The sequence below is a fragment of the Theropithecus gelada genome, chromosome 4 (genome assembly GCF_003255815.1).
Source record: "Theropithecus gelada isolate Dixy chromosome 4, Tgel_1.0, whole genome shotgun sequence".
In the NCBI taxonomy this organism is placed as follows: domain Eukaryota; kingdom Metazoa; phylum Chordata; class Mammalia; order Primates; family Cercopithecidae; genus Theropithecus; species Theropithecus gelada.
In genome coordinates this window covers 90,551,417-90,623,505 of record NC_037671.1, presented here as the reverse complement: position 1 = coordinate 90,623,505, position 72,089 = coordinate 90,551,417, and positions in this window count along the sequence as shown.

The window sequence follows — 72,089 nt, the reverse complement described above, 5'->3', positions numbered from 1 at the left end:
AGCTGCTGTGTAATCATTAACTGTATCTTGACTATCTTTACTTGAAGTAATTTATTGGTTAAGTCTATTTGCTATATCAAGACACTGCTCTGGCCGGGCATAGTGGCTCATGCCTGCAGTCCCAGCACTTTGGGAGGCCAAGGCGGGTGGATCACCTGAGGTCAGGAGTTTGAGAGCAGCCTGGCCAATATGGTGATGCCCGTCTCTACTAAAAATACAAAAATTAGCCAGGCATGGTGGTATATGCCTGTAATCCCAGCGACTCAAGAGGCTGAGACAAGAGAATTGCTTGAACCCAGGAGGCAGAAGTTGCAGTGAGCTGAGATCAGACCACTGCACTCCAGCCTGGGTGACACAGTAAGACTCTGTCTCAAAAAAAAAAAAAAAAAAGACACTGCTCTCCACCATAATATATGCCATTTCATTTCTTGATATCACAACATAAAATTACCAATTGATTGGGTAATTCCATTGAATTTAAATATAAAAGGTCATTTTTATCGTTCATAGTGCCTATAGAATTATTCCCTCAAAAAAACATTTGAGGAGAAATAATTTAATCCTTGGAATGGGAGTTAGATAAAAATCTGATTGGCTATAAATGGCATTTTCTTTAGCATTTTGTTCACCTATTCTTCATGGATAGTGCCCCTTGTCATAGTGAGTAAAATCTGACACGTTAACAGGTGATTAATCAAGATTTTAATCAATGAAATAGCCTGGCAGGTCTAATTCCTGGTGAGAAGTCAATAATAAAACCTCAGTATCTCAGTCCATAGAGCTACTATATTAACCACTGTGGTCAAATTCCTATTTATTATGGTGTTTGAGACAGGAAAATATTGCACTGTCAGATGATTATTTTTTAAGAGAGAAAATAGCCATGCAGCACAACTTTGGAATACTTATCTTTACTTTGTGTCAAAAAGCCACACTATTAAACCCCAGAGTAGAAGCACCACTTCTTCTAGCTTTCATCAGCAATCCAAAATGCCATGCAATGAGAATTTAATTGGACTAAAGTGACTATTTGACATGCAGAACTGAGCTATGTCATCAAAACTCCACAGGTAGTGAATGCTCGGTGACTGATGGGTGGAAGAGAATGTACATCCTAATAAGGGGTCAAGGGATTTCAGGAGTTCTACTATGTAATTACCTGAAGCAGCAGGTGAGATAGTGCATGTCAAATAAGAAAATTACAATTCTATCACTGAAGAACATGAGCATTATATAAAAAAAAAAAAAAACACAAATATAAAACAAAAAGCTGAAGCCAAAGTTACCTTAAACTATTTTGTTTTGTGATAGGCTTTTGAAAGGTGATCGTTAAATAAAACACACAGTGGAGACTTTTTGTAACATGGATGTTGCAAGGTAAGATGAATAACTACCTGTTGACCAACTTAGTCATAGCAGGTTTTGTTTAAATAGTTGCTTGTAGGAGACAAGTATTTGTTTTAAATATAATTGATTGCATGTAATAATAAGCCATATGTTTTATGAGATTTAGATATACTCTTTTAAATGCTTTTTTATAATCTATGTTAATAACTGCAGTTAGAGTTTATTTATTTGCTATGATTGTATGAATAAGAAATGAAAACTTGGAATTAATTAGAATTTTTCAATAAGCTGATCACTAGCCCACTTAAGATAGTAAAATATTAGTGTATTCCTACTGGAGTGGTGCGGGAAAGCAGCTGGTGCCTTGAAATCCTCTTTTTAGAATATGCAATTGCATTTGCTCATCTCTAAATTGTATGTCATTATTTTTAGAGAAGTTGTGCTTTACTAACCTCAACATTTCAATTTAATAACCAAATAATCAACCATATTATTAATTAAATTGTCTAAAACTTACAAATTAATTAGGCTCTGGTAGTTCTTTTAAAGTCAGTTTTTCAAAATTTGGAGTGCATTTTAATACAATTGACATCAATAGTCATTAAATTTTGAAACTAGTTCACATAAGCCTAATGAAAAAAGAAAAAAGGAAGAAAGAGTTGTTCCAGATATAATATGAAGAGGATTATATATCATAAGCTTTGTATTTATCAATATCCCTATAAAATCCACTTATGAATTTGGGTTGGAATAACAAGATCATTGCTTCTGATGAGTTCTTCTGTGGGAAAAGGTATATACAAAATCCAGCATCAGGAAAGTTTAACTTCTTCAAGGATGAAAAACTTCCTAACAGTTTTCTCTTCACTGGTATACAGAATATGAGGTAGGAAAAGCAGAGGGGAGGACTGGGAGAGGTTTCAGTGGAAAGTCATGGCGTGGAAGGCAGGGGGCATGAGGAGGGAATGAATTCCAGATTGGAGCTGGTCCAGTGGTGTTCTTGGCAAATGACAGATGTTGGAAAGGCGTTGATTCTAGGGGAAAAAGATTAAAGGTTGAGGGACTGACAGGTGGAATTGGCTATGTGTGTGATGAACCTCCAAGGGCAGCAGCAGAGGAAGAAAAAAATAAGGTGTATTTATGCAGATACAGTCCAAGATAACACTTCTCCTGGGGAAGTATCCAAGGTGCCAAAGTAAACAAACAACGAGAGAGGAAGAAGATTAGAAAGTCAAAAAGGTGTAGCCTCACACAATGACACACAACATTTTGAAGAGTCTATTCCATGGGAGTAAAGATTTCTGCAGTAATAAGGCACTGTAGTCTTAGTATGTAAAGGCTGTATGTTAAGCACATGAACAAAGACTAAGCCCTATAGTCATAAGAGAGACTAAGCCCTATAGTCATAAGAGAGAGTCATATACACGGGGAAGCCCAGCGTGAAGTTAAACAGTAGACTGGACATCCTCCCGGATGCCAACAAACAACTATATTTTTAAAGATTCTGCTGTACTTTTAAAAGGCATTGGCAGAATTTTACCCCCCTGCCTGCAAATCGCATGATTCTGTAGCAATCTAGTGATAAAGAGAAAATAAAAACATATAAAACAATTAAAAAGGAATGAGGGGACAAGATGAATATACACACACACACATTAAATTATATATACATATGTATTTTATATATACATACATATAAAACATATAATATATATAATTTTATACGTAAAATTTTATATATACCTATATAAAGAATTATATATTCTATATATACATATATTATGTATTATATATTATTATAACATATATAGTTATAGATATATATTATTATATATGTAGAGAGAGAGAAAGAGAGAGAGAGAGAGACTTTGAAAGGCTTTAAAAGAAGGAAGGCTGGTTAGAGTCTTCAGGACATAAAGAAGTACCAAGCAGTAAGTTCTGTGGGTTTTAGTTTTGTTTCTTATATCCCTGACTGGTTACTGAAGGGGCTAACAATCCTGAAAATTGTATCATTGTTTGGTGTTTTTCTCAACGTATTTAGAGCTAATACATAAGAGACCTATTTTCTAAATAAAGAGGAGTAAAGGGATTGAAAGGAATGCGTGGTTTTTACACTTTATTTAAACTGGTAAAATGATGACACTAGTTAACTGTGATAAGTTGTGTATTTGTAATGTAATATCTAGAGCAATCACTAAATGTCTATACAAAGACACACACTTCCATAAACACTTTAGAGAAATCAAAACAAATAACTCTACTGGGAAAGGTAATGGAATGATCTGCTATTGTGTCGTTATTATAACTGCCCTTTTTCCCATTGATAAGAGGGAAAAGTGGGAATGAAATTTTGTGTGCCATCATCTTTGTTCACCTGACAGTTTTCCCATGGACTGGGCAGCCCCCACGAGGAGCTGAAATGTTGCATTCCAGTAAATAGGAATGCATTCACTCTCAAGCTGACTTCCAGGGTTATCATCACAATTTTTACAAAAAGTTATAAATGAGACCTCATTGTTCTGCTTTTGCAACTTTCTGTGAATCTGTAATTATTTCAAAACACAAAGACAAAACTACATTAACAGACACTAATAGCCATATACTTCATGATTCTATTTATGTAAAATTCTGAAAATGATAAGTCTTTAGAGATAGAAAACAGATCAGTAATTGAGTAGGGATGAGATTAGTGGAATGGTAGAAGGGATTGATGCAAATGGGCCTGAAGGAGCTTTCAGAGAAGATGGTAATGTCTGCAACTGGATTGTAGTGATGGCTGCATAGCTGCATGAATTTACTAAAAATCATAGAATAGTGCAATTCCAGCAGATGTATTTTATGGTATGTTCATCTTACCTCAATAAAAAAACACATTGCTGTAGTGATCAGGAGAAAAAAGATGAGGTCATGTTGAACTTTCCTTAACTCTGCTTTTAGAAATTAGAATTATTTGGATTTTGAATTACATAGTGTTTGAATAGAAGCAAGCAGGAGGGTGTCAACATTTTATCTGTGCCTTAGGCCTATAGAGGTCTTATCTCAGCACTGGTATGCACATAACAAGGCAGATGGCATGGAGAGGAGCCATGTGGGATGCATTGAAGGGCATTCTTGTCTCTGTATCTGCATTGGTTAAGAGTCATTGTCTGATCCTTATTGAGAGAGAAGACACTGATATCAGAACCCATTGTATATCCTTTATAGTTCGTTGTCTGTGGATATATATTTTACACATATAGGAGACTGTAAAATAGTTGTCATTACATAGTGTGTGCTCACTTACTGCCAACAAATCATTTTGTCATTTTTACAAAGCCCTAAGGAAAAAGACAAACGTTCACACAAACAAAAACCCCCTAACCTCTATAATCAGGGGTCACTCTCTCAGACTATTTAATATCAAGATTCTGGTGTCCAGTGTGAGAAAATAAAGCCAGTGTCACACTTTGCAGACTCTGCCCCAAAGAGATTTATTGCTACCCAGATGTATTTCACTTAAAATAGCAAAAATTTTATACCTCTATCATTTATTTATCCCACTGAACTGTAATAGTATGTTTGTTGATATGCTCCACTTAGACCGTTAGTTCATGGTGGCGTGGGGGTGAGGGGGTGGAAGGTATCCTTTATGATGTTCTTACCTGTGAGAGGATCTAACACATAAAGTTACTTAATATGTGTTCATATAATTAATTAGTAGTTACTGGAGAGGTTCCTGTTAGTGAAAATAGTCACTTGGATGACACTTGGAAGTCAGGAACTCTCTGCACCTTTCCAATCTACAACGTAGTATTCATAAAATACAATTGAATGTGAATTCTTATGGTTTCAGCAGCTTAGATTGGACAATTTTATGTCTCATCACAGAGGTAGAAATCTGAATTATTCAAAAGTTTGTGAGCCGGGATAAATATTTGAAACATAAAATTGGATTTAAAAGGTAATTAAGCTAAAGGTGGTCCTAAAAACATTTTTAAATATAGGCAAATGGAAAAAGACAGCAAGTGATAAATCCACTACAATGAATGATGTGGGGAAAAGAGAGATCAAACTGTTACTGTGTCTACATGGAAAGAAGTAGACATAAGAGACTCCATTTTGTTCTGTATTTGAGATGCTGTTAATCTGTGACCCTACCCCCAACCTTGTCCTTGCAAGAGACATGTGCTGTGGTGACTCAAGGTTTAACGGATTTTGGGCTGTGCAGGGTGTGCTTTGTTAAACAAGTGCCTGAAGACAGTATGCTTGTGAAAAGTCATCACCATTCTCTTAATCTAAAGTACCCAGGGACACGTACACTGCCAAAGGTCGCAGGGACCTCTGCCTAGGAAAGCTAGGTATTGTCCAAGGTTTCTCCCCATGTGATAGTCTGAAATATGGCCTCGTGGGAAGGGAAAGACCTGATCGTCCCCCAGCCTGACACCCGTGAAGGGTCTGTGCTGAGGAGGACTAGTACAAGAGGAAAGAAGGCCTCTTGGCAGTTGAAATAGAGAAAAGCATCTGTCTCCTGCCCGTGGGCAATGGAACATTTTGGTGTAAAACCCGATTGTATGTTCTGTTTACTGAGAAAGGAGAAAATCACCTTAGGGCTGAAGGTGGGTCATGCTAGCGGCAATGCTGCTCTTTATGCACTAAAAAGGTTTATGGAGATGTTTGCATATGCATTTCAAGGCACAGCACTTTTCGTTAAACTTATGTCACAGAGATCTTTATTCATATGTCTTACTGCTGACCTTCTCCCTAGGATGCTCCTATTATCCTGCCACTTACTTTTTCTAAGATGGTAAAGATAATGATCAATAAATACTGAGGGAACTCAGAGACCGGTGCTGGCGTGGGTCCTCTGTATGCTGAGCGCCGGTCCCCTGGGTCCACTTTTTCTTTCTCTATACTTTGTCTCTGTGTCTCATTTCTTTTCTCAAGTCTCTCTTGAGAGACTTTTTAATTTTTGTTTTTAATTTAAAAACATAAAGCTTATATCATTTCCCCCACTTAGATAAAAACTACCACATTCTATTCCCACATGTATAGATCTAGAAAATGGAGGTTTTACTTTACACAAACTACCAGAGCAAAACACCATAGACTGGGTGGCTTAAACAACAGACATTTATTTTCTCACAATTCTGAACTCTGTAAGTCCAAGATACAGGTTCTTGCTGATGCAGTTTCTAACGTGGACTGCCTTCCTGCTTACAGATGGTCACTTTCTTGCTGTGTCCTCACATGACATAGAGAGGTGGGTGTCTCTCCCCCTTTTATAAGTGCCCCAGACCTACTGAATTAGGCCCCAACCTCATGATCTCATTTAACCTTTATCACCTCCTCACAGACCTTCTACTTCCCAGCACAGTCATAGGAGCTTAGGGCTTCAATACATGAATGTTTTTGCCACTGTATCACTTCCACTGATAAAAATCTCTTAGTTAACATGTTGGCTTTATTTTTATTAAATGTAATTGGTTTAGGCTATAAATTGATACAGTTGTATAACTTAGAAAGAAATAACTTCAGAAATCTATAATAGAAAAAAAAATACTTGATCAGAGAAGTGTTTCTGTTACTGGATTTTTGGGTGAATCATTATTGGGTCATAAGCCTCTTTGATGGTGTCAATGACATTGAAATTCTATTGACTAATGAATCAGAGTAAACCCTAAATTTTTGTGACGCAATATAGTGTTTTGTTCTTGTTTTTTTTTGTTTTTGTTTCTTTATGAGATGGTGTCTTGCTCTGTCACCCAGGCTGGAGTACAGTGGCATGATCATGACTCACTGCAGCCTTCACCAACTGCACTCAAGAGATCCTCCAGAGTAGCTGGAACTACAGATATACTACCATGCCCGGCTAATTTTTTTGTTTTTTGTTTTGTTTTTGTTCTTGTTTTTTTGTAGAGATGTGGTCTTGCTATGTTACCCACGCTGGTCTTAGACTTCGGGCTTCAAGTTTTCCTCCCACCACAGCCTCCCAAAGCTTTGGAATTACATACAGATGGAGAGCTGCCATGCCAGGCCCCCAAAATGCAGATTGCAAATAGTGTTCAGTTACAAAATTAGCTTTTAATTAGCAAAATTATTTTAGGTCGAATTTCAAATGCAACACAATTTCTTTATTTTACTTTTAAAAACTTTTAGGATTTTTTTTTTCTTTAACAGCTTAACTACTAGGGTTTGGTATTAAAAATAACTAAAAACAGAAATGGAGTTGAAATTTGGCTTATTTTTCCTAGTTCTTTTTTTTTTTAAATAATTTCATAAGGAACAAATACTTAAGACTTATCCAGCATCATAGGTATAAATTATTCTTCCCTAGTGTTACTTAGGCTTTTGGGTTTCACTGAGGAAGTTACTGAAGTGAAAATCTGACAAAGCAATAAAGAGGTTAAAACAACACATGGACACAATAGATCTTAGTAAACAATTAAATAATAAAAATGAAGTACTTCCATACTTTATACAAAAAGATAGAAATGAATGATTGCCTGACTTGTAAAATAAAGAAACATAAAGTTAATAAACATTTCTCAGCATGCATCAGTATCTTACACGGAGCAAAATCTTCTTTGAAGCAAATGTGATTAGAATAAATTTGTCATTCAACTGTCTTCTGTTTGTAGAGGTTTTACAAAATGTAAATCTTTATATAAGTTGCTATCATGCCTGCTGTTGTTACCTAATACTTAATGGGAAATAGGAATTTCCTCTGTGTGGCTTTTATTGATTTAGTCAATGTTGTATGTTGTTTAATTTCTTTTTTGTTATTCTGGCACAGATGCCATTCAAATTCAGAAGACATAGAGACAGTAGGTTGATTCAATCACTAGGAGTATTGTCTAATTCTTATGGGACCTTCAAAAACAATAAATATTTACTCTTTCAATTTTTATATTCCTAAATATCACATAAGTGAAGATGTCTTTCTGGGTTTTCAGAGTATCATCATAAGGTTTGTTCATAAGCAAGTATAACTCGAGATTTTTCTAGGTACATCAATCTAACTATCAATTAGACTCAAAATCCTATATTTGCCACACTATTAATGGTGCAGAATAGCCAACTAAAATATTTTTATGCTTTATTTTCTAAAACTCAATGGATTTATTTTTTCTCATTACATTTTATATGTCATTGTAGAAAACTGGCAAAAATCCAACAACATTAACAACAACAAAAAGTCACCTGTATTCTCTAATCAAAGATACATTGTTGATAATGTTATATTTTCCCACACATACTATCACCATACATTACTGAATTTATACATACTATTTTATTTATTAGTATTTTAGAAACATTATATATCTGACATAATATTCATCATGTTATTATGTCATAGTTTATTTAAATACTCCATAATTAAAATACTTTCCACTTCTGTCTTTAGATATACTTTTGTGGCAATCTTCTCTGTACAAATAATTGAGTTCAAATTTCTGATATTTCATCAAGGTAAAAAATAATAGAATTCTTAGAACAAATGATGTGTATTTCCATCCTTTATAATCTGCATTGTCAGATTTTTTTTTGATATTTTTACAAGTGCTCTGGAATCATGTATATACTGATTTCTGCCAAATGGTTCATTAGAAAATGTCAACCTCAAATGGTTTTTAGCTTTGAATTTCTCCATTGTTCTTACATGTTACTGTGGAACTATTCCAAGTATGAGGAGAATAATTTACTCCCATTAAAAGTGTAATAAAAATCCATATGCCAACATTTATCTATAAATAAATAGCGCTGAACTTGGTAATAACTTTATATCACCAGAAATACATTGTTCTAGTATTAAAGTACGATTTAATTGTATACGTTCAATTCAAAAGGTAGCTAAACTTTAAAACATTTTAAAATCAACTCTCAACATATTTCTGTTTACAAGTGACAACAAGACAGCATCCTGGAAATGCACACTATAGAAGATGACAATAGATCATGAAACTTTACAGAACTGTCACATCTTTGTTAGGTCACAATAAGGCTGAATAAGATTGGGGTCACGTATACATTTGAATCAAGGAATTCTAGATAAAGCCAAAACCGTTGCTGGAAACAATGAACCAGAACATCTTCAGCTAAATTTTGCTGTCTCAGAAGTATCCTGTCAAATGATGCACGAATAGTCAAGGGACTAGAAAGCATATCAAGATACCCTTACCATCTGTTGGTAGATTATCAAACAGAGGTTGGTGTCAATAAGGCAGTCAATGTAACATCAAGGTCAGCATCTCAAAAGTTGTGGTACCGTATTTTCAAGAACCTCAAGAACCACTGTGAGGGGTCACACTTAGACATACTTCCTGTGATAAAATCAAGGTTTTTTTGTTTTTGTTTTTGTTTTTGTTTTTGTTGTTGTTGTTGTTTTTAGCAGAACTTTGCATATTGTACTCAGTATGAAATCTAGAAAGAAATTAGTTTTCTCTACTAGGTAATATATTAAACAGTTCATTACTATTGCCTTCCATGGAGCAAGCTTGCAGCATCTTCTTGTCTCCTACTTCCTTCATCCTGTCCCACCTGGGGTTGTGGTTACAGAACAGGATATACCAAAATGTCAAGATCCTCTCTCTAGTTTATTAATCTAGTCCATACTCTGTCCTTAAGGTAATAAATGGTTGGCTCAAGTTACAGATTAGCTCTCCAACAAACTTGACCACTACTAAATATTAGCACTGGTAAGACAGGCTTGATTTAGAAGCACATCTATTCTTGAGGCTAGGCTAGAAAAAAGTCTGGTGTGATGGTTAATTTCATCTGACAATTTGATGGCTACAGGATGTCCAGACATTTGGCCAAACATTGTTTTGTGTGTATCTACGAGAGTGTCTCTGGTTGAGACTAACGTGTGAATCTGTAGACTGAGTAAAGCAGGTTACCCTCCCCACTGTGAGTGGATCTCATGATCAATTACAACTTGAATAGAACAAAGAGGCTGAGTAAGAGGGAACTCCTCCTCCCCAACTGCTGGGATATTGGTCTTTGTCTTTTTAGGCCTTTGGTCTCAGACTCGAACATTGACTACCCTTAAGCCTTAAGCCTCCTGGTTTTACTTAATTTTGTATAATTTCAACTTTTATTTTAGATTCAGGAGGTACATGTGCAGGTTTGTTACCTGGGTATTTAAGGTGATGCTGAAGTTTAGGATGTGATTGATTCCATTACCCAGGTAATGAATGTAGTATGCAATAGTTTGTCAACACTTGCTTTTCTCCCTCCCACCTCTAGTAATCTGCAGGGCCTAATGGTGCTATCTTTATGTCCATGAGTACCCAATGTTTAGCTCCAATTTATAAGTGAGAACATGTGATATTTGGTTTTTTGTTCCTGCATTAACTTGCTTAGGATAATGGCCTCCAACTGCATCCATGTTGCTCAAAGGACATAATTTCATTCTTTTATATGGCTGTGTAGTATTCTGTGGTGTATACATACAACATTTTCTTTATCCAGTCTGACACTGATGGGTAGTTAGGTTGACTTCATGTCTTTGCTATGGTGAATAGTGCTACAAGGAACCTAAGAGTCATGTGTCATTTTGATAAAATAATGTATTTCCTTTTTGATGTATACCCAGTAATGGGATTGCTGGGTTGAATGACAGTTCTGTTTTAAGTTCTTTGAGAAATCTCCAAAGTACTTTCCACAATAGCTGAACTAATTTACATTCCCACCAAAAGTGTTAAAACATTTGCTTTTTTCTTCAGCTTCACCAGCATTCATTGTTTTTTTGGCTTTTTAAAAAAGCATCTGACTGGTATCAGATGGTATGTCATTGTGGTTTTGATTTGCATTTCCCTGATGACTAGTGATGTTGAGTATTTCTTCGTATGTTTGTTGGACACTTGTATGCCTTCTTTTGAGAAAATCTGTTTATATCATTTGCCCAATATTTAATGGGGTTATTTGTTTTTTGCTAGATTAATTGTTTAAGTTCCTTATAGTTCTGGATATTAGAACTTTGACAGATGCATAGTTTGCAAACATTTTCTCCCAGTCTGTGGGTTATCTGTTTACTCTGTTAATTTTTTTTTTCTGTTCAGAAGCTCCTTACTTTAATTAGGTCCCACTTGTCAATTTGTTGTTGTTGTTGTTGCTGCAATTTGAGGACTTAGTTATAAATTACTTGCCAAGGCCAATGTCCAGAATGGTGTTTGCTAAGTTTTCTTTTAGGATTTTTATAGTTGGAATTATTACATTTAATCTTTAATCCATCTTGATTTAGTCTTTGTATATAGTGAAAATTAGAGGTTCAGTTTCATTCTTCTGTATATGGCTAGCCAGCTATTACAGCATTACTTATTGAAGAGGGAGTTCTTTTCCCATTGCTTATTTTTGTCAACTTTGTTGAAGATCAGATGGTTGTAGACTTGTGGCTTTATTTATGTGTTCTCTATTCTATTCCATTGGCCTATGTGTCTGTTTTTGTACCAGTACCATGCTATTTTGGTTACTTATAATGTAGTGAAGGCAGGTGGTGTGATGCCTCTGACTATGTTCTTTTTGCTTAGGATTGCTTTGGCTATTTGGGCTCATTTTTGGTTCCATATATATATTGACTAATACTCCTGATTTAGGTGACTAAAGCAGTTTCAAATCCAGTCACCACATGCTGTTCTGTCAATTGGCTTTCCATCCCTTAATATGGGAACTTTAATGGTATATGGTATATTTAGAAACTGATCACTTCTAATCTTCTACATTGGACTATCTTGGTGCAATTTGGAGGGTGTCATCATTTCTTTCATGTATAATTGCACAAGATTCCTAATTCTTTCATGCTTTGTCCCATTTCACTCCCAGCTACAGTCTATTCTAAACAGTAGTCAGAATGATCCTATTAAAACATGACTCAGATGATGTCATTCCTACTATGGTCTGAATTTTTGTATCATCCAAAACTCATGTTGGAATTTAATTGCCATTGTAACTGCATTCAGAGGTGGGACCTTTACAAGGTGGTTAGGCCATGAAGGCTGCAACTTCATGGTGAGATTTGTGTCAAAAAGGTGAGTTCAACCCCCTCTTTCTCTCTCACACTGTCTTACCTTCCACCATATGATGAATGAAGCAGCAAGGAGACTCTCACCAGACGTAGATGCCTTGATCTTAGACTTCCAGCCTCCAGGACTGTGAGCCAATACATTTCTTTTGTTAGAAATTACCCAGTCTGTTAATAGGTATTAACAGAGTACCTGTTCTTTAATAGCAGAACAAAATATACTAAGACAATTTCTTAGCTAAGGAGCCACCAATGACTCCAATCCCACTGAGAATAGCAGCCAGCCCTTACCTTAGCAGGCCTATATCTACCAGATGTGATCACTCGTTATCTCTCTGATCTTATATCCAACTTTTCCTCCTCTAATTCCCTCTTCCCAGTCTCCTTCTGTCCCCACTGTCCCTTAAATCTCATGGCCTTTACATCTTCTTCTCTCTCTGCTTGGAAGTTTTTATTTTTTCTCCCTAGGTATCTTTATGCCTTGCCCCTTCGCTTCTTTTGTAGCTTTATTCAAATAATCACTTTTTTAATGTGACCAGGTTTGACTACTTTCTCTAAAATTGTAGCCACCTCCTGAAACTCTATTCCCTTTCTCTCCTTTATTTTTTTTACTTCAGCACTTACTTACCATGATCTAACATTTTATACATTTTACTCATTTATCTTATCTGTTTCCTGTCCTTTCCCTGAAAACGTAAGCTCCATGAAGGCAGAGATTTGTATCTATTTTGTTCATTCTTATATCATCAGTCCCTTGAACAGTGAGCACATTATAGATGTTCAATAAATCCTGTTCTGTGAATAATCGCAATTTAGAAATGCTGCATTAACATTACTGTATGCTGAGTGCACATGATTTAAAGAAGATTATCTATAAATTAACTTCACAACATATTTTTTTACTCACTTCTAGAATTATTATGGTATATATCACAATTCCAAACTCGAAAAATCGCTGAGAAGAAAAGATGTTTAAAATTATAATATGGATTATTGGAAAGTCACAAGGCCAGGACAAATGCAGGGTATAAGCTTCCATTTGAAAACTGTTAGCTTCCCCTTTTCTATTTCTTCTTTCTGACTCAAAAGGTAAAAAAAAAGAGAGGATGTCAAGAAATGCCATCGTTATCTTCTCTTTTTTCTGAGAAACGGTTACTCCTCCTGGCCTACCAACCTAGAATTCCTTAGAATACATCAGCCATTGCTAGCACCAGTGCCTTAATTTGGCCACAGCTAGATTTCTCTACTTCTAGACACTTTGTACAATAGGTTAACAGTTCAGGACTTGAGGATCTGGAAACACATCGTGTCCCAGGATGAATGGGGCTCACACTGCTGCTATCCCTTATACTGCTGCTTTTATTTCCTCTCCTGACTCAGTGGTGACCAAGTCCCATCAATTTTGACTTTTTATCATGCTCATCTTCATACCCACTTGTTGGCTCCCACAGCCTCTCTCTTCCATCAGCTGCATCATTTCTCATCTGAATTGTTGTGACTGGTCTTCTAGGTCCTGGCCTGGCTTGGCCTCTGATTTTTTCTATATTTTACTTGCTGAAAGACGAATGAAATCTCAAGGCAGGGCACAGTGGTTCATGCCTCTAATCTCAACACTTCAGGAGGCTGAGATGAGGGGATTTCTTGAGGCCAGTTTATCACCAACCTAGCAAGACCCTATCTCTACAAAAAAAGAAACAATTAGCCAGGCATGGTGGCACATACCTGTAGTCCTAGCTATGCAGGAGGCTAAGGTGGTAGGATTGCTTGATCCCAGAAGCTAAAGGTTTCAGTGAGACATGATAGAGCTACTGTACTCCAGCCTGGGCAATGGAGCAAGACCTCATCTTTAAAAACAATAATGATTTTGGAAGTAAAACCTCTGAAAAACATGAAGAGTTATTTTTTTATTGCTTACAACCCCTTCATGGCTCATTAACACTTCCAGGATAAAGTTCAAACTCCAAAGCATAGCCAAATCTGCTCATAATCTGGTATCTACCAAAGTCTGCAGGTTTCACTTTCCTGGCTAATGGACATTTGTCATCCAACCGTGTTTAACTCTAAGGATCTTTGAAAAAGCCATGCTGGACTTTATGTGCAGAATATCATCTCTTCCACCCAGCCCATTCCTAGCAATTTTTTCCTCATTATTCAAATCTCAACTGAGATGTCACATTCACCAATAAGCCATTCACGGTATAGTTTGCCTTCTGCCTTCTTATGCCTGCTCCCTCCATTCTATCTAAAACATGGATTATCTATGCTTCCTGCACTTATACTTTTAACGCACTGTGTCTGTATTGTAATTATACAGACTGTTCATACTTCATTTCTTATTTAAGTTGCAAAATCTTCAGGACTCATAAACTGTAAATTCTCACCATCTGTCTGTATCTAAGCTGCTGATGTTGATCCTGGAAGTGGCTGATCCTCTTTCCCTACAATAACCTTCTTAGGTCTTAAAAATTACTATTACCTTGGGTAGAATATCTTTGCATGTCTCCATAATTATTTTGTTAGTGAGAAGACCAACAGTGTCTATTCAGGTAAAAAACACAAAAACTTTCGTCCTATAATTTATTATTTATAAAATGCATGTTGGTTGATTGCAAAGGGAGAAAAAAGTGTTGGTTGTTAAGTGCTAGGGAATGTGTTTAGAATTTTGTGTAATTTTGTAGAGAAGCAATTCAACTTCCTACGTAAGATCCCTTTATAATTTCATAGTAACATAAATACAACACATAACTAGAATCTTCATTTCTGTTTCTCTGATTTTCCACTAGACTTGGAGTCTCTTGTTTTTATAGGGTCTGTAGTGCTTCTAATACCACTTGTCCCCAGTCATCCACAGCGAATGACTTGTTATCTGCCTGTTGGAGATGCCCCCGTGACAGATCCCTGACTCTGAAGGTTGTTTCTTCTTGCCACACAGTGTGCAAAGCTGGCACGAAGCTGCTGTCAGTCTGTTTGCTTCTCTGCCACTCATCCTAAGACTTACCCTAGGGATCTACTTCTTTGATTTATGGCTGGTGCTCATCACCAAAAGTTCAGTGGCTTTAAGTTGCCTCCTGGGCAAGTCCTTTAACCAAGGCACTTTGAAATGATCCAGCCTGCAATCTTCGCTCCATCAGTAGGTTTGTTTTCTGAGAGGCAGAGGGAGAGAGAAACCTTAGCTGTCTTTAAAGAGCTAAGGTATGATACAAGATTGTGTATGTTAAATATTGAATATATGGTGTAGACAATATCATTTAGAGGAGTTCAAAGTCTGCCACTTTAAAAATGCAAGTTTATAGAAAGTGACCAAAATTAATCTTTCCAGGGATGATATAAAGACACAGAACTTAAATTAAATACAGGCATACCTCGCTTTATTGAGCTTCACTTTATTGCACTTCACAGATACTGCGTTTTTTACAAATTGAAAGCTTACGGCAATGCTGCATCAAGCAATTCTGTCAGTGACATTTTTCCAGCAGCATATGCTCACTTTAGGTCTCTGTGTTATATTTTGGTACTTTTTAATAATATATCAAAATTTATTATTATTATTATTATTATTATTATATGTGTTATATTGGTCTGTGATCAGTAATCGCTGATGTTACTATTGTAATTGTTTTGGGACACCACAAGCTGTGCTTATATAAGATGATAAACTTAATTGATAAATATTGTGTGCGTTCTAACCATTCCACCACCCGGCCATTCCCTCCAAACTCCTCAGGCTTCCCTAGTTCGTGAGACAAAATAATATTAAAAGGTGAATTAAAAACGCTTTAATGACATCTAAGTGTTCAAGTGAAAGGAAGAGTCACATATGTCTCACTTTAAATCAAAAGCTATAAATGATTAAGCTCAGTGAGGAAGGCATGTCAAAAGCTGAGCTAGGCTGAAGGCTAGGCCTTTTGCACCAGTTAGCTAAGTTGTGAATGTAAACAAAATGTTTTTGAAGGAAATTAAAAGTACTCCTCCAGTGAATAGAAAAAAATATAGAAAGTGAAACACTCTTAATACTGATACGGGGAAAGTGTGAGTGGCCTAGATAGAAAATCAAACCAGATATGCCCTTCCCTTAAGCCAAAGCGATCCAAGGTCCTAACTCTCTCAACACTTTAAGGCTGAGAGAGGTGAACAAGCTGCAGAAGAAAAGTTGGAAGCTAGCAGAGCTTGGTTCATGAGGCTTAAGAAAAAAAGCCATCCCCATAACATAAAAGTGCAAGGTGATGCAGCACCAGCTGATGGAGAAGTTTTAACAAGTTACTCAGTGGATCTAGCTGATGTAATTGATGAAGGTGGCTACACTAAATAACAAATTTTCAATGTAGTGAAATAGCCTAATAATGAAAGAAGATGCCGTTTACGACTTTCATAATCAAAAGAAGAAGTCAATGGCTGGCTTCAAGGCTTCAAAGGACAGGCTGATTCTCTGACTAGGGGCTAATGCAGCTGGTGACTTGAAGCTGAAGCCAATGCTCATTTAACATCCAGAAAATCCTACAGTCTTTAAGAATCATTCTAAATTATTCTGCCTTGCTTTATAAAGGCAATGACAAAGCCTGGATGGCAGCATGTGTTTACAGTATGGTTTACCAAATGTTTGAAGCCCACCGTTGGGCCCTACTGCTCAGAAAAAATAAAAACCTTTCAAAATATTACATCTCAGTGGCAATGGACCTGCTCATTCAAGAACCCTGATAACGATGTACCAAGAGATTTATATTATTTTAATGCATGCTAACACAATATCTATTCTGTATCCCAGGGATCAAGGAGTAATTTCGACTTTCAATTGTTATTGTTTAAGAAATACATCTTGTAAGGCCATAGCTGCCATAGATAGTGATTCCTCTAAAGGATCTGGACAAAGTACACTGAAAACTTCTGGAAAGAATTCACCATTCTAGACGCCGTTAAGAACATGCATAATTCAAAGAAGGAGGGGAAAATATCAGCAGTAACAGAAGTTTGGAAGAAGTTGATTTCAACTCTCATGGATGACTTTGCAGGATTCAAGACATCATTGGAGAAATTAACTGCATATGTGGAGGGAATAGTAAAAGAACTAGAATTAGAAATGGAGCCTGAAGATGTGACTGAATTGCCATAATCATATTATCAAACTTTAATGCATGAAGAGTTGCTTCTAATGGATGGTCAAAGCAATTTCTTGAGATGAAATCTACTCTCCTGGAGGAGATATTGTGAACATTGTTGAAATGACAAGAAAGAATTTAGAATATTGCATACATTTATTTGACAAAGTAGTGCCAGGGTTTCAACGGATTGACTCCAATTGTGAAAACATTCTACTGTGGGTGAAATGTTATAATGTTATATCAAACAGCATTACATGCTACAAAGAAATATTTCTTGAAAGGAAGTCAATGCAGCGTAGTCCATTGTTGTCCTGCTTTAAGAAATGATCATAGACACACCAACGTTTAACAACCACCACCTTGATCAGTCAGCAGTCATCAACATCAAAGTAGAACCCTTCATCAGCAAAAAGATTATGACTTGCTGAAGGTTCAGATGATTGCTAGCGTTTCTTAGCAATAAAGCATTTTTAATTAAGGTATTTACATTTTTAGGCATAATGCTATTGCACATGAAATAGACTACAGGATAGTGTAAATATAACTTTTCTATACACTAGGAAACCAAAAAATGTGACTCACTTTATTACAATATTCACTTTATTGTGGTGGTTTGGAACTGAATTCAAAATATCTTTGAGGTCTGTCTGTATATGTTTGACATAAAGAAGGTGCAGTCATAATAGAAAAGGCAGAACACTCAATCTACTGATGAAAGGAGATCGAGAAATAGTCATACATTGCCTAAATACAATGATATATTCTGAGAAATAAATCATTAGGCAATCTGTCATTGTGCAAACACCGTAGAGTGTACTTAAACCTAGATGGTATAGCCTATACACCTGGGCTATATGGTATAGCCTATTGCTCCTACGCTACAAATCTCTACAACATGTGACTACAATAAATACTGTAAGCAACTGTAACACAGTAGTAAGCATTTGTGTATCTAAACACATTAAACTTTGAAAAAGTACAGCAGAAATATAATTAAAACATTCAAAAATGGAACACCTACATAGAGCACTTACAATGAATGGAGCTTGCGGGACTGGAAGTTGCTCTGCATGACTGAGTGAGTAGTGAGTGAATGTGAAGGCCTAGGACATTACTGTCCACTACCTGCAGACTTTACAAACATCGTACACTTAACCTACACCAAGTTTATTTTAAAAATCTTTCTTTAATAATAGATTAAACTGAGGTTAATTTAACTTTTTCACTTTATAAACTTTCATTTTATAAACTTCTGGACTCTTTCATAATAAAATTTAAATTAAAACACAAACACACTGCACAACTGTACAAAAGTATTTTCTTTACGTCCTTATTCTCTAAGCTTTTTACTATTTAATTTTTTAAAAATATTCTTTCACTTTTTAAACTTTTTTGTTAAAAACTAACACACAAACATACACATTATTCTAGGCCTATCAGAATCAGAATCCTCAGTGTCTCTGTTTACCACCTCCACATCTTGTCCCACTAGAAGGTTTTTGAGAGCAATAACATACATGGAGCTGTCATCTCCTATGATAACAATGACCTCTTCTGGAACACCTCCTGAAGAATCTGCCTGAGTATGTTTTACAGTTAACTTATTTGTAATAAGTAGATGGAGTATATTCTAAAATAACACTGAAAAGTATAATATAGTAAATAGATAAACTGACAGCACATTCATTATTAATATCAAATAGTATGCACTATATATAATTGTATGTGCTATACTGTTATATGACTAGCAGTGCAGTAGGTTTGTTTACAAGAGCATCACCACAATTGTGTGAATAATGCATTGTGCTATGACATTACGACTGCTGTGACAACACTGTGCAATAGGGTATTTTCAGCCCCATTACAAGCTAACGGGGTTCATGGTTGTATATGTGGTCTGAAATTGACCGAAACGTCCTTATACAGTAGATGACTGTACGTTAATGTGTATTTTTGGCCATGCTATTGGGTCTTCTGAGCCTGGCACAAAAATGTTTGCTAGTATTTATTGGTTGAGAGCAGGCTTCAAGAGTGCCCGTGTTCAAATCCTGGCTCTGGCCCTTTCTAAACTGGGAAAGTTACTTATTCTCTCCATGAATTGACTTGCTCCTCTCTAAACTGGAGATAACTATAGTATGCGTTAAATAACAGTACATGTAAAGTCGTACATTAAAAGGTGTGAAAGGACTATCAACTATTAATTTTATTCTTATTATTGATCTTTCTCCTTAGATATACACCTAAAGTATATAGATATCCAGAACAGTATTGCTGTCTAAATAAGAATAAATTAGAAAATTTTGAAAACATCTTACAGATTATGGGGTTCTTTAAAGAAACTGAAAAGCTTCAGTGGCTCAAGGGTTTATTATTTGTGGAACTCATTTTCCTGAGTACTCCAAATCTGTCCTACTTTACACTCTCATATATGGTATTCTCCTAATCACACACGTTGTTAACAACAGAAAAGCAACCCACGTTTCTTTAGTATCATTTAATAAAATTAAACCAATCAATCAATAAATCTCATCTTCAGTTGTATATTACTTTGCAAGCCAGCAGATTGCCATTGTGAAGTGAGTCCTGGGACTGTGCTGAGTACATGGTCCCTTCAGGTTACATCATCACACTTCTTAAGCTGTTTAATCCATAAAGCCTAGAACGTGGTGAAATAGTTTTATTAACTATGCTTCTGGTTAGGGAAAGAGAGAATAAATGCTTTTCCTTTGCGGGTATGATGAGTATTTTTGAATTACTACCTTATGAACACTGATAATGCAGTGGCTCATGAGCTCATCTTATTTGGTCCCTTGTTTAGGTTGTATCTCAGAGCTATTTAGTTGCTATGGTGACAGTAACAATGAAAGCTGATTGGAAGAAGATAACATCTTATTTGGGACATTTTCAGTTGAAAGGAGAGAGTACATTCTATGCTTTCCTATTAGACAAGATATTGGGTTACATCCATGTTGATTAGCAGGTCCCACTTTTCTTTTCAGTATAGATTGTTTCTGTATCTTACTTTATGACTAAACTCTCTAAAACTTGACTTGGAATTTCACCAGCTTGAAGTAACCTAATCTCCATCCAATGGGATTTTTCCAAATATAGTTGTTCAGCATATATAAGAGAAAAAATACTCAATTTAATATCAAAGAGCCAACTTCAGAATTTCAAGCAGTGTATAATATACCTTTTTCATTGATAGAATCATTTAATAAGAATCCATTAACAGTCAGGAAACTATAGGAACTTCAGCAATAAGCAAATTATGAGGGCTTATTTCCTTTTAATTCTCTGATCCCAGCTGGAACAAGGTGTGATTGAAGAATGGTTTAATTGTTCATAGACATCTGTCTTTGGAGTCTATTGAAAAATAATATCCTGGGCATAATATGGCCTATGGAATTTTTGACATTTTTATATCTTTCACAATCAAGGCATTGTCAAAAGTCAGGTAGTGAAACCCCTAAAAACTTATGGATACATTTAGAGTAGAAAGGAATAAAAACCTGGTAATATATCAATATGCACAGCTGGAAAGCAGATGTTCAATTGAATGATCTCAGTACTTAGGAAAAGCTATTAAACCTGTTACTCAAATGAGAAATTCCCATAATTTATTGTTCTTATATTTGACTTACTTCTTTTTGCTCCTTTAAATTAACTCTGGATTATTATTTCTATTATTATTGTTGTTGTTGAATGCAATTACCATGGAAGTTTGACTCCATGCAATACAGTACATGAGTGCTAGGAAATGCCCAAGGCTGCTGTCAATCAAATTAACCGGTGAGTTACGAGTTGTTTACTGTACTGGAAAATGAAGTGATAAATGCATGCCAGCCAGTAAAATGTGATGTTTAGTACTGGATACACCAACTTTTTAAATTCATCTACCAGTGTGCCAAAACATAGCTTTAACTGGACCTTCATTATCAAAGGAAGCATATAACATGCAGCTCTTTAAGTACTGATGACTATATAGTTCAAAACTCCCACAGCCTGTGCCTGTGGGAGGGGAGCTGACTTGCTTCCATCTAGCCAGTTTTTGTTCTTTTTATGATTACTGATCAATCACTATAAGCTTCCACATTCTCCTTTGATTCAATTAAATTATTTGAATGAATCATGGCTGTCTTATTCTACTACTAATTTTGTGAACCTTAAAGACAGGATACTTCACAGAGGTTTTTATCGTCTTTGCAAAAATTAAGACTGCGTCTTGACGGCATTATTTAATGTTGCATAGTAACTTTAGGTTCAAATTGCATGACTTCTTAGCCTGTGGTTTACTAATGGGATTTATTTAAGGGTCCTATTGGAGGGCAAAACTACCCTGTAGTACTAGAAGTACTTAATGAGATGCCCAAAGGAGCTGGCAAAACTCTTCCAGTTCTGAAAGTACCACTGCATCCCTCTTCCAGAGGGAGAGAGATCCTTTTTCTCATAGTTTCCTATTAAAAACAAAAATTAAATGCTTGTGAATTGGTGCTCTATGAGTCTAGCTATGCCATCTCCCAGAACACATAATTAGATAATTACATTTCAGACAAAAGAGTACTATAGTAATTCACAGTACAAATTCCAGCTAGGGAATAGAAATTGATACATGAAATATGTATCAATACACATATAAATACATGCATATGTGTTCTATTCAGGCTTGCGCTATTAAGGGCCATTAAAAACACTGGAGCAAATAGCTCTTGGGGATTAAGCTGTAAGAGCCCTCTTTATAATCACAAGGCAGCTAATCCCTGCTCACCTATTTGAATGCTTAGACTCCCCGATATAATATTAAACTATTAGTTTTTACTTGTGATGTTTCATGAGCATGCAAATATTGGCAAAAATGCCATCCCCCAAAGATCTCGGGATGCTTTCAGATTTAATAAACCTAGAGGTAAAAAATACAGCTTGGATTAGATAATTTTTGAAAAGGTTCATTCGACTTTAAATTCATTCACTCATTTATACCAGCTACCTTGTCATCTACCTTCAACTTCCATCTCATAATTTCTCTTTCACATCCTTTTCCCCATGAAAGCCGCAGAACCAGGTTCTGAGAAACATTCTCTAATTTTTCATGACCCCCATCTGTGCATCCCCTTATACAGCCTGCTGCCATTTGGTTTATTCCACAGCAGGACCTGTGCATCTAATTTTTCTGATAAAATACAATGGTCCAGCAAAACCCCCACAAGGATGCCACCCTGTCTGCTATGACCAGGATCGGCGATAGTAATAAATGACCGTCATGGTCCTGCTGAGTCGGGAGCTGAAACATTCTTGATCCTTTCACTTCAGGTGTTTCCTATATACACACATACACAATTGGTATAAATGTGATAAGTACCATAAGCATTAGAGACTGAGACCCCTGTTTTTCTATTATATAGATTTCAAAGAGAAATGCTCCTGATCATCTTCCCCATCTTTCCAATCATAGTGACTTCTTGTGTAGCAATTGTATAATTAGTTACACCTGTACAAATCTCAAGACGGTAAATGGGTATAACGTTAGTATCATTGATTATATTGTCTCTAAACTCATGACTCAAATTCTCTATTATTGTATCTTTGTGCTAAAACAAAAACTCAACCAGAAGCATATTCTTCTCTTATTCCCTTTCCCCTTCTTTATTCTTACTCTTAATTCCTAGAGAAGATGTTCAACATTTTCTGATTCTCCAAGTAGTATTTTCTCTTACTCTAAAACAATGAAAAACACATTTCATAGTAAGTATAAATACATTTCATATGTACAGATATATGTGTTCATGTATATACATATAGCTTCATATAGGTCCATATTCATATACATGCCACTGTTCTTTTGTATGTGCCTTAGGAAGCTACTTAAATTATCATGAGTTTTGTACTGATGCAGGACCACTATAGACACTGACAAGGGAAGCCCTTGTCAAATCCTGTTTTATAGGCCCTCAAGTGTCACATACCAATAGGAAATAAATGTATTAAAGATTACAGATGCCTCTACTACTCAGGATCAAACGGTCGGCACTGGCAATAGCATAACTTGTGACTCATGACTGAGGGCTTTCAGACTCCAAGGATACACTGTCGTACTTCTTTTGCCCTATTTCTTCCAAACAAAAGGTGACCATGTTGTAATGTCGTGAAGGCTCATGGCTTCTATTGCTGTCCAATTTGGAGATGGACAGTATTTCAAATGGCAGGGAGAATTGGAGCAGCAGATGTGCTTACCTAAGAAAATTCAAATTAATTAACTTGTCAAATCTTTCTCTCAGCAGGAATGCAAGAGATTTTATCATGACAAGGTATTGTTTCCCAGTGGTGCTGAGTGTCCATTTTCTTGCTTCTATTCACATTCCAATTCATGGTTCCAGAACACTAAACAATTAGCACATCATGCACATGGCAGCTGAGAAACATTTTGCAATGTTAAACAGTTCTTGTGAGTCTTGAATTTGTATATATGTTGGTGTCGATTTAACAAGCATGCATTGTGAGACCACTTTCTCACAATGTCAGCTAGTGGAATGCGCTAGAACTGTGAATAGTTTTATGTTTTACGAACATATTATATCAATGTAATTAATTTAATAAAAATTAAAGTTTTTCTTTTACTTTTTCTTTTTTTTTTTTTTGAGACGGAGTCTCACTGTCGCCCAGGCTGGAGTGCAGTGGTGCAATCTCGGCTCACTGCAACCTCTGCCTCCTGGGTTCAAGCCATTCTCCTGCCTCAGCCTCTCTAGTGGTTGGGATTACAGGCGCCGGCCACCACCCTTTTTTTATTTTTATTTTTATTTTTGTATTTTTAGTAGAGACGGGGTTTTACCATGTTGGCCAGGCTGGTCTCAATCTCCTGACCTCGTGATCAGCCCGCCTCGACCTTCCAAAGTGTTGGGATTACAGGCATAAGCCACCTAAAATTTGGTGTTGGTATTCAGTAATTACAATTTACATTATGCATAGATAAATTCTGAATATTTAAGAGAAAACTTATTGAAAATAGTTTTTGATTTATTACATTTACTTTAATTTACATTATTGATAAACATATTCAAAATTTATACATTTGGAATAAAATTATATTTTCTTGTTAACTTTTTAGACCATTACTACCAATAGAACACTAATTTACTAAAGCCTTTATTGTATCAAGATTATTATTTTGCTGAGATAAAGACAAGAAAATTTCCTGACATGGTTATGTAAATATTACAGTTAAATCAAATTTTTCTGATATTGTCATTATGAAGATGTATTTGTCAAAGTAGAAAGATAAAACACTCTGATTTATAAATTGTCACTATTTAGACATAGGATATTTACACTTCTGGTTTTTTTGTTTCTAAAGAATTGTCTATGTACTCTATGATTTTTCAAACTGTCTTCAAAGCCATTTTGAAAACAAGTGCTCAACGTTTTGGGGGGAAATTTTTATTGATTAGCGGCCATAAAATCACTCACCACACTTCTGGTAAACTGCCATTTGAAGAGGCGTGAAAAAGTTCTGTAGTGTCCGCTGAGTGTTCTCGGTTAATCCACTCCAAATGATTGAACCTTCAGAATCCTCCAGGACATGTAGTCAGATAAGACTGTAACTGATTTGAAGAAATCCTTAATTGCAGAAATCATCAAACCTTGGTGAGTCTCAGGATCTCCAAAAACACCAGAATGTGGATTTTGGTGAAAGGTGGAAGATTGTAGAGATGGAAATGTGGGCAGGCTGGGAAGATAAGAGGCAGTGATACAGTTGCCCTTTGCTCCAAGTTAGAAGGGGTATTTTTACAACAGTTTTCTAGGATCAACTTTTTGTTTTACAGATGTAATTATTTTGTTTGCCTATGTTGTGCTCCTGGCTGCATAACATTAGTCTGTCTTCTGTCATTGCTGGTGGGTCTCCCGAGGGATGTAAATACTATGGGCTGGTAGTTGATCTATTACTACTGAGCAGATAAAGATCATTGTAAATTCCTGGGTAAATGTGAGACAGAGACCTAGAGATTATTAGTTTATTAAACAATGGAGAAACAGTGATAGGTGTTAAAGGGAACAGATGCATTTCAAATGTATAATTATTTCACATTGAAATAGTTATTTTGTATTTGTGACATTTCATTTACTCATTATACCTCAATATCAAGTCATTTTAAGTTAAAACATGCATGTCTAGAAATGAACATCTAGTAATAAGAATAGTAATAAGAATAGCCAAATGCAGCATGATTTTTGTTGATTTAATATAATAATGATAACCCGGAGTCCTACAATTTGTGTAGATTTTAAAATTTCTCCTTAATGCAGACAGCTATAGTTGAGTTGGAATATTTATCTACGTGAGAAATAAAGCACACTCATCTAAAAGTTACAAGGTTTGCTTTGTTTTATTTTCAAAAAAGCTTATTTAATCTTCAGATAAGGGCAATATTCTACAAAATTATAGATGTATTCTAGTATATAAGAATAAAGTTGTATATTATTTCTCAAAAGAAAACCTTAAAGCATTAAAATATTATCTTTATCAGGTTTTGTATCTGTAATTAGGGGCTTAGACAAAAATCCAAGGAGAGTGACAAATACCATATTTGTACTTCATTTCCTGCCACTACACTCATCTCTTTCTTCAGATGACCTTATTCATCTGCAGTAGCAAATATTATGGTCCTTTTCAAGGTTATTCTCAGAAGTACAGTTTTCATTTAATATGATGTAAATTTATCCTCATATTTATTTCTTCCTAAAAAAATCTGCAATATCATTATCTTCAAGGTTAAGGAACTTAATTAGCGAGATGGGTGTGGCAGAATGAGCAGAGGAAAAATGATAGAGAAACATTTTTTTCATGTTAAGTAGAATTATGATTTATATAATTTAGTGGTACCTAATCTACATAACCTGAAATGTTTGCAGAAAGTTTGATTCTTAACTTGCCTACATAAAAATATTGTTAGGGACCATGTTAGGCAAGGTGTACAGAAATAGGCTTCTGACCTTTCCACTCCCAAATGAATCTCTGCAGTTTTCCAAGACTGAGTATATTTTTTTAACTATTGATAAAAGGCTTTCTTCATTGTAGACCAATATTTATGTCCTCAGTTACACTAATAGATAGCTTTTTCATTTCAAACACTAAATTTTTTTTCTTTTTTACAAACAAAAATATATATTAAAATAAGCTGAAATACTCATCCCAAGATATTGACAGGTCTTATATAGATAATATTTACATATTATATAGTTGTTGGTTCTATTAAATATAACTTACCATTAGGCTTGCATATTCTTTTAAATGTGTCATTAAATGTTTGGGTTTACTGTAGTTAGCTTCATATTATTTATTCTGTAATAAATGTTTAGTTCTTCTACAAATACTTTTGCATTCATAAAGTCATAAGTAGAAAGAAAGGAGGGGGAAGGGAAGAAGTTAGAAAGCGAAGGAAGGAACGGAGGGAGAGAGGAAGGAAGGCAGGAAGGCAGGAAGGCAGGAAGGCAGGAAGGCAGGAAGGCAGGAAGGAAGGAAGGAAGGAAGGAAGGAAGGAAGGGAAGGAAGAAAACTTCAGGGACTATTAAGTATATGAATGTGAACCAAGAGGACCAAAATTGCGTTTGCAGTCAAAATTCTGAAGCTCATACTAGCAGATCTAGGAAGTAATGTAATGTTTCACACAGAACACTGCCTGAATCCAATCTATTTCCTCTGGATTTGTCACATAACATAAATTACATCAGGTTGCCTATTTGCCATCAGTCTCTCTAATTAGCACAACTTGACGGATGGTTGGTTATAGCTTAAAACATGCCACCAGTGCTTTTACTTGATTGCCAGGACATCATCTACTTTTCTAACTATCCTGTCTTGCAGACTAAGACATAGAAATATCTAAATTTTAAAGCTTCTTCACGTCATGTTTTATTGCCGTTTATTATTGTGACCCCCCAAAAAAATAATGCTGTAATTTCTTAGAACTTTAGTGTTTGTAAAATAATCTTTTTTAACATTCGTAACATTACTTAAAAATTTTTATAAATATATTTTATTTTCTAAAATATATAAAAAGACTACATGTGAATTCACTAGCAGTTATTCTAATTATTATTCTTTTCAATGAAGTATATTAAAATGTTTTTCAATAGTTATTTTATGAATCTCAACAATACTCAAGTGATACATGTTGTTATTATTGCAAATTCCATTACAAAGAAAATAATAAAGTAGACTGCTTGACTTATACAGTAAGTCAGTCAGTATTGGCATTGGAAGTAGAGAGAAATCTGTTACTAGAACTATAGCAATAAAAAAATTCACACCATTAATCTAATCATGACGTTGGACCAAACATAACGATATAATCCAGGCCTCTGCCAATCTTCCAGATTATTGTACACAGATGGAGGATACCGGACTTGTTAAAAACTTAAGACCAAAATGAGTGGGATTGTTTCTAACAGTATTTATAGATGTGATTTATAAATATAGTTGTGTTTCATACATATTGATGTATAAATACGTATTATTTATATATTTATACATATAGGTGTATGTGATTTATACATAATGATGTGCCAAACCACTATGCTGCCGAAGTTGAAATCCACTTACAATAATGTTTTTCACATATCTCACAATATAAATTGCATTAAGAACTTCAACAATGTGCTCTAACTTACTTTTATTTACATATTTGCTCTATAGTAAATATGTTTAACACTATCTTCTGAATATGAAGGACCAGCAGCAATTTGTAGTTTTCTCTTGGAAGCATATCTGTGTTCTCAGCATAATATAGCTTGATAAAAACTTTTAGAACTGTTTCTCAAAACATAAACCACTTCTAGAGGAAGAATTTGACTTCAGCAAACTTAACAACCACTTCAAAATAGCTATTAAAATCATAGTAAAACATACAGTAACGTTATTCCTTAACATTTTATGTGGTTTTCAATCCAGTGTTAAGAAACATCTTTTGTTTGTTTGCTTGTTTGTGTTCTCCAGAGCTGGGCTCTTGCTCTGTCACCTATGCTAGAGTACAGTGGTGTTATCAGAGCTCACTGCAGCTATGAACTCCTGGGCTCAAGTGATCCTCCTGCCTCAGCCTCTGAAGTAGCTGGGATTACTGGCGCACATCACATTACCCAGCTAAGTTTTTAAATTTTTTTAGAGATGGAGTATTTCTATGTTGTGTCTAATTGTGGCCTCAAGCAATCCTCCCAATTCAGCCCCCCGAATAATTGGGATTACAGATGTGGGCCACCATGCTTGGCTCAGGAAACATTTCTATGAGACATTTTTAGTAAAGAAAATAAGGCAAAGCCTTTCAAAAATTAAAAGAATATGTTTCTATGAAACAATTCAAAGTGAATTTATATTTGATTTTTGTAACCCACAAATTTTCAGAACATATTGGGTCCATTTAGTCTGATATGTAACATATTCTAAAACCCTGAAACTCATTGTCTAGGTAATTTTTTTTTTTCCAAAAATGTGTGTAATGGAACTATGTTACCATTTACTATTTGTCAAAAGGTGCATGGAACACTGCATTAAACTGTAGAAACTTGGATACAATAATGAAAATCAAAGACCCCCAAAACTACCATGGTATGCAGCATATTCCAAATATTTTGATCTCTAAAAATTTTTTTCACAAAACATACATATAAACACTTTACACACAGATAACACTATACGGAATGATTATATATAGATAAATACCAATGAGGAATGACTGGTTGGTTATTTATATTCTTCCAATTGTTATTTTATTATTTTTAAATATTTAAATCATTGCTTTTTCCATCTTACTTTTGTAACATTATTATGTAGTTTCATTTTATAAATGGAATATTAATATTTTATAAATGTTTTTATCCTCAAAACAAAATTATCCTAATGACACTTACTTTAGTAAATACTGTATGCAAACAGTAAAATAAAAATAATGATTTCAATTTAACATTATATATTTTGCCCAAAGGAATCCAGATGATTTTCTGAGTTATTTAAAATCTAACAAATAAATATGTATTTTTCATAAAGGACTGACCTATAAAAATAAAGCTGATATTTTTCGAACATAGAAACATTGACATAAAATAGCTAGGTGATATACATATATCAAACTATTTATAATGTATGTTGCTTAATGTTAAAAAAAAAAAAACTTCTACTCATTTTTTCTTTGAAAAGCATTTGTTTATCATCCATTAAGTGCCAAGCAACAAATTAAGGACACTATGACAAATGTGATAGGCCATCTACTTGCTCTCAGATTTTACATATCTAAGAGCAAAGATAAAAATAATTAAGCAATAACTTCTGAATTAGAGTAATACAGAGTTAGAAAAATGTAGATGAATTTGTCAAGTTTTATAACCATCGTCTTCTACCTTTTTTCAACTATATAAAGCAAGTCATATTTATTGCTCCTTAAACTTAATTATTTTACATATATTGAAATTTAATTTACCAATGGTTGCACTCAGATGCTAGTTGTGTAATTTTTAGTGATTTTTTCCCTACTCTATTAAAGGTGCTACTTCTTCTACATTTGGAGAAAATGTTTTAAGGTCAAACATAAGAGAAAGCGTTAGGAGACTGTTTTCTTAAAAAAACAGCTAAAATTTTGATGAGCATAGAAGAAAGGCAGGTGGAATGGTGCTCTGCTGTTTCATTAAGCCACTTAGTATTGTCAGTAATAATGATCTCACTTATCTCATGAGATTTTTAATGAAAATTTAAGTAAATAATAAGTAGGTAAGAGTACTTTGCAAAGCAAATATTACTATGAAAGCAGCAGATATTTTTATTTTAAGAATTTTAACATATAAGCATTTTGTCTACAGAAATAAAATGATGAAAAGATCGTGGCAACCCAATATATACTATAACACTTAATTTGTAAAAATTATTCACATAGATAATCCTTTATATTTCCCCACTCTCTTTAGTATATGGTAGGTTGTGAAATGACAAAATTATTTGAAATTCCTTCATCAAAGGGTAGAGATACTCCTTGAATTTAAGTTGGCTTTGTGCATTGTTTTGGTGGAAAAGATGTACAAATGCTGAACCTAGTCACTAAGAAGCTTTGCATTCTTGCTACACCATTCCACGTGTACAAGCAAGCACAAAGTAACCTGCTAGATACTAGGAGGCTATGTGGAGGATGACAAGACATTCAAGCCAACTGTAAACCAGACCTCTGCTGACCTGGCACCAGTAATAAGTAATAAACGTATTACTTGTAATACGTTTCCCAAAGAAAACAAAAAATCGACTGTTGTTTCTAAGTCACTAAGTGCCAACTCATACAGAGTACTTTAAAAAAACCAAAGTATTCATTTTATAAAACCTGGATGTTTCCACCCATAGCTCACTAGGAACAAACTCACTGAATTAAAAAAAAAAAAAAAAAAAATGAGACCCACTTATCTTTTCTACATAAAGATTTATGAATGTGATTCATGCCCAGTTGGAAAGATTTTAAGGGTGCTTATAAATAAGTTACATTTTAATGAAGCATGGGGCATAGTATATGCTTTAAAGTTTTTGACCAGTTGGAAACATCAACCTTAATATTTGGATCCCGCTCTAAAGCCTAAACTGCAACATCCTCAATTTAAAGGGAGCATATGTGGGGTGAAGTGTATCAGGAAGGGAGTGCAGAGGGAAAGCTTCAAGTGATGAACGTTTATGCTGAGTAAACCATTTTAAGGAAAGGTAAATAATAAACTACTCTAATTTTTTTTTTCTACTCATTGGTCAACCGTTTGGTAGATGAATTTACATATTGTCTCTAGACGGCACTTAAATTACATTTTAAAATCAAATATTTAACTTTACTGCCAAATTTCAAGTTTTTCTACAATTCCTAATATTTATAAAAGGGAAACAGAAAGACATAGCAAACATAATTGGAAAAGTTAACACCTATCTTTCCTCCATTCCAGAGGTAAACGTTCAGCCTCAGTGAAGTCCACTGACATGCAGCTAAGTGTATAGGCATGTCTGTCCTGACACTTCAGAAAATGGCACAGAAAGAACTGGATCAAGCATGAGTGTTTATGGTCACAAAGGTAATAACAGCTAAAACAAGGATTGTTTTGAAGAGTAACTGGCATGCTAAGGATAAAATATATAAGCAAGAGCTCTTTACTACTACTGAAGAAATATATTCATGTCTTGCCAATTCTTATGTAAGAGGTAAAAAGCTATATAGAGACAAAGGTGTGAAGAGGAATTCCCACCCATACTTTTTTACTTTATATTTTATACAGTGTTCACCCTCAAAGATGACAAACACAGCTGATGAAAAATTAATACAAAGGTTGAATCGTGAGGCCAGGAAGTTAAAAGAAGTGGGTATCTTTGAATAAGGTATTTTCCTCCTCAAATCAAGTCTACCAGGCACATCAAGAATATTTGATATTAGTATCCTAATTTTGCATTTTTGAATAAACTTTGTAGTTACGTTACTTGTAATACGTTTTCCAAAGAAGAAAACTAAACACTGTCAAATGGTAAGATAATAATAATAAAAGCTAAAATCCTAATATTTAAACTAAATTGTGAATATCTATATAAGGAAAAATGTTTGAACATTTGTTTATTTGGTTAGCATTTTCCTATGGAAGTGCATACATTGTTCATATTATGAAGAAATCTCACAGGAAAAACCCCACAATTCTCTTGGTTTTAACCTCCTTATACAGAAATTTAGATTTATATTTTTCTCTTGATTAAAATTATTTTCCCTCAGAATTCAAATTACATATATTTTCACAACTAAAATACTGACTCACATTTCTACTTTTTTCCCCTTATAATTTATATTTCAGCAGGTTGAGCAATTGGTATGGTAACTGCTCAATGCAGCCCTCCTGCTGAAATGAGGTCCCTGCTGAAAGAGCCCGGGAGTACACCAACCACTCACTTTGCCAGTTCACGTTTTTAGCAGAATAATAGCCACAAGTCAATGAGAAACTGCTAAAACTACTAATGTCTTCTCCCAAACAAGAAAATTAATTTCCAAAATGCAAAAGACCTATTTCAAAAGATAAAATTACCACACTAAATATGTTAGAGAATAAAAACACAAGCCACATTTAAAACCACTTGAAAAAATAGCCACATTCATGGTGAACATCAAGTACCCTTGCTATAAATATAAAAAATCTTCATGATAATGAATTATAAATGGAAAGGGGTTAATTTTTTGAAAAAGCAAGCCTAATAAAAACATAACTATTCAAAATTATTCAGTATGTATTCTGCATAAAATAATTTTTTAACTATTTTTTGCAATAGGAAAATTTGCAAATCAGACCCTAACCAAATGTTCGAAGTTAGCATGACTAGTAGTGGGGCAACTTGAAATTATGCAGCTCATAAAGCAATGCAATGTAATGTATACACAATGATGTTTAATGTGAATCTAATTAAGCACTCAGACTTAACTTCTGGTTAACAAGATATATAGGGGATAAAGAAACAAATTAAACAGCACGATGAAAAAATAATCAGATAAAACCCAAACATAGTGAATTCCACAAAACAAAAAGGTTTAGGCTGTCCAAAAGATAAATATTATGAGAAAAATAAAAATATAGTTGCGAAGGAGAAATTTAAAGACATTTAAGGAACAAAGCAATCTAATGCAGTGTGTGAAGTTATCCAAGTTTAGGGTGACATAAACTTGTCATATAATGACAAGGGTTTGGATAATAGAGGACATTAAGGAGTCACTTAATTTTTCTAAATTTGATAATGGCATTTTGGTTTTCTAGAGAAATGTATTTTTTGGAGATGCATGCTGGAGCATTCAAAAGTGCCATGGCTAGAATGTATTTGTCCCTCAAAATTCATATGTTGAGGCCTAAGACTCAATGTTACAGTATAAAAAGATGGGACCTTTAGGATGATTAAATCAGGAGGGCTTTACTCCTCATGAACGAATTAGTACCCTTATAAAAAACGCCTTGAGCGAAATAGCTACGCCCTATTTGTTCTTCCAGCTCTTCTGCTCGGTGAGATGGAAGTGTTCATCTTCTCCAGAGAACACAAGAAGACCTCACCTTGCAAGCAGAGACCAGGCCCTCCCCAGACATTGAGCTTGGTGGCACTTGGATTTTGGACTTCCAGCCTCCAAAATCGTAAGAAATAAGTTAGTGTTATTTACATATTACCCAGTCTCAGGCATTTTGTTGTAGCAACACAAACCGACTAAGACAAGGAGTATTGTAAGTCTGTAACATACTTATGTAAAGTATGTGTGCGTGTGTGTGTGCGTGAGTATGCATTTATATTTTCCAAAATGTTAACTATTGATGAACCTAGATGGAGAATGTACAGGTATTTGTTGTAACATTTTGTCAGCTTTGCTTTTGTTTGAAGATGTTTATAAAACATGTTTAGAAACAAGTATTATATATACATATATATACACAAACACATATATGTATACATATACAGGTAAGTGAATGTTAATTTCAAAAACATTGCCAAATTAAACAAATAGTGCCGTTTTTATTTATTTATTTATTTTTTTTTTGAGACGGAGTCTCGCTCTGTCACCCAGGCTGGAGTGCAGTGGCTGGATCTCAGCTCACTGCAAGCTCCGCCTCCCGGGTTTACGCCATTCTCCTGCCTCAGCCTCCCGAGTAGCTGGGACTACAGGCTCCCGCCACCTCGCCCAGCTAGTTTTTTGTATTTTTTAGTAGAGACGGGGTTTCACCGTGTTCGCCAGGATGGTCTCGATCTCCTGACCTCGTGATCCTCCCGTCTTGGCCTCCCAAAGTGCTGGGATTTCAGGCTTGAGCCACTGCGCCTGGCCCATTTTTATTTTAAAGCAAAAATAATGAAGAAACTGCATAACATCCTATGAGGTGTTGGCCTTGAATCTACAGCCATGTTGTTAAGTATCCCAGTTCCACTGTCTCTAACTTTCTTCCTTACTCTGGTGTTGATATTGTTCTCTGTCCTGAGATATTCCCACTTACTTTTGCCTTCTTCTGAGATGCTGGTAGGATAGTTAATATTTCCTGTAGTGTAATGAAGCAAATCATCTTCCAGAATCATTTGATTTCATACTTACTTCAAAATACTCCAATTTCTAGGTTCCTTTCCAAAGGAAAAACAGCGGCTATGAATTGAACACAGTTGTCTACATCACTCAGAAGGAGATGCCCCTACTGGAAATCAACAAACTTTACTTATAAGACTAGTTGTGCTTTTGGGTCACTTTAATCCTTACAACCCAATTAAATCTGGATTACCTAATGAAATTGATTATATTTGAAAACTTATTGTAGAATTCTGGTGAAACACTTCCCCTTTCTTCCTTTCTGCTCCAAGCATTTACTGAGCACGTACTACATCTCAGGCATGGTATTAAGAGCCTGATATCAAACTGAAATACTGAGTTTTTATTGATTATTGTCTCATCCTTCTCCTCCTTCTCTACTTTTCTTTCCAGACTAGTAATTGACCTGCTCAAGTAACGTATCTCTCCAGCCTAATTTTAAGTAACCACATTCCTTTATTACTGTTATGGAAATAAAATACTTCAAGAAACAGAAGCTTTGGGAGGCCGAGGCAGGCGGACCACTTGAGGCCAAGAGTTCAAGACCAGCATGGCCAACATGGTGAAACCATGTCTCTGCTAAAAATACAAAAATTAGCCTGGTGTGGTGACTCAGCATCTGTAATCCCAGCTACTCTGGAGGCCTAGGCATGCAGGAGAATCACTTGAACATGGGAGGCAAAGGTTGCCGTGAACTGAGATCAAACCACTGCTCTCCAGCCTGGGAAACACAGTAAGAGTTTGTCATAAAATTAAATTTTTTAAAAAGGAAATTTTCCTTTGCTGCATTTAACAATAAAATGACAAGAAAACAGGTAATACTCTCTGCTCCCATCAAGAATTACAGCATGTGCCTTACTCCTCAGGCTTTGAGAGAGGGCTGAAAAGGAAGGACTCTTCATGTGGCATGGGGTGTAACCAACAACTGTGTGAGCAACCCCTGGATGGACTGAGAGTCCTGTGCCATTGAAAAGTGGGCAGGCAGACCTTTCGTTTCTGCTCCACAGCATGTGTGTGGATAACTAATGTAGCAGGTGTGCTTGGCTGACTAACCAACAGGCATGACTTCCCTTGTTCCTCGATAACAGAAGTTCAGTTCTGCATTGGACCTCCATGTGCTTTATGGGGAGATAGTTCCCTCCGCAGACCTATTGACTGTATTGTGATTAATCAAAGCCAATTACTACAATCCCACTCCCTTTACCAATAATTGATTTTGGCAAGGGCATAAGGAGAAAACATAATCAATGCTTCTGTAACAGATATCTTCTGAGGGAGTGCTGGGCATGGTTTTCCTCATGGAGAAAATATATGCAATGAAATTAACATTCTTATTTTTCTGCCTTGGATGTCATTGTGGTACCTGAAACTGAGACAGACAACTCCTAACCATAAGGAACACACCCCTGAGGGCGAGTCCACGTACTTAGAGAGAAGAACAGGAAGAAGGAATGGATGTAGTTTCTTGACATCCCTGAACTGTTGAATTAACCAAACTTGGAATTACCCTACTTCCAGAATCATTAATGTGAAATAATAATTTTTTTCTTATTTAAGCCATCTGAGTCAAGGTTTGTTGTTTGGTTATAAAAGTACCTTAACTGATCTAACTAAGTGAAGGAGGTGAAAAACATTTTGCAGCTCAAAAATTTGTGTCTTAGGACTTAAACATAGTGAAGTAATCTGCTGTAGACCATGTAGAAAAAACGAAGTAGTTGGAAAGAAAACAAGACCCATATGTGAGGTCAAAAAAAGACTAAGTGGACTGATCTGTTAGTGAATCCGTATGGGGAGATAGAGCTGAGCAGAAAATCACGGTGTCAATAGCGGACGTTAGTCTGCCAAATTTGAGATCATGGAAAGCACCATGGCTGCCAAGGTGAGATAATGAGGCACCAAGATATAGGAAGATGTTAAGATATTCTCATATGTAGGTGACACTTAGTTGCCTGGGGAAGCAGGCAGATGCTTACCATCTGAGGCCTCAGATCACAAGAAGCAAGTCCTCAGTTATCCAACCAGAGCTCAGGTAGTCTTGCAGTCTATACAGTGGGCACAGGGATTAGATAAACAGGTAAAACCTCTGGGTTGGAAGTGAGGCTTAGAAACTCAGTTAACTGGATAATACAGAAGGACGAATTCTGATTTGGGGACAACACAAGTTGTTAAATGTCTTCCTTTGAAATGTGATAGGAAGGATGAGCAGAAAATCACAGGTATAACATGTGAAAGGTCAGTTATGCTGGGATGTTCACCCACATTTGGAAGAATGAGGGATCAAGATCAATACACAAGATGAATGAGGAGATATCATTTACCTGGGCTATGATTAGGAAATGGACTTTGTAGTACCATACTGTGCTGGAGATGATAGACACAGTATTCAAAAATGTGGCTGGAGGGGTAGTAGGGCCTTCTTTGATCGTGTCTGAACACATCAGAAGGTGTCTGGCTGTCAGGAAGTGAAGAGACTGAAAGACAGCAATCCTGGAGCTGAGTCCATCTCTTGGCAACAGAGGAAGTTATGTCTATTCTCACAATAAGGCAAAACTACGCCAAGCCTCATAGTCCCATCCAAGCGCTCTCTATGAGATCCAGAGGCTCAGCCCAGTTACTTTCCTAAAAGTCACAACAGTATTGCAAGTGTCTGTATACTTTACTGGCAGCAGTAGATATCGGGTCCAATTGATAATAAAAGGGATAGAGGAAACAATGCAGAAGCTCCACAAACATCAATGAACCCTAAGTTCGTGCTTTAGAGGCTGAGGGGGACGTAGTATTGATGGCATGTGGGGGTGGCATATCATCTTTGCTTGTGTAGATTCAGAGCTCAGTCAAGAGGACTTGCAACTGTGTTGCGAAGACCTGGATGGGGCGGTGCGGGGTGGGGTCAGTGGAGGTAGCTGTGAGGAGCTGAAACAGACAAAACCTGGGGTAAAGGGAGCTGCCACCATACCTGGTGCACTTTTCATCCTGAGTTCCTAGCAGATTGTCTGGCACACAGCAGGTGTTCAATAAATAATTATTGGATGAATGATTCAATTAATCGAGGACATTTGGTAGCATGTGATGATCTAAGAGTAATATTTCACGAAGAGAAGTCCAAGTTGATTGCTGTGTTCCACAAGCTGACCTTAAGTTTCTTGGCCACTGTATCTTCAACATTTTAAACTGGCCATATTTCTTATTTTATGAAATGAAATAAATGCTAATGTGCTAGCAAGGGAACATAAACAAGTGTTGTTAGACAAATTCAATGTGACTAAAAAGGAACTGTAGCAGGTGGATGCAAGTGAGCCCAATTAAGATATATTTGCTTTTGTGCCACAGATTCTATGCTTTTCCAAATAGAACTGTTAGATGCTAAGCAAATGGGGACTATTTTTGACTCATACTTTTTTTTAATCTGTGGGAAATATATTTTCTCATCGATATTTTATGCTGTTCTCTGTTCAAACTTTGCTTTTGTGATGTTTCTTTTAAAGACTTTTTGTTCTTTCTCATTTTGCGCCATTGTTTATGGTGAATTTGTTGTTGTTGTTTTTGCATTTACATTCCACAGAGAAATGGTACTTAACAGCATAAAATCCCAGAACTGCATCAGGATAAAAGAGGTGATTTATAAACACATAATAGTCGTTTTTGATACTTTTCATCATTAGTCAAGCTGAGAGAACAAATTGGAATTTGAGCTTCTGGTGGGCTTTCTGAAGGGATCCTCAGATAAATGTAGCCAAAGATAAAAGATAATTCCAATTAAAAGATAATGGATATTATGCACAATTACGGCTGTGGCCAAGTCAAAACCCTTTGAAATTAAATGTCTTTGTGTGAGAAACCACAGTGTTAAATAAAATAATCAACAGGAATTTATTTCTACTTTCTTTGCTAAATCTACTCAGGGGCTCATTCCCTATTGTGGTAGGAGGTTAAAATTCTGTTAAAATAAAAGGAAACAAAACTTCCCAAGCTAGAATAAAGGCTAGAAGTTCAACTGACATAGTATTAACCTTTTTGCATAATATCATTAATTGCATTTATGTCTATTTAATTTTGATTGTTCAGAACCCCAAACCAAAAGCCTTCTGCATAGTACATAGCATTTCACCCTGATGACAATTCCTCTGTAAATTTTCCATGTGCACTTTACCTTAACTAAATATCTCGTGTATTGGGAATTATGACAAAATACGCTATGGAGGAAATGATGGGGTTATCACTTTAAATGATACGCTATCATGCACCAGTTCACAGGCCGATACCTGAGACTCACAGAATTGTGGCAAAGAGAGGAGAGCAAAATTAGAATGACAAAATGACTAAAACAAGTGTACCATTAATTCAGGCAAAATCAATACAGTCTAATAACTTGCTGATATGAATGTGACCAGTGGAGATCTTAAGAAAACAATTTTAATACTGTCTTTCTTCCTTGATAGCATGTTGAACATCTGATGTTAGAAATGATAAAATGGGACTCCTGTAATTTCATGGGAAATTTATTTTAGCATACAGTTTCACCAAAAAAAAAAAAAAAAAAGCAGAAATATGTAGATGAAATAGAGTCAGAGATTGTCATGAGTTATCACCTCACGCTTGATTCAACTTGAAATCTCACAATCTTCTCAGTCTTCAAGGCAACTTAATCATTTGTCCCATGGAACTTCTCTACATACCAGGTGAACAATTTTGCCCCTGTGACTCTGTGGCTAGTAGCTGCATTTTAGCAAAAGTTGTCACCGTAGAAAAATAAGTCAGATCACTCAGCATCTTTTTTTCTTCCACTATTAGGGCCCTGATGAGTCAGGTAAATAATATGAGGGGCTGCTATGTGGCAGTATGCCTATTAATTTAGTTTCATTGTTTTTGTTCAGTCTCTCAATTTCAAAATACATGGAATGGGAGGGAGGATTTGAAATTAGAGCTGGCTATCAAGACACCCCCCAAATTGGGCTTGGGGGACATTTTGAGACAGGGTACAATAGGGCCCCTAATGTTTATTGCTCCCACTGCAAAGAATACAATTAAGGCGCCTTAATGTTTATTGCTCCAGCTCTGAAAGAATACCATTAAGTCAGACACATCACCTGATGGCATCCTCATCAAGCCACACTCCGTTAGCACAGATGGGACATTATGTAACACAAAGAGAGCAAGAGAGCAGGACTGCTCACCAGGCTGCATTTGGAAAATCGTGTCAGGAACCTTCCTTTAAACAAATCCAATAACATGATAATGTGGCAGCCTACCGCCCCCTCCACCACCATCCTGTACACTCCGTGGCAATCTGAATAGAATTGCATTAATATTCATGACTCATAGTCTACAAAACAAAGAAAGAAAGAAAAATGAAGAAGGAGAAGAAGAAAAAAAAAAAATCCACCACCCCCTGTATGCTCTGCTGTATTAGTGTGCCTAATGAGAATGAATTAAAACCCAGCTGAGACATGACCCTAAAACTTTTGCTTCCTCTTAACTGTCAATTTGACTTTCCATAGCACTGTGATCAACTGCATTCTAAGTGGAAGTTGACACTGGCTCAACTTTCTGCCAATGGAGGTAAAATAGAATGGGAACTGCCTGAAACTCAATGCTGATGTAACCTGGTTCTGCACCATTACCCGTAATCTGTGTCTTCAGCTCTGTGCAGCTCCAATTTCATTTCTTTAATAGCATGGGTTTTGATAAGAATCTTCCTTTCCCTCCCCCTCCCATTGCCAAGTTCTCTTTGTGGTGTCATTGCTAACTTCCCACACAATGCAAGTTCATTTCTCTAAGAAATTCCCATCAGTGGTCTTTAATAGCAGGTTAATGGGCTGTTAAATCTCAAATTTTCCAGAATGATTTTGTTACCAGGAGCCTTCCTCCTATTTCCGGTGTGGTCAATAAGAGGCTTGTTTTAGAGGCACTTAATGCTTCACACACTAAGGGGATTGTGCCCCAAATCAGACCAAACAACAGACACTTTTTATTCCCTTATGATATCAACACCATTTTAGTAGAATGTCTGTGGGTCTATTTGTTATTCCTACATAAATCAATAAAGGCTCTGAAAAATACAGGAAGCTTTGCCAGCTGTGTGCTTACAAATATTAGATGAGAGGGTTCACAGACAGCAGATCATCCATAAGCTGATTCTCAAACCTGTGTTGTCATATGCTTCATGACTTGCTTCATTATCTGCCACTGCTACTTTATGTTGGCTATTTCTTTCTGAACCTCTCATAAACAAAATCCTTAATGATATATAGCTCAAGTGAATTCATTTACCAAAAAAATAAAGTACAGAGCAAGGTTATTTATAAACCAGAAACCCAGGTGCCTTGCTGCAGGATTTCTGTGAAGTGAAACAGCCTGCTGGAGCTTTTCATAATTTCGAAGTTAATAGGTGCTATGGATAATTAAAAACTCAACAAAAGCAGATTATAGATTGATTTTCTCTAATGATTTTTAAGAATGGTAGGTAACTATTAGAGCTGTGATTATTAGAATGGGTGGCAAATAATAAATGACACAATACAGTACTTTCTATGTGTACACTTCTTGGTCTTATGCTTTTTGTTAATACTTCATTATACTAAAATAATTTATCACACTTTTTTATTGAATGTTTAAAACAAATGTTTTTATATGCCAGTGCTTAACATTTATATTAAGGGACTTACATACAAGTTTTATAGACGTAATATTATTTCCTTCTACTTGACTACTATACACATATCATTATTTATTTAGGATAAAATGGATGCTCTCATTCTCTAGAAACTTAAAATCTAGTATGAGAAAATTTTACAAGTCACAGATGACTAAAGTATAAAATTAAAACCTCAAAAAAATTTGAGGCATCATTTTCCCCCTTTTCATTGTCTTGTTAATAAATGAGGTATTATTTAGGGTCATGCCAATAGTCAGAGAATAGGCAGAAAAGTATGACACAAGTATAACAGAAGATGATTTCTCATTTACATAAGAAATCAAAGCGGGACAATATATTGCATATAGGGATTCAAAGATCTCTGAATGCAAGATGAAGATATTTTTCATCTTATGGATCCACCATCCCTTAAGACCTCATCATTTGCATCTATTTTACAAAAGGGGAAGGGAATGGTGCATATTGCATGCCTGCTTCTTAAAAGCTTTGAAACAGAAATAGCACATATCACTTTCACTCACATTCCATTGGTTAAAACTCAATAGCAAGGATACAACTAACTGTAAGAAAAGGCAGGAAATAGATCCTAGTTGTGACCTGAAAAAAAAAAAGAAAATTAATTCTAGTGAAGAGGCTGCTAGTGCTTCCATTTATGGTTAAAATATTGTAAAATTAAAAAACGCTGCTGGATCACCTCTAATTAACCCTCTAAAGAGGACTCCTTGAAGTAGTAAATTAAGAGTTCTTTAAAAGTGTAAAGACAAGAGAAATTCCATGAAGAGCAGACCAGAAGTTGAAATCAGAGTGTATAATAGTACAAATAAAGTATAATACAAAATTTTATTACACACCTTGGGAAGTGAGTACTAGGGAGAAAAAGGAGTAAACAGTGGGGAATATTCAATACTGTGTTGTCCGGGGATGAATGGCAGAATGACAATGTTGTGTTGTCAGTGAGGGACTTAGTCCCTATTGATCATAAGTAAATAATTAATATGACTGAGAAGTAGCCCCTCACCAGAATCAACCTTAATAATTCATTTGTAGTAATGTAGTCTTTTTTAGCATGTGCCTCTAAACCCTTCCAGCCTCCACTCCTTCTCCAGTTTCAAAGTCACTTCAACATTTTTAGATATTTATTTTAGCCACATCCCACTCTTGTTACCAAAATCTGTATTAGTCACATTTCTCCATCTATTAATATATATAGAAGATATTTATTGCAGAAATTGGCTCAGTGTGATTATGGAGGCTATGAAGTCCCACTATTTGCTGTCTGAAAGAGGGAAAACCAGGACAGCTGATGGTGTAATTCAATTTGAGTCTGAAGGAGACTGAGAATTGGGAGGCTGATGTTACATATCCCAGTCTGAATCCAAAAGCCTGAGAACCCAAACACTGATATCTGCGGGCAGGCAGGCAGAAGATAGACATCTCAGCTCTAGCAGAGTGAGTGAATTCAACTTGCCTTTCCTTTTGCACTATTCGAGCTGGTGGATAGCTGTGGATTATGCCTATCCACATCAGGGAGGACCATATACTTTACTGAGTTTACCAATTCAAATGCTAATTTCTCCTGGGGACACCCTCACAGGTGCACCCAGAAATAATGTTTTCCCAGCAATCTGGGTATTCTTTAGTTCATGCGAGTTGACAAACAAAAATTAACCATCATATCCACAGAAAAGTAATTTTAAGAAGATATATTGGAAAGTGAGTCATCTTTATTGATGGTCATTATGAGATGTGGTTTTGTCAGTCAGTAACTAGGTGGAGACAGAAATCACTGAAAGAGATAACACCACCAACTTGAAATGGCAGAATGCTGACAGACATAAATGTAAATATGGAAGGTGCTAATGGTGATAAAAGAATGAATCCACCAGGAGAGACTGCTACAACAAATATGGCAGTGGGGAGCAAGAAAAAAAGTTAACCCCACATTTGGATATTTGGGTGAAAAGAATATACTCTAATGGAGACAGCTGTGAGGAATGAAGGCTTGTTAGGGGCTCTCTCTCTATATATATATATAGCCATATTACTGAAAACAGAATTTGGAAATGAAATTTAAAATCTGACAATGAAATTTAGAACTCATTTCATATTCCTGTTGACCGAGGTAGTGAATAAAATAATAAGTGCAGGATAAACATTTTAAGTTAGGTGTAAGAGACCATGTCTTAACCCATTTATCTAAAAACTCACAAAATGAAACTTACTAATTGGGATGGCATTGCCTTAAGAGAGGAAGATGGCCGGGCACGGTGGCTCACACCTGTAATCCCAGCATTTTGGGAGGACGAGGCAGGAGGATCACTTGAGGTCAGGAGTTCGAGACCAGCCTGGCCAACATGACGAAACCCCCCATCTCTACTAAAAATACAAAAATTAGCAGAGCGCTGTGGATCGCGTCTGTAATCCCAGCTACTTGGGAGGCTGAGGAAGGAGAATCACTTGAACCCAGGAGACGGAGGTTGCCATGGGCCGAGATCATGCCACTGCACTCCAGCCCGGAGGACAGAGCAAGACTCTACCTCCAAAAAAAAAAAAAAAGAGAAAGCAAGGAAAAACAAGATATAAATCCATAAGCAATGTTTTTGTCTTTAAATCTACTCCCAAATCATAACCTTAGTTAGTATTCTTTGCTATGATAGTGTTTACTGAATCTAATTAGTTATGACAAAATAATGACAGGAAAATTATAAACTTATTTTTATTTACTAAAGGCATAATAAAAGCAGCTATGTTACTTATTTTTAGTTACCCTTAAAAGTATAAGTATATGAAGCAGTATAACAAAGTATTTGACTAATTAATCTTTGTTTATGTAAACTTTACACATATAATTACGGTTTTTAGTGATAGCACAAAGAAGGCTCAGAGGGGCTGTCCTTGATATGTGTAAAGTTTGGTGGGAACAGAATAATGAGTTTGAAAAGTTTGAAGAGTCTGGGTGTACTATATTCTGTGAGTATAATTTGTACGATGATTGTATTTCAATCAGTAACTACCTACATATATGTAAGAGCGAAAATTAGAACTCAAATCTACATGACACAAGGAGAAAGGAGAAACATTTTTATAAATTTTTCTATTATCTGCATGTAATGAAATATTTATTAAAGATTACAAAGAAAGAAGATTGCAAAGAAGGAAGAAAGAAAGAGACAGAGAAGCAGGTAAGAAAGACATTAAGTTCCTAATAAACATAAGGTTTGGCACATTTTACAAAATATTTGCACACAAATATGTAAAAGCCTCACTAAGTTTGGTGGATAGCAATTTGATTTTCCAAAAGAAGATAAATTTTTGAATGTCCCATGTTCTTTTATGGCCTTTTGTAGCATGTAATAAATATTTACTATAAATAATTAATTAATCATCCATATATCACTCTATGTCAAATAGGCACTTGATACATATTTACTGAATGAATGAATTATAGGTAAAAATAGGTTTTATTTCAAAGAGGATATATAAAATAGTGCAAGACTATGAACTCCACCTGACACTTTATTAATAGTCATGCCCTTTCTTACCCTTCAGGAAACATTTCACTAACCTTTCTGTGGGGAAGTAGAAATTAGATTTATTAGTTTTCGGTATTTTTTCAGTAAGAATTGCTGTGGGGAAAACAATAAGAACAGACATGGATTCTAAATAATATCCTGTTGGCTACTTAATAATAAAAGCAACCACCATATTCAACTCATGTATGAGAACACAAGCTCAAGGATGTGAAAGCTGCCTGTAGAATTCCACAGAGATGCACTGAAAAGTTGAATGCACTTGTTTTCTCTCCATGAAGCTAGTAAGAGACTGACTTAAGACTCGGTGCTTAGCAGAACCCTGGAGTAGGGGAGGAAGAAGAAAGCAATGTCACAAGCAGACAGGCAGTCCCAGGACAACGCTATGGTATAAGGAGGTCAACAGAAAGCTGGACCAGACAATGGCACTTCAGTCACATTCTCACAGTGATTCTTGTGAGAATACACAGGAAGTCATTTAGTTTGCTGTATTTCATATCTCTTTTTAGTGTCTCTGCTCCCTTCTACACTTAAATGTCTGTTTGGTTTTTCTCCCTTTTCCACATATTCAATGCAAATTGCTGTAAATGCCATTGCTGCCCATTTCCCCGAAGCCCCAGTTCTGCTTGTGGCACGGGCTCACTCATCACTTATTCATTTATGAGGTCCTCAGGAGGCAGAGTTAGCAGACTTTCATACACCAGTTTTAAGGTTTTGCTGCATTCAAACATTTACTAATGTTACATTTGGAAATGTGTATTTGTTAGCTGCTGGTAGTCCTTGGCGGTCTTATTACAAGTGTCATTAAAGCATCATAATATTTGGAGGAATAGCTCTGCTTCGAGATATTCAGGTTCATTAATGAACATTATCCATCTGACACATTTGGTAAACACCAGAGCTTCAGAGAACAGCTCATCAGGGATAAGCTGGGCCCTCTAGGCTCACTTGGAGAAGCTCATGAACTCACTAGTGTTCACCCTCATTAGGCTTGAGATGCGGAGGAAAAAATACTGAAAACTGCCACTATTTGTATGTTAGACTGTAGAGTCTAATGTCTCTTTTTGTCGTTTTGTATTTTGGTGTGGAGATTGGTAGATGAGAGAGAAAGGAATGCCGTGTGGAAGTTCCTATAGTTTCGCTTTGGAAAATATCAGTGTTAAGTTCAGAGAAAAGAAAAAGACTAGGTAGGAATAAAAAAAAAATTCTAATTAGTTCCTTGAATTTGAATTAGAAACATCTTTTAGGGAACAAATATTATTGAGAAAAATCGGTAAAAATACAAATATTGTTTGCCCCACAATGGCGCTTTCTTTATGGTGGCCCGTAAAGCAGGAGCCATGGACCCACATTTAGAGATGATCCGTGTACCATACAGCCCATAAAACTTTTCAGTAGAACTGAATTAAAGCAAAATTCGTAAAATTAACCTGATTTCAAGTGTTGGCACTTCAAATTAAGTAAGCTTTCCAGCAAATTGTAGATTAAAAATATTTGAATATATAGGTCGTTTTGTATGTGTAGGATATGTAATCATATTTTTTTAGTCTTTACCTGGAAATTAAGAGATTTTAAACCCAATTATCAAATAATAACTTTAACATTGTAGCTTTTCATATTTTATCATTTTAAATTATTTTATGTTAATTTCTTCTAGCACTTGACAAAATATTGCACATTTCTCTTTAAAATCATAAAAAGTTCCTAAAACATGTAAATGCAGTAAGATTGCTCATTTTAAGGATATAGGAAGATTCAACCTCCTGAATCTCCCAAAACCCACACATTCCAATAGTGTGTCCACTGAGGTTATTGAGACATTTGGTGCAGGCTGTAAAAATAGGAATCCATTTACATTCCTCAGAAGAATTTCTAACTACCATGAAAATGGAAAAACAATGTAGTTACTGATGAAGAAGTTGGAACCAATTCAGGGTGCAGAGTTACATCTAAGAGAACTTTGATTCTTATTAGAATCAATAATCTTTGTTTGTCAAAAATTATTTATCTTCTTTCATTTTTAATTTGGGCATTTATAGGAAAATCAAAATAAATGTAAATGGGTGGATAAAATTACTATATTAACAAAATAGTTGTTTTTATGATAATTTAATGGTTTTCTAAAACTTAAAGATTCAGTTGGTCCTCATAGATTTTATATTTGCAAATTCTAAAATGAACTCAAAATTAATACTTATGATACTTTTGTGGTAATTTGTGTTTATATGCACAACAGTGAAAAATTTGAGTCACTCAATGCTCACATTCCTAGTTGAACAAGATGACTCTCTGCCTTCCTATTTCAGTTTTCATACTGTAAACAAGTATCCTTTTCTCAGTCTATTTAGTGCCATGTCTTATGCATTTTTTTTTTTTTTTGCTTTTTGTTGATAATTGTAGTATTTAAAATGGTCCCCATGCATAATCCTGAAGCACTCTCTAGTGTTCTTAGGCAAAAGTAGACTGTGATATGCCTTATGGAGAAAATGCATGTGTTAGATAAGCTTTGCTCATTTATGAGCTGTAGTATTTTTGCTGTGAGTTCAAAGCTAATGTATCAACAATACATATTAAATAAGGTGTCTTTAAACAAAAAAACACACATAGAAGAAAGTTATGTATTGAAGAGTTGATAAAATTGCGACCGGAGGCTGCCAGAAACTTAACCTTGTGTTTCCCCTAGAAGCAATGGTTCAGTATTCACTAATTCAGTGTTTGCAGAGACTTTATAGGACATAACCACCATGAATAATACGAAGGTGATATATATATATATTTTTTTTTTTTGATAAATCCTTTCAGGTGAGATTGAAACTGCTGACATTACTTTTTACTTTGGCAAAGAACAAATTCAATATTCTTCATAACCCAAAGACTGTTTGGTATGATATGGTGCATTTCATATAGGAAACTAATGCAGTATTATAAACATCTTTTCGAGTTTTCTTTAAGAACCTGAGTAGTCCAAATAACGTATATGCAAATTAATGAGGACTATCATTTCATAGGGATAACTCACTTCCAAATATTTTGATTGTATTTCGTTTTGGTAAGTCACATTAAGATGTAATTGTCCACTTGAGCCCAGGAGTTCAAGACCAGCCTTGGTAAAAGGGCAAAACCCCATCTCTAGGAAAAACAGAAAAATTAGCCAGGCATGGTGGTGCATGCCTGTTGTCCCAGTTACTTAAGAGTCTGAAGTGGAAGAATTGCTCAAATCCAGGAGGTCGAGGCTGCAGTGAACTGTGATCACATCACTGCACTCCAGTCTGGCTGAGAAAGTAAGACTCTGTCTCAAAAGGAAAAAAAAAAAAAAGAAGAAAGAAAAGAAAAAGGTAATTGTCATATCATTTTGACCTACTAAGAGATTGTCCATATTTCTCAGGTTAAATAGCATAAGATAAAATACTTGTTATATATATTAAATCTCACACTGTATGTACGTATGTGTAGCCTTATATTTATGTCTTATATTTTCATCTGTAGAAACAAAACACTATTATACATAAATACACAAATGTGACTATTTTATGTGTATTACAATAACCTCAGATAAATTTGAAGATAATTATAAACTTGTTACAGGTGTAATCCAAAGAAAATAATAAACTAGTACTCATAAAGTAAGAAATCGAACAGATGAAAAATAATTTACTTATGGTACTTCAAAACAATCAGCAGTTTGTAAGAGCACCTGGTTAAAATAATATTTGTAAGAGATAATAAACTATTGTTTCAGGACGGTTAGTTGCAAAGAAACTCCTGAAATTTTCAAAGGCTGACTAGCAATTCGTTAGGAATTTTCATGCATTTGAACTTGATATTGAAATCAATGGCTTGCTTCCTCGCTCTTTAAGAAATACCTCAGTAGGAGATGCAGCATCAAATGGCAAGAAACACACATATATATACATAAAACTACATTTAATGTGTAAATATTTGGAAACAAAAGTCCATTGAAGGAATCCGTTTATATTCCCCAGGATTAGAAGACCATTGAATCCCATGACAGGAAATGCCATAAATTAGAATAGGTTGAAGAAAAAGAAGTGAGTATGGGAAAACTAGAAGATCTAGGTAATCATTAAATTGATTGGGTCAGTTTGGATAGGAAGTGTGGGTAGAGAGAGTGGAGACAGTGGTGATGACGTGGGCACAGAGTTTTAATCTGGGTGGGCTGGAGATTTCATGCCTGTATACAATGTTTTCCTTTGAGAGAAACCTTTATTATCTCAGACACTCTTGCCTAGGATTCCTACTGTAATTTGTCATCCATAGGTGGCCACTCAGCAAGAGCAGAGCTTAAGAAGCAGCATTTGTTGTTCCAAAAAAGATTTCTGGGTAGTTATACCATCAGACCTGTCATAAAAACCAAGAGCACTGATTTAAATTCTTCGGTGTGTTACTTAATTACCTTTTTAATTAGGATAAAATGTCTTTTCACCCTTTCCTATTTGAATACCGCCATCCCTGCTTTCCGGGCCAAGTTATAAATACACTGCAATGAATATATAACTCCCTCCCCTCTCTTTCCCCACTGAGCCAGCTGCTCCTGTGTGTTCAACTGTCAGTATCAGTGCTGCAGAGATGCTCCAAGTGCTCCCTAATAACTCAGGGAATTGGAGATGCTCATTGCAGAGGCTGACAGCTGAACACAGCTCAGGGGAACTGAATGTGCAGGAGGAGCAGAAAGAAGAGGGTAGATTGATTCTTTGAGATGCAAGGATAAAATGTTTATGAAAATAGCCATGACCCTGCTTGGAGGGTGACTAGGCTAAGGGCCAGGAAATGTGTTAGTCAAAGTAGAAAAGGAAGAATAAACCTTCAGTTTAAACAGAGAAGGAAAGATCTTTTACAATAACTTGCTTTTTTTTAGTGGAAACGTGTAATCAGGGTGGAGAGAATCAGTTGTCTATTCTGTCGTCTGGGACACAGAACTGGGAGACAGATGAGGGAGGTTGAGGACCTGCCAAAAGCCTGACTCCTCTTTTGGGAATATACTACCAGGCTGAGGAAGAGCCTGAAAGTTGCTCTTTGCATGGTCTCCATGAGAACTTCTAGAATTGTAAAACATTCTACCAAGACGTGTCCTCAGGTACACTTTTAATTATTTTTACTTGTAAAATACACATAATTCAAAATTAAGTATCTTATCCATTTTTAAGTATACAGTTCAACAGTAGTAAGTCCATGCACATTGTTGTGCAATAATGACAATCTCCTATCCATCTTCAGGAAGCTTTTTACCTTGCAAAACTGAAACTTCAATACCTGTTAGACAATAACTCCCCATCTCCCTCCCTCAGCCCTTGGCAGCCACCATTCTACTTTTCGTCTCTATGAATCTGACGACCTTATATATGTGAAATCAGATGGTATTTTTCTTTTGTGACTGGCTTAGTTCACCTAGCATAATGTCCTAAAGGTTCATCCATGTTGCAGCATGTGTCAGAATTTCCTTTCTATAAAGATTGACTAATATTTCATCATATGTGTGTATCATGTATAGTCTATCTTTTCACCTGTCAATGAACTCTTGATTTGCTTCCACATTTTGTCTAATGTAGATAATGCCACTATGAATATGGCTGTACAAATACCTTTTGGAGACCCTGATTTCACTTATTTGAGGTACTGATCTAGAAATGTAATTCTTTTCCTTAACTTTTGAGGAACTGTTTTAAACAGTGGCTTCACCATTTTACATTTTCATCAGCACTGCACAATGGCTCCAATTTCTCTACATTTTAGCCACCACTTGTAATTTTCTGGGTTTATTATATATTTTTTTGGTAGTAGCCATTCTAGAGTAAGATGACTTAGATACAATTAACTTTAACTTCTTTATTTTGCACGTGAAAAAATATTGAGACAGAAATTCTTCGGCTGCATAATTAGTAGTGGAGCTGGAATAAGAACCTAGGTCTGTTGGTCAACAATCTGAACTCAGGCTTCCAAAAATGGCCCAGTTGTATTTTGGTTTGTAATTCACAGTATAGTGTGTCTAACCAGACTACAGCTATACTTTAACTTACCCTATCTGGACAACACATATTTTGAGACTATGTCTCTGGCCTCCTGAAGAATTTTGTACTTAATAGAAAAGCAGGTGCACATGGAAAATACTCAAAAAGAGTTACAATTTAAACACTAACCAAATGACAATATTAATGGTGCATATAAATGCTGAGGATGTGTAGAATGATGAGGGTAGAAAACAATCAACAAAGTCCTCTGGCAATTCTATAGAGCAGCTAAAATCTAATATTATACTATCCACAGTGTGGGAGAATATACTATAATAATGGAAATGCAGTTGAAAAACTATGAGATCAAGTTACCAGAAAATGCATACTGTAAAAATTTCTTATTTATTATTGTTGTTCTTGTTAACGTTTATTTGGGGGAAAAGGTAATACATAGATACGAAAATGTTATTTTCGGGTTTTGAGATTCATTTGTACAACCAATATTAATTGAATTCCTGCTGTGAGCCAGGTGCTGAGGAAATAGCACCAAAGAAGACAAATAAGGCTCCTGCTCTCCTGGAGCTTATTTTCCAATAGAAGGTAACTTTTAAAGAAACAGCAAATAAGCACACTAGCCATTGACTGTGATAAGCCAGAAGTTCCAAACTGGTCATCAGCAGGCCAAATATGGTTAGCAGATGGCCAGTTTTGTTTGGCTTGCATAGTATTTGTTTTTAAATGTAAATTAGATGATATCAGATAACATTCAAAATTTGGAGATATTCACCTAAAAATCCAAATTTCTGGCTTTTGCTAGAAGATTGAGAAATTTGACAAAACTTCAGGATAGTCAAATGGGATAGGTGGAACCGTCGTGCTGTTGAAATTATTTTATAATTAAAACTTGAAATTTGAGAATTAGCCAGGCATGTGTAGTTCTGGGGAAAGAGCACTCAAAGCAGAAAATAAGCCCCAATTCCTGGAAAACTGCAAAAGCTGGGCCAGTGAGGCAGCAGGTTATATAAAGGACGGTCGCAAGACTTGATGAGAAGTTCAGTTTTGCTATATGAGCGAAGGATGTTAAGCCAGAAAGACGTATAGGGTGATTTCTTGGCTCCCCGTATTTTCAAAATATGTCATTTTAAAGATCTATTATCACCTTTATTATATGAGAAATCTTATTTTAAAATATACAAAGAAAAAATATTTTCTTGGTGCATATGTGTTTTAAGTAAGACTTAGAATAGGGAGAAAAGTAAATCAATGTAAAGCAAGATCACTATAATGTTCTTATTAAGTGAAATTATGACCCTAAATTGAAAGTCATTTTCTGTCTAGACTTTCCCCTTATAGAGGATATGAGGGTGATGAGATTGGCTTGATCATTAGGGGTTAACTGGGAAACTGGCAGGAGTTACTAACACACTGAATGTCACTCATCTCTAGGTAGGCCAAACTTATCTGATCTATAAAGGTAACACCAAGCACTGCCCTAAATCGCAAAATATGAATGCACTCAATATTCTTTAGGAGCAAGAGCTTTTGATTTTTTTAAAAAAATGAGTTTTCTATTCACCAAAATGGAATTTTTTAAAGTCTAGGGAAAGAATGGAAACAAAAGAAGAGAAAACATGTAACATAAAAGATAGCAATTCAAAGGAGTCATGCTAATAAGCTCAGCAATATTCAAATAAAACTGGTCCCTGTTCAGGGTCAAGTTTTACAAAGAGCATCCATGTAACTGATGGATAGGTGAACTCAAACAAAGCCCCTGGGCTTGAGTCTAAAAATCTCTTTTACTGGAGAAGAACTCCACGATGCCATAGAATTACAGTACACTGCCTACTAGACTCATCTATGAAGCTGGCCCACAATCACCTCTAAGAGAAAACCTGTGAGAGGGGAAATTCAGAAAGAGAAAAAGAGTCAATGAGAATATCAAGGCAATTGGGATGGTGCAGTTTTTCCAATTGAAATTTTCTTTTGTAAGCTCATTTATAATTGTGTGTTTGGTTGTTCTTCTAAAGTGTGTTTTCTTATAATTTTGAGGAGATAACCAGATAAAAATGAAATGTAAGCAATAGACAGCAGACAATTTGTAAAATATTTCTGTCCTAGTAAGTTCCATTGTATATAGAGATCTCTGAAGAGTACCATTGGCCACAGGCTTTAATAATGACTTATTAAAATAGTTCATGGAAACAAAATAATAGACTATTAATCAATACAAAGGTATGAATCTGAACTATGGCTCAAGCTAAGTTTGTGGGGTTGTTGAAATGATATTGAATTTACCAGCTGAAAATACATATGTGAATTCCTATGTATTCTCAAAATCAGCCCTAAAGTTGATATTCAATAAGATATGAGAAGTTTATGTCTATATAGGTGAAGAACCATGACTCTTTTTACAGAGATTTTTAGTCACTATACCTTAATTTTAAAATCAATTACAGGAATAAATAAGATTCTGTGAATAATTAACAATTCATGATAAAAATTATTTTCTAATACTCTTCTTTCCTTATTCAAATAAATCACCAACTCCTATCAGGTCTATATTTTTAAAATGTCTTAGTTTCATCACCTCTGCTTTATCTACCTACCACTGTTCAGTCTATATACAAATTATATTATACCTGAGATATTATATAAACCTGACTATGCTATTATCTGTTCATAGCCCTTAAACTTCCATTCCTTTTGGAAAAGAAAATAAAAAGGAAAAAATAATATTCAGCCTGGTATACATTATAAGAGCTGTTATGTTGTAGCTTCCTAGGTGTGTCTCTCTCATCTCACATCTTGCCATTCTCACTTTACACACCTACATTCCAGGAGCATAAAATTATTCAACAACTGCTTTATTGAATGCCTATTATGTACTAGGCTGAGTATATGGTGGTTCTTGTCCTCAAATTCATTTCTTCTAGAAAGCATAGAAAAGAGAGTAAATTATAATTTTATCTTTTCAAGAAAACTACACAGCAAAAATAAATGGCAATATAATACAAAATAATCAGTAGGGGTCAGGTGCAGTGGCTCATGCTTGTAATTCCAGCACTGTGGGAGGCCAAGGCGGGCAGATCATCTGAGGTCATGAGTTTGAGACCAACCTGGTCAACATGGCGAAACTGTCTCTACTAAAAAATACAAAAATTAGCCAGGTGTGTTGGTGGGCACCTGTAGTCCCAGTTACTTGGGAGGCTGAGGCACGAGAATCACTTGAATCTGGGAGGCAGAGGTTGCAGTGAGCAGAGATGGTGCCACTGCACTCCAGCCTGGGCAACAGAGTGAGACCAAAAAAAACAAAAGAAAAGAAAGAAAAAAAGAAAAAAAGTAAATAATCATAATAGGGGGCTTGATTAGTATGTCTTCAGAGGGAAGGAGCTTGGAAGGCCTCTGGAAATGAGAGATATTTGAGCCAAGATATGCAATTTGAGAAGGAGCCAGCCGTTTGAAGCACCAAAGACAGGTTGATTCACACAGGGGAAACAGAAAGGAAACAATCCAAGATGAGGCAAGAGGTGCCTAGAGTAGGATGAACAAGTGGTCTCATATAGGAGGTTCTTAGAGACACAGGGAGTTGCAGGTGACATAAAGGCTTTTAGGCTATGATGAAGAATTTAGATTTTATACCAAGTGTAGACAGATTTAAGCAGGAAGTGACATGAGCAAACTTTCTAAATATTTCACAGTAGCCACAACGTAGAGGATGTGGTATGTCTGGAAAGGTAGCAAAAACACCACTCTCTGATCTCTGTACTCTTCTACTTGTTCCTGCCTGATCATGAATATTTATGGCCAGGAGACTGACATAAGTCCAGGAGCATTCACTTACCCAAGAGACTCATGGGGGACTTTGAACCTGAAAGAGAGAGAGGAACCAAGGGAGAACAGTTCTGATATGCCCTGCAGAATGGACTTTGCACCTTGGAGACTCCTGGAGTATAATAGACATGGCAGCCTGCTCCACCTCAGCCATGTACCATGGCTTATTGTTGAGGTTTCATGAATCTCTGATCCAGTAACTTTCCCAATGGACCAGTGAAGAATATAACAATACCAGTAATATAGGTAAATAATAGTAGCCACAATTAACTAAATGCTGCCCACAGGCTAAGTATTTGTGATGGACACTGTATTAGTCTGTTTTCATGCTGCTAGTAAAGGCACACTCAAGACTGGGTAATTTATAAAGAAAAAGAGGTTTAAAGGACTCACAGTTCCGTGTGGCTGGGGAGGCCTCACAATCATGGTGAAAGGCGAAAGGCACATCTTACACGGCAGCAGGCAAGAGAGAATGAGAGCCAAGCAAAAGGAAAAACCCCTTACAAAAGCATCAGATCTCATGAGACTTACTCACTACCACGAGGGCAGTATGGGGGAAATCATCCCCATAATTCAATTATCTCCCACCAGGTTCCTCCCACAACAAGTGGGAATTATGGGAGCTACAATTTAAGATGCAATTTGGGTGGGGACACAGCCAAGCCATATCAGATACATTATCATCATTAGTGCTCTTATCAACTCTGCAATGTAGATAGTTTCTCCCACTTTCAGAATGATAAACTTTATGGGTCTGAGCAGATATTGAATCTCAAGTGGTGAAGCCAGCATTCAAACTTCAGTCTTGCCTGATTTTAAAGTCTGTTTTCTTTTTATTACATTTTCCAAACAAAAAAGGTTTTATTTGGATTTTGTTATGGTTTTGTTTGCAAAACTCAATAATTTTACACTTTTTATTTCTCCCCTTAGTTTCTATAGTGCTTAAATAAACAAAAATGTATCCCTAAAATTTTCATGTCCATAAAATAAGCAAATAAATACAAATATAAGAAGTATAAAAAATTCATAAGAAATTTGAAAAAGAAGACATCTCCCCGATATTAAAATAAGATAATAACAAGAAAAAGGAGATCAACAAGTGGTGGTTTGATCTAATTTGGTTCTCCCTGGATGGACAGCACCAGGTGGCAAGAAAATGCCTTTAAAGTAGATGAATGTCATGCTTCCATTCCTGAACTTAGGCAGCCTTGTCAGTGTAGTCATCTGGAATGTCTTCCAAATGGAGCTTATGTACAACAGGAACAAAGATGAAGTCCCTTAGGGTGGGAAGCTAAAGGCCAAATTATGCTCTAAAGTGTTTCAAAACTGGTCATGGTGCTTCTGGTCTTGAGAATATCCCTGACAAGGTGGGAATGAAGGCTGCATGCTCCAGTCATAGGAGTCCCTGGGGCTTCCATCACCTCCAGTGTCATTGGGCACCTAAAGAGTGTGCAGCAGGCCAGGCACAGTGGCTCACGCCTATAATCCCAGCACTTTGGGAGGCTGAGTCAGGCAGATCACCTGAGGTCGGGCATTCAAGATCAGCCTGACTAAAATGGAGAAACCCCATCTCTACTAAAATTACAAAATTAGCCAGGCGTGGTGGCTCATGCCTGTTATCCCAGCTACTCGGGAGGCTGAGGCAGGAGAATCGCTTGAACCCAGGAGACGGAGGTTGCAGTGAGCAAGATTGTGCCATTGCCCTCCAGCCTGGGCAACAAGAGCAAAACTCCATCTCAAAAAAAAAAAAAAAAAAAAAAAAAAACCAAACAAATGAAAAACGAATGTGTAGCATAATTGAAGTTCTAGAGTCAGCCTTTAGACAAGGAAATAGTCCTACAAATGCTCCATGGCTATTTGCCATTTATCTAAAGCTACTCCTAACTTCCATTTTTAAAATATTTCATTATTGAAGAATCAGAGCAGCAAAGTCAAATGTCTCATAGCACTCACAGCAGATAATTATTTTGCTAGGTGATGGTGGCTGCCTCAGCAGAGGGAAAACAGGAATGACTTATTAACATTTTTAGATGATTGATGACAGGTGTCTTCATTTTGGCAAGGGAAACTTTTAGTCAACTGAAAAGTCATGGGCTTTGGAGTCAGACTACTAGATTTCAATGTGGACTTTTGAGCTACGCCGTGACCTTAGCCAGGTTAATTAAATTACACTAATTTGCAAAATCTCATGTTTACAAAAGGAGAATAGGTAGTTTATAACATATGAAACAGTATATAACATATAGATGGTGTTCAATAAATATTTGGGTTTTTTTCTTCTTCTTTAAGTAGTTTCTTGCAACAAAAGAGAGTTTAGCTATGAAAGACTGCTTATTAAATGAGGTATGTTGGAAAAAAAAAAAAAAACCACTAAGGAACTATGCGTCCTTCACCAATTCATTTAACATCTCTTAGTCTTAGTTTCAACATCTTTCAGAGAAAATTATATCCCCCAAAAGCAATTATAGAACAAAAGATAAGAATAATTATGATTCACATGATCTTTATTCAGAGATCATTACTCATAGAGCTTGAGAAAAAAATGTTGAAAAGCCAGGTACTTTGATTATTATAATGTTCTCATATTTCTTACTGGGCCTAGGAAATACCAAAAATAAACACTAAAGATAAAAGATATTTGAAAAGCAGTGCTATTCCTTTGGAAGTTCCTTCCTTCCAAAATTTAAGAGGATTCTAATGTTCCCTTAGATTACTTTTTGTGAGAATTGTCTTTATAGAGGTACATACCTACACGATTCTTGGCTATTAGTACTAAAATGTGTTTTCTCTCTGAGATATAAATGATGTTCAAAGGCCAATCACTCTGCACAAATGTCACCATTCTCAAGATTGATTTAGCATTTCTTCAACCTGCAACAGATTCTTAAATCAGTAATACTTGGAGACACCATGCACATCAAATGTACTAGTGGTATGCTTACAAAATCAATGAATGGTAGTCTTGTGAGTCTTGTTATGTCTATTTTATTGATTGAGTTTTTATTATATCTGTAATTACAGTTCAGAAGTACAATTTGCTGATCTTTAAAAAAATATTAACTCTTAAATTCTCCTAACCTATAGGGGCCTTCACTGTTACTTTGTTCCTATTACTCTATAGTTTAACCTATTTCACATCTAAATAAATAAATATGCTTCAATAAGGTAGCTTTCTCTGAAATACAAGGGCTGCAGAGGAGGGTCTTGATTGTAGTAATCAGAGAGGTCCACTTATCTACATGGAGTAGTACCTAGATGGGCTCTTTTTACCCAGAATTTTATGGGACTAATCAAAGGATTCACTGGAATTTATTTATCCCACATTCTCTCCTGAGAGCCATGCCTTCTTGCTAACAATTTGGTGATAGTCATCTGTGGCATGACCAGCAAGGCAAATGGCTGTGGTTCAGTATTACTCTCTTCTGTTCTGCCACTTTCTTTTTCTCCCACAAGACATGGGCTATTAAGAATATCTGCTGTGTCTTTCAGTGCCCTTATTACCATTTCATACTATAGTTAGAATTCATTAAAATATATCTCATTGTAGGCCATTTGGTGACAGCCACTTTAGAGGTAGTCAGTTGCCCAATTACAAATTCACTCCAACAGTCAGCAAATATCTAAATAGAAAATATACAGTCTCATATGCCATTTTTGTTGATCAAACATGGTTGAATATTATCAATTTCCTATGGTTAAGTGAATATAATAACTTCAGCAATTCATAATTTTGATCAACATAGAGCTTTGCCATTTAGGTTAATACATTTTTAAAATGTGTTTTCATTGGTAAAATTAGTAATTTGACGCAGATGTTAATATGTTTTAGAAATCAGCTTTCTCAGGTAAAAGTTGTGCTATTCAGATATGTGGACTGGCTTATTTCCAAAACAATCTCTATTCTCTCATAAGCAGCCTATGAAACTCTAGCAAACCCCTTTGGGGATACCCTCAGGGATGGTGACTGAGGTTTGATCAAGGGTCTTTTGTCCAGCATTGGTCTCTGGAATATTGTCATGTCTGGGGCTTCAAGCACTTCTTTTGTGCAAAGCATAAAAGTAGCACCTACAAAGATAAGAGATTGGGGGTTTGTTCATCTCAAATAATAGGTATTGTTTAACATGTTTTGTGCATTTTTGCTAATAAGTGATTGTTTAATATATGTCAGTGTAGGTGGCAGAATTTGATCCATGCTTTTACTATTATCTGGTTGGGAAGTATGGGAATCAGCAGCTACATTCTCACCAAAAATACCCTAAGAGTTGTGCATAATTAAGTTTCTTTAGGTCCTTTTGTGTTATAATATTTTGATTTTTAAAATGTGTCCTTGATCAAATTGAAGTCTTTTTGAAGTAATTACTCATTGGTCTCCATGGAAGACTTCTCTTCCTCCCATATGCCATTCCCTGTGTGGAGTGGCTCTGAAGCCATGGTTCATTGACTCTACACCAAGTGTTTTGTGTTAAAAAGCATGTGATTTGTGTCAGCTCTCAATGGGATCGGCATGCTGTTTGAGAGGATTTAAACCCTTTTCAGTGGAAGAGTCACTTATTGCTTAGGGAAAGAATTTCAAACAGAGATCCCTTTACGTTATTTGAACAGTATGGGATGGTAGCAATCTGTGTTGGCACTATGATACTTTCCCCTTCACAAACCCAAAGTATGGGACATCACTGCCTTATGAATTCCTGCCCAATGTGTTGGAGGCTAAGTCATTATATGTGTACATTCTCTAAATTATTTTTCATAAACTATGTGAAAATGATGTACCATAGATTGTTGCATATATGGACAGCACATTATCATGTCTTAATCTTGGATCATACATGCCAGAGCCCAAGTTCCCCAGAAGACAGATTCTGAGACACTGAGGTTTGCATCATCTGTCATTCGGACATAAGCTTCTCCCTTAAAGGCGGCATAGTATTGAGCAAGCAAGCTTCTTCTAGCCAAGAACAATTTCTGAAGAGAGACTTTGTTATGAACCGCTAGCAGCAAACTCAGGAATTTGAAGAATAAGCACCACAGTCCTGAATGGGAACAGAGGCAGAACATCACCACCATCACCTTCAATTCAGTCCCAGGTTTGGACTATTTCTAGTGTGAGGTGCCTCCCTTTACCTGTGGGTACTCCCTGGTTTGGTCTTGACTGAATCTCAATTTTTCCCTTGATTTCTCCAGTGCTAGCCTAATGGTCTGCATTTCCCTACCTCTCCTTCTCCTTATAAATATCATGAATCCTAAGGGGACACCACTCATCAAAAGAATAGTAGAGTCTCCTTTTTCCGCTGAACATTAGCCCAAACTGCTTATAGCACTCACTAAGACATTTATGAGAAAAACCGGTAGTGAAGAGGAAGATAGTACTTCTTAAATAATAATCTCTGCCTCCTCCAATATGAAGATACAAACAAAAGAAAAGACCGAGAGAGAGAGAGAGAGAGAGAGAGAGAGAGAGAGAGAGAGAGAGAATTTGAACAGGGAGCCAAACACCCCTGTGGGGTAGGAGAGACTAAAATAAGAAGGACAGGAGTAAGTCAAAAATCTAAATCACTTATTAAGTGAGAGAATAGCTAAGTGCTGAGAAAAAGTGGTCAAATGAGCTAACAACCAGGAGGTTAGAATTATACCAAAGTGCAGAAAGGAAGCTCTAATGGGAAAAAAAAAAGGTGTTCAAGAAAATGTTAACTTATTATGATAGAATATTCCTGGAAGCCAGAGAGAATAGAACAGAAGACCCTGGACTGATGAACAAGTCATATAGAGTGATTTCTGTTACCCTTAGGGCTAAGCAAAAATCATGGGTAACATTCACCTCGGAGACTGTTCCCATTTCTCATCTGGTTTACATGATTTCATATTAATGCAACTCACGGTCAGGGAATGCAGGAGTGTGATTAAGTACAATCCTAATACTTTAAGTAAAAATGTAATACTTTAAAAAAGCATAGTCTTCCAAAATTTCTAGATAACATTTTAAAATTTAGCCTTTTATTTAAATCACATAAAGTGGTATCCTACCAGTTTTCAACTCATCAATTCTGCTTTCATTCAAATTGCTATTGAAATGTAACTTCCATCGTAAAGTCTACTCTGATAAGAAATCTTTTTCTTTATGCTGTTCTATCTAATCGGAACATGCAAATGCAGTGACACTCTTTCTTATCTCTACTCTGATTTCATATACCCTGAATGTGTGCCCGATTAAATTATGCAGTCAGGTTTGTATAGAAATCTATTCCCTAGTTCTCCTCATTCAGATCACCAAGACTACAACTTTACAGGCAGCTTTGATGCCAATGGACTACTGCAGAATAAGAAAATGGTAAGGATGGCACAGTTTGTCACTCAAAATGGTATCTGTTTTAAATGTCATTATGACCATACCTCATTCAAAAGAGTACATACCATACAAAAGTCAGACGTCCATGTGAGGGGCCACTAGTCATCTCTCAGACATTTTGCTGAATTCATTCATATCTATATCTACATCTACCAGTGTGAATATCACTATCTCTAGCTCTGTAATATGTATATCTATATCTACAGATACAGAAATAAAGATATAAAAGGAGCAGGGGCTACCGATCATGTTTAAATCCAAAAGCAATGATCTTCACAGATTTTCTCAATGCAGAAGAATGTCCCTGTGGAGAGGTCTATAAACAGAATGACAGTGCAGTCACAATATTTTATTCAGAAATATCAGTGTTTATTTTTAAACAAAAGGGAAAGCTCTCAAGACCCATTAGCTTTCTCTCAAACACAGACAAACTTTACCAACCTCCTTTGGAAGCTGTGATAATTTTCATAGCACTCTAGATCATTTCAAAAAGAATAAAATATAATGAAGTGCTGCTCTTACAAACACAAATTTTATAGAAACCTTTGGACTGGCAGCTTTGGAAATTCTTCTCTCAGGGGAAGTAAACTTAAGTGGAGCTGCACTTGAGTTCAGTTTGTATTCCCCTCTCAATTACCATCAATACAGCTGAATCAGGAGCTACACCAAAATTCCTGAGATAGCTTTTAAAAAATCTAAAATAAAAGAAGAAAGTGTTACTGCAGACAGAGGTGAAAGAAACCTTGATACAGGAGGGACAAAATCCCTGGAGGGAGGGAGCCGAGGGCATGAAATAATGAAACAAAACTTGAAATACCCAAAGCAGAATATGCGCATCAGAGTTCTTGTTCTTTCTTTTAATTGTTTAGGGCTGCAAATATTTGATGTGGTTTTGCTTGAATGAAGATACATAGTAATTATTTAAACAGATATATAATAAACAACCTAGATGATTATCATGTAGAAAAGGAACAGTTAGTTAGTGTAATATATTTGGGAGTTGCTCCTTTTTGCATGATTAGAAAACTCCTCTGGACAATGTACCCCAGGCATCAAGGAAAGGTACAGTACCTCATCATGGCTTATTGCTTAGGCATGCGGCAGGCAACTACTATAGCAGCATGTAACGGCTCAAAACAATAAGAGATGTTTGTAAGATACAGAACATTATTCAGCAGTGCTTCTCTATTACCAGTAGATAGATTATTGCTTGAGTTTCAAGTTTTCAATAAGTAAGAAGCATTTTTACTAATTAAAATTGTGAAAGTAACCTTCAGAGCTGATTGCTGGATCTAAGTAATTCCAAGAAAACAGTTCATTGATAATATTGGTGTAATCTGATATTTATGAAATTCTAACTTTTCTATAAATATTGAAATTTAATAGTCAAAATTGAGTAATTAGAAGTGGAGGTTTTAATCTCTTATTTACCTTCAAGCCATAACCAATACCTGCAATCCTAGCTACACAACAAAACAGTCAACTATTTTCCAGAATCTCTAAGTGCCATTGTGAGGTTTTTATAAGTGCCATGCTTAACATAGTGCTAAGAATACCCATGGGAGCATCGTTAAAGTAGCCCAGAACGTGCATCTTGATGCATTATTTCTAGTCTGACAGCTCTGCACTGCAAAACACATTCTGGTTCACACACACACACTTGTCAGTACCATTGCAGACTTCCCTCTGTTGACCCAAGGTACCATTAGGCGGGTCTGAATTGTGTCCACACAGCAAGGATCTCAGTCTGTTAGATAATAGAATCAGGTTTGTTTGATTACAGAAATATCTTTACAGAAATATTTTTGATTACAGTCATATCAAAAAACAAATCGATTTGGTCCATATTTTATAAATTGATCCAACAAATGAGCATCAGATTTGTGATGGTAAGTGTATAATTTGCATTTTGATTCTCAATCCTTCTGCCACAATATAAATTTGCTAATTTATCAGAGTTCATAGTGAGGATTGTGCTGAAAACTGTGAATATAAAGATGAACCTGACCAAGACTCCAGCAATTACATTAACATATACAGATGCACAAAGTTGGTGGAGTTAATTTGGTAGAGCTAATACTTTTGTTGAGTTAGAACTTTGCAGTGAGCCAGATCTGAGGTTGAATCTTGGTTCTGCAGGTTACTATCTCTGTAACCTTGGGCAGACTACCTCATCACCATAAATTTCAGTTTCTTGGTTTATAAAATGGAATTAACAAAAAACTTTGCCTCATTGGGTCATTTTGAGATTTAGACGGGTAATTATGTAACATTTAGCATATTGCTTTTCTTGTAACAAATGTGCAATTAATGTTACTTAAAAGATAACATTAACCAATAATTTTTTTTTAGGCCAAACTTCAGACTTTGGATTTAAACTTCCCAGTATATGACAATCATAAAGGTCCTAGTGAAAGTGAGAAATATGGAGAGAACTGATGGATAATGGATGTTCCTCTACAACGCGGCCCCTTTAAGTTCCACATCATAGGGCTGTTCAAGAACATAATAACAAGCCACAAACACAACCGCCCTTCAATAACATGAAGGTGAGCTGCAGGTAGGTGGGCAGAGGGGCCACAAAAGTGCAATGAAGCACAATGGGAGGAAACATAAAATAGCTGTTGATCACTGGGAAGTAGTAACAGCAAACAGGCAGTGCTGGCAGGGACCCGTCAGAGAAGAGGGGGCTCAGAGGAAGGGAGACAACGGAGCTTCCCATGAGGCAAATTTGCTGAGCTCCAAACAGCAGGAGGCTGGGCAAGTCATCTATAGGATTTCCCCTTGTACTCTGGCCTGGGGTACTGTGAAAGTCAAGTGGTCTTCTCTCTCTCCGCAGTTGGTATATAGATCCAGACAACATCTCCTAGAGACAACCCAGTAGAGTGAAAAGAGCAGAGTCTGTGTGTTGTTACTCACTGTTCCACCACCTACCAGTTCCGCGAACTTGGGCAAGTCACTTGACCTCTGCAGCTCAATAGCATGGTCTGTGAAATGTGATGATATTGCCAACCCAGCAAGCAAGCAATGGTAGTTTCCTTCTCTGATTCCCTTCCCATTCCCCCGTTACCTAACATTTGCCATATTTATTTCTGTTTTTATTTTGGAACAGAATTCAGCACTTAAAAGTACCTGGAAATTAGCGGGGTAAATCCATTGCTTCTTGGCACAGGAGCAGATTTCCCTTCTCTGTAACAATGAGGAAATCATCACCACCCATCTTCCTGCTGCAATCATTTCAGCGGCAGCAGAAATCGTTCCCATTCTTTATCTCAGGATTACTTTTGCTCTGTGAAGCTCTCTAGAGCTTCAAAATTCTTGGTGCATTTGACGAATTTTACTTTCAACCCAGATCCCAGATGAAGAACTGTATTTATTTTTTTAAAAAAATCCCTGGCAACCAAACTTCAAGTCTTTTAAAACCTCAAGGAAAGTCTGTTGTCATTGGTTTTGCCCTTGTCCAAATCTGCATATACTTCTTGACCACAAATTAGGTCACGGATAAGTTTGGAACTGCCAATCAGCCTTGGATTCATCAAGCATTTTAAACTGCTGGTGCTGCAGTACAAACGCCAGTGTGTGCCACAGATAACGGTATCATTTGCATAGTTACAATCAGTTAGTGATAGAATGCCTGAGAGGCAGAGGGGATGCATGGCAAATGCAAAGTCACTTTCAGATTTGCATTCGTTTTGGTTTTAAATGGGGAACAGAGGACTTGACTGAAAGGGGCATTGCCTCCTGTTCAGCTTGATTCAGTGGAGCCTGTGCCTATAGAGCATTTCAACTCTTTGAAAGTGTTTTGTGATCTTCCTATGAGCTATTCTTCTCAACAATGTGTGACATAGCTAGTAGGCATTATTATCCATAATTTAGTGAAAGGGAAGTGAATCAAAAACAGGTTGAATGACTTGTTCAACACTGCAGGAAGTCACAGCCGAAGCAGAGGAAGAACCTACAGCTTTGTGCTGGCTCCCCATCTGTTGCTAAGCTCCATTAGCTGTGTTTCCTACCTGTACCCAGTAATTAGCCAAACTAAGCGCTGCCAAATAAGGACGTTGCATTGATTTTTTTCCAGCATTTTCCCTCTTTTGAACTTTGTCATTTGACTTGCAAAGCATTATAAAAATAGCCTTTTCTCTCTCCCTCCCCCCACAAAAAGACCCCACGGGAACAATAAAAAGAAGAGTGAGCTGAAGTTCATTTATTCTGAGGCTCGAGAGCACAAGGAGTTAATGTTTCTAAGTGCTGTGGCGGATGCTGTGAGAGAGGCTGGTAAGCCTTGAGAGAATTGTGCTCTACTTAAATGACAAGTACCAGGATCTGATTGATATTCTGTGTAAAGTTTTCCCCAGTTACATGGTTTTTCCTTGGCACCTATGATTTATGGAATATCCCTGTATTAATTAGGCATATGCTAGTATTTTGGAGGGAGAGGGAATAAGACAATTATCTATCATCAAATTGCATAATATGTACAGTTTATTGAAAAGACTTGAGTTTAGAAACTGGGAGAAAAGGTTAAACACTTTCTTCAGGCGCCATAATGGAAAATGCTGTCATGAATAGATAGCAATCCCCTAAATATAAAAACAAAAAAAAAGTAACTTCTTTAGTAGGAAAAAAAAAGTTAAAAACCACAGCAATCCCTGACTCAGCAAACATGAGCAGTTGATAAATGCACCTGCTACCTTGTCTAAAGCTGATCTAGCCTTTTCAGGGTGGCCTTATCAAGTTAAGATCTTGTTGGAGAGTAATGAACATGAGAAAAGACGCTGCTCCTCAATTGCTCATCATTAGAGTGCTGTACACGGCTTGAAGGAGAGCAGGGACCTGGATAAATCAGTGCTTTGAACCTCCTGATAACTGGTGCTCAAATCTCTGAATCCGGGTATTATTTTTGGCTAAAGTATCTGCCACATGGCTAGATAGCTATATTCATTAATATGTTGAAGATAAAGTGATGCCAGCACTCATCCTTGCAAAGGGAATTAGCAGAATTGGGTTACATATGAAAGTGACCCAGTATGTCACACTGAGCAGTCTCCTTGTACCTCAGTTTCTCCTGCATGTAATAAGAATGACAGTTACTTCTGAAGAGGGCAAGTGAAAGCATACAAGATATGAGTTTACTTTTAATTAAAGGGCTACATAAAGGTAAAAGCAAACCTACATTTGGCCGAAAGTTACCTATGTGAATGAAACATTTGTTGAATACCTACTTGTGTGTAAATTCTAGGCCATTACGAAGGGTATTTCTAAATATCACAAGAAGCCTGAAGAACAGGTGACTTAGAATGACCTGCGTATGTAGCTAAAGATGAGAGTGGTGAGATCTCTGATTGTAGGGTCAGATAGCAGAGCTCCACAAACCCTATTTAAAATATTTTGGAATACACAGGAAATCCCAAAACGGGCACCTCTTTGTATTACCTGCAGTCTCTTAGTCTTGCTCAGTCCTCAATCAAATTTTTTAATAAAGCTATTTCCAGGGACATGAATCTTCCTCCTGTTTGTTATTTTTGTCAGACTCAAGTGTGGCATCCTTGGGCATCCTGAGGCATCCAGCCACAGGTTGACAGGCTCCCTGCTGTAAGTAGTAGATAGTCTCTTTCCACCCCAAACCCAGTCTAAAGGTTCCAGCTTCTTTCCCTAACTTCCACTGTAGTGATAGAGGTAGAATATTCTAAGAGCCCGGAGCCATGGGCTTGACATTCATTTAATGTTCATAACAGGCAAGGCCTTTGTATTTAATATTTTAGGGTGATGCACTTAATAATTTGTGATAGGCCCAGAAGTGCATTATTATGTTTTTCTAGTGTTTCTAAGATAGTACAGAGACTAGTGGTCATGATTACTTAGCCAACTTAGGAACAGGTCTGCTGATGAGGAACAGTCCCAGGAAGGCTCAGATCCTTGTCTAGGCTGTGAGCAGCAGTGAGATGATATAATGCCCAGAGTGGTCACTTTGTTTGCCATAGATCTATCTCTATCCAGTTTGCTTAAGACGAACCCATGAGATTTCTTTGTTCCCATCTTATGCATATTAATCTATACAAGATAGACAGGATACACTGCACAGTGAGCACTTAGCTTTTCACTAAATCTTTCCAGGGTGTAAACTTATATAAAATACATTATATTTACAAAAAATCACAGTTGTGCTGCCATATAAGAAGATGATTATGATTATAGGTTCTGGAATTGGTTTCTGGGATTTTTAGCTGTGCAGTTTAGAAAAACTTACTTCATTTAAGTCTTTGGCTTCCTCTTGTATAGAATAGAAGAAAAATAGAATCTGCATTACAGGGTTATTTTCCATAGCAAATTTGATAATGTATATAAAGCACTGAACAAAGGTCCTAACCTACTGAACGCTTGACAATTGTTTTTAAAAGTACATCTGTATAAATGCATACCAAGGGCACTCACAATGCAGGCAGTGAAGCTCATTGGTAGAACAGACACTTTGTGTAATGAATTTACTCCATTACAATAGATATTACTGTTCACATCTCATCCAAGAGGAAAAAGCATAGATAGATTAAAATGGCTTCCCCTGCTCACGCGGTTATTGATCAAGCCAGAATCAATTCAGGAATCCAGTCCAGCTTGTCTCTACACATAGGTTCTTTCAATCTTCAAGCTCTGCCTCTAATAACACAGCTCTCTCTGCTATATATATAATTAGCATGAATAAAAAGCAAAGAAATAAAATAAAGCTTCCTAAAATCTGCTGTCACCTTCATCCCACTTCCTTTTTCCATAAATCTTTGTAACTCTTTATCCTTTCATTATCCTGGAGGACAGATATTTAAGGCTGGTTCCAACCACCTGATTTTTACTGTAGAAAACTTACTATTCCCACAATTCTAGATGGATAATATTTATAGGGAGTGCCTCACCGTATGGGACTTTGTAATTTTAAAGAAGATTCTTAAAGACTAGAGTGTATACTATTCAACAGACTGAGTCGCTATTGGCAGAATTTAAGCATTATAACAAAGGAGGCAAGAGAAAACTAAGATATAAGGAAAGTAACACTTTGTTTTAGTTGAGGAACTTTTCTAAGATGCTGAAATCTTCAGGAAATTGCCTGTCCCATATAACACTTCTCTGCTTATAGTTTGTTTTATTTTCTTTTTGTTTCTGTTTTCCTGCTATACAGTACCTAAGTTCAAACAATGTAATCATTTAGAAACAAATCAGTCACCCTATGATTGGTCTATGAAAATATAGGCTAGATTTAAAAAGTTGTTATTTTTTTAAAAAAACAAGCACGCACAATTCTGATTTGCCCCATGAAATTTTATGATATTCTATAAAAAATTTTATTGTATAAAGACAAATCAGCATTAGATAACCTTTAAAAAGGTCATTTTTATAAGCAAACATTAAATGAATATAAAATGATGCTTGATAGATATTATAATTTAGTGACAAGCAATATAGTTCACATAAAAATAGTAATTAACAATAGAGCCTTTAAAAAATATCATAGAGGGCCAAGCACGGTGACTCATGCCTGTAATACCAACACTTTGGGTGGAAGAGGCAGGTGGATCATTTAAAGCCAGGAGTTCGAGACCAGCCTGGCCACATGGAGAAACCCTGTCTGTACTAAAAATACAAAAATTAGCTAGGCATGGTGGTGCACATCTGCAATCTCAGCTACTTGGGAGGCTGAGGCATGAGAATCACCTGAGCCTGAGAGCCAGAGCTTGCAGTGAGCCGAGATTATGCCACTGCACTCCAACCTGGGCAACAGAGCGAGACTCTGTCTCAAATAAATAAATAAATAAATAAATAAATAAATAATAAAATAAAGACTTCTGTATTTTTATGATTAAAGAAATAAAATCAAAACCCTGGATTTATATGAGACTTCTTAGATTTCAGTAAAATAATAAAAGCACCAGAATCTAAAAATACATCTTTGTCTTAAGGTATTGGTAACAATAGAAATCCACCAATATCTATGAGAAGTATCTATGGTCAGTGTTACAGCTGCTTAACAATATTTCCAGGACTCTTTCCATTCTGGGCAACCCTCCCCTTGTAATCAGGGCTGGTCATGGGACTTGCTTTGTTTATTTAAATGATAGGAAAAAAGTGAATACTTCAACCTGAAGTATTTAATTGCCAGTGTTGAATCTCTAACTCTTTTCTCCCCTTTGATGCTGATTGTGGAAGACGGCTTGTATTGAGATATTGGGGATAAAAAATTGTAGGGGCCCCCTTCAACTTTTGAGGGCTGCCACTCTGGACTCACAGAGGACTTTGAGTGATGAAAACCACATTTTTATATATATATATATATGTAATATATATATAAATATATATTATATATATAAAATATTATATATATATGAGTCTCAGGAGTTGGAAACTGAGTAAAAATGTTAGCAATCTAGCAGTATGTGTTTCATGTTCTGATGCATGAAATGCCCTGTATATCAGCATCTTTTCAAGTCTTGGTTTCATCACTTGCTGGTTGAACTTGAGCAAGTTTATAAATCTATCTGTGCTTCATCTTTACATTTGAACACAAAGCTAAGGATAATTTCTACTTCCTTGAGTTGAAATAAGGATCAAATGAGATGATTCATGCAACATGCTTAAATGTAACCGCCATAGTACGTATTTGATACAGCTCTGGTTATTATTACTAATATTATGATTAGGGGCATGATAGCCATGCAATGTTCTCAGGCTAACCAAATCTGTGCAAACGAAAGATGATTTATAATGGTGTTTTCTGTAACAATGCATTTAGAATAGTTACTAAAAATGGTGACTGAGAATTCTTGTTTGCGAAGAACAGAAGCCTACTCAGACTAGCATAAATAAGAGAGCTTATTATAATTCTCACAGGCATCTAAGCTCAAGAAACACAATACAGCAGGGCCCAGGGTTTACTTAGCACAAATCCTTTCAGCACCCAACAGCTCCCCTCATTTGGCTTCTCCTTACACCTGCTTCATTCTCCTCATTCTCCTACCAAGCTTCTTTTCTTCCTCCTCTTGCACATGGTCCAACATTCCCACCACTTAAATTCCTTACCAGGAGTTTCAAATTTAAACACCCACCACTGCCATCTCCAAATTATTTATGTTTCCAAAAGATATCTGGTCAATTTTGGTTATCCAATAGATTGAGGCACACATTGGGTTTAATCAGCCACAACTTCGGTAAAGCATAGCATAAGAGTGCTGCTTCTAGACACTATGGAAAAAAAAAAGTGATAGAACTTTCTAAAACAGAAAGAAATAAAATAAGAAATGTTTTTAACCTTGAAGTTTTTTTAAGTTCTATTTTATATCTAGCCATTTTGATTAGCTATGTTCTCATAAATCTTGTTTATATGTATTGTAAGTTTCAAAAGAATGTGCTACAGCTCTTCTCTTCCCATTTTATATAGACCTGTATCATCCATATTGACTTTACTTAATGAAAAATTGCCTTCTCGGTGTCATCAGTATTGATCTTGATGAGGGCAAAAGTGACTGTTAACTTTCAAAATCATCAGAAAATATTTAGTCATTTCCATTGATTCTATGAGAAATAGATCAAATGTTCATTTCCTTTACTGCAGTAATAACACTTAAATCCACAAATGGAAAAAATCTGTATCTTCATGATTAAAGAAATACAATCAAAACCCTGGATTTATATGAGACTTCTTAGATTTCAAAAAAATGATAAAAGCACCAGAATCTAAAAATATATCTCTGTCTTAAGGTACTGACAACAATAGAAATCCACCAGTATCTATGAGAAACTATGGTCAGTGTTATAGCTGCTTAACAGTATTTCCAGGACTCCTTCCACTATGGGCATCCCTCCCCTTGTAGTCAGGGTTGGTCATGCGACATGTTTTGTTTATTTAAATGATAGAAAAAAAGTGAATACTTCAATCTGAAGTATTTAATTGCCAGTGTTGAATCTCTAACTCTTTTAATGTTGATTGTGGAAGAGGGCTTGTATTGAGATATCGGGGACGAAAGATCGTAGGGGCCCCCGTCAACTTTTGAGGGCTGCCGCTCTGGACTCACGGAGGACTTTGAGTGATGAAAAACCACTTTTATTTTGTTAAGCCACCAAGATTTGGGGGTGAGGGTGGTTTGTTACCATAACTTGATCAAACTCATCCTGAAAGGTTGGCACAGCTATAAAATATCTCTCTCCTACTAAAAATAACCTCCCTGCAAGGTGAAAAAAAAATTATTCACAGAATCTTCTCTACATCAAAATGTGGCTAACTTTGGTCCACATGCATGATTGGAAAGGAAAGAAAACCAGAATTAATGACAAAATTTAGTTAAAACTTTTACTTCCTTGCTAAAAATTAATCTTTTCTCTAAGGTAATAAGCCCAGGGTCAGCAGAATGGACAATTACTGTTATACATTTTCAGCCCATCATTTCTAACAGTTTCTAGTAGGACAAAAGGAAAATGGTTAAAAAGAAACTCAATGATATAAAATTAGTCAATATTATATTTAAATAATTTTCAAAGGATATATTGAGAAAAAAGGATTAAGAGGAAATATAAAAATGTTAAAATAAAGAGAAATGATATAGGAGAAAAACATTAGGTTATATTTGTCAGTATTCTAGTTCATCTATTTTTAATAATTTGGTTATACTAGCTCCTTCCTTCTTTCCTTCCTTCCTTCCTTCCTTCCTTCCTTCCTTCCTTCCTTCCTTCCTTCCTTCCTCCCTTCCTCCCTTCCTCCCTTCCTCCCTTCCTCCCTTCCTGCCTTTTACTTTTTTTTTTTTGGCTAAAATTGTACTCACTTATTATCTTCGTTTGTGTCAGGAATCTGGGCACAGCTTAGCTGAATCCTGTGCCTCAGGGTCTCACAAAGATTCCAAGTGTCAGCTGGTACTATGTTTCATCTGAGGCTTGAATGGGGAATGATCTACTTACAAACTCGTGTGGCTGTTGGCACATCACTTTCCCCTGGGCTGTTGAACTAAGGGCCTCAGCTCCTTGCAGGCTGCTGGCCAGAGGCTGACCTCAGTCCCTAGAGGCCTCCCTCATTTTTTTTCTAGATGTGTCCTACTTGTCCCTACAGATCCAGTTTGCAATAGCTGTATGCTCCAGGAGGCTGACTTCTATGGAGTGTGTCAACTGCGTTCCTTCGTCTTCTAACTTCTGGTTGGGGTTGACTCATGGGAGACACTGGCAGGAAAGTAAAGAAGGAGGAGATTGAGTCTGTGTTTCTATTCCACTGAATCC